The sequence below is a fragment of the Diplotaxodon limnothrissa genome, linkage group LG2, assembly GCF_057381915.1.
Source record: "Diplotaxodon limnothrissa isolate DT_005_m linkage group LG2, D_limnothrissa_male_GT1.1, whole genome shotgun sequence".
Taxonomy (NCBI): domain Eukaryota; kingdom Metazoa; phylum Chordata; class Actinopteri; order Cichliformes; family Cichlidae; genus Diplotaxodon; species Diplotaxodon limnothrissa.
The window spans coordinates 29,102,946-29,173,827 of record NC_140597.1 but is presented as its reverse complement, the minus strand read 5'-3'; the positions used below and the strand labels follow the sequence as shown (position 1 = coordinate 29,173,827).

At 41.8% G+C, this 70,882-nt stretch overlaps 5 protein-coding genes across 5 annotated transcripts; 4 read left to right on the top strand and 1 right to left on the bottom strand.

Moving 5' to 3' along the window:
* Positions 1-24,567: 24,567 nt before the first annotated feature.
* nexmifb (neurite extension and migration factor b) lies at positions 24,568-34,392 on the top strand. Its single transcript, XM_085370145.1, has 2 exons — positions 24,568-24,649; positions 30,194-34,392. Exons 1-2 carry the CDS (start codon positions 24,568-24,570, stop codon positions 34,390-34,392), a joined length of 4,281 nt encoding a protein of 1,426 aa, XP_085226271.1.
* A 6,243-nt stretch (positions 34,393-40,635) lies between these two features.
* Positions 40,636-48,633, top strand: rlim (ring finger protein, LIM domain interacting). The gene is made up of 4 exons (XM_085361906.1): positions 40,636-40,754; positions 41,801-42,025; positions 45,818-45,922; positions 46,027-48,633. The coding sequence occupies exons 2-4, from the start codon at positions 41,857-41,859 to the stop codon at positions 47,829-47,831; spliced, it is 2,079 nt and encodes a 692-aa protein (XP_085218032.1). The 5' UTR covers positions 40,636-40,754; positions 41,801-41,856; the 3' UTR covers positions 47,832-48,633.
* A 2,633-nt stretch (positions 48,634-51,266) lies between these two features.
* glod5 (glyoxalase domain containing 5) lies at positions 51,267-52,817 on the top strand. Its single transcript, XM_085370136.1, has 4 exons — positions 51,267-51,344; positions 51,736-51,891; positions 52,112-52,267; positions 52,396-52,817. Exons 1-4 carry the CDS (start codon positions 51,288-51,290, stop codon positions 52,537-52,539), a joined length of 513 nt encoding a protein of 170 aa, XP_085226262.1. The 5' UTR covers positions 51,267-51,287; the 3' UTR covers positions 52,540-52,817.
* A 6,798-nt stretch (positions 52,818-59,615) lies between these two features.
* On the bottom strand, positions 59,616-63,110 carry irg1l (immunoresponsive gene 1, like). The gene is made up of 6 exons (XM_085370126.1): positions 63,093-63,110; positions 62,548-62,602; positions 62,217-62,404; positions 61,827-61,919; positions 61,072-61,277; positions 59,616-60,543 (listed from the first exon to the last, which is right to left on the bottom strand). Exons 1-6 carry the CDS (start codon positions 63,108-63,110, stop codon positions 59,616-59,618), a joined length of 1,488 nt encoding a protein of 495 aa, XP_085226252.1.
* Positions 63,111-64,248: 1,138 nt separating this feature from the next.
* On the top strand, positions 64,249-67,826 carry LOC146638621 (uncharacterized). The gene is made up of 10 exons (XM_085370121.1): positions 64,249-64,405; positions 64,490-65,986; positions 66,069-66,161; positions 66,257-66,361; positions 66,495-66,604; positions 66,688-66,879; positions 66,973-67,135; positions 67,223-67,388; positions 67,565-67,659; positions 67,741-67,826. The coding sequence occupies exons 1-10, from the start codon at positions 64,249-64,251 to the stop codon at positions 67,824-67,826; spliced, it is 2,664 nt and encodes an 887-aa protein (XP_085226247.1).
* Positions 67,827-70,882: the final 3,056 nt, after the last annotated feature.

The window sequence follows — 70,882 nt, the reverse complement described above, 5'->3', positions numbered from 1 at the left end:
TATGAATACTAATCAGAAAAAAAAGAATTGGCATGATTGGTGCAGCTCACGTCAGGCCACAGAGAAGAGGGAGATGTGTTGTTTTTGTAGCAGCGGCACAGAGTCCTTCAGCCTCCTGCCCCCTCAACACTGAGGGGAGTGACTTAGCTTCCTTTCTGGTAGCTGTTAGAGTCACAGCATTAGTCATCTTTAATTCTCAGCCATCAGCACAGTCTGCAGGGGAACAGACCTTACAGTGACACAACTTTACCATCCCTTTGTCACCAATAATTAGACATAACTGTCTAGTGATGCGCTGTTAGCGCACTGGTAACAATAAAAACATAGTCCAGGTTTGAAATGCAGTCATATTCATTGTGTTTAGCGCTGTTAAAGACTAGATTATTAAAATGACACTTACAAACAGTTAAAACATATTAAAACTGTTATCAAGAAAGCTGCAGGGCACACTTGATGGGGTTTAAATCTCCACTGTAGACAAAAATATGAGTGCTTATAAACCAAAAAAGTCAGTAGATTAATATGTTGCTCTCAATGCAGATACCGGCTCACTACACTACAGCAGTAAAGACATTTGGCACTGATTCTTCTTCTTATTTTAAACGTCTTTGTTTTCTTTTCACACACAGCTCACTCCATATACATATCAGCTGTTCATGTGGAGACTTAATTATTTTGCAGTAGGTGAAAGAGATTTTATGGTCAGATGTAGAAGCTGAAATAAAAAGGCTAAATTGCAGTTGTTTATGTAACATATGTGCAAACAGCAGCTTTAAAAAATCGATATAGCCTCTGTTTGTGAAGACCGGTTTTGAAGCCTTGATTTTAGCATAACTGCCAGCTTGAGTTTTTGAGGCCAGAATTGAAGATATTTGTGAAAGTGTGTGGAGAGCTACATTATTCTCTAGTACTGCTAAGTTTGGATAGCAAGCCCCATCCACCGACTTTACAGGTAACTGGTATTAATGCTAAGTAGCAGAGAAATCATTTGACTGGCTGTTACAATTAACCACACAGCAAGCCATGTAATTAATTAAGTAACGGCATTAAAAATGTTCTAAAAGATGCCATTAGCACAAACACGGTCAAGAGGTCAAGCTGCATGATTTGTTTAGCGGCCTAGTCGGCACCCACTTGTCAACCAAAGCAGCCACAGTCTAAATAATGTATAACTTTGGCACGTTAAATGAGGGAGTAAAAATCCTCGTGAAGGGTCCTGAAGGGGCTAAACTGTCTTAAAGTTTTTGTACCAAGGTGTAATGACTGGTATTTTAAGATGGAGTAACTCACTTTCAGAGACAGCCTGAAGTGGCAGGTCGGCCTTGGCTTCATTTTTTTAGGTTGCTGCTTGTTGTTCAGTGAAAGTGCCGACACCCTCCAGTGGCTGCAGTGAGCGTACAAAGGACTTGGTTTTAAAAGATGGATCAGCAAAAAACTTTTCACTTTAGTACAAAAAGTAGTCATAGTACTTGGCTAAAGCTTACTAATTCTTTTCTTCTGTTCTTAATCCAAACAGTAATCAGAAACTGGCTTTAGAACCTCCTTTTCAGTGGTTTTCAAGATTCAGACTGATGTGCTCTTGTCCGACTGACAGGTGTTAGATGTATTTGCTTTGCGGGCATGAAAGAACAACAAACTTTGTCATTTGCTTCGTATTGTGCAATTCAAAATGTTCAATTTTATTCAGTTCAGTTTTATTTATATAGAAATCACAAGTCACAACAGCAGTTGCACCAAGGTGCTTTATATTGTAAGGACAAGACTACAATAATACAGGGAAAAGCCCAGCTATTAAGTGTCCCCCTTTGAGCAAGCACTTGGCGACATTGGGAAGGAAAAACTCTCTTTTAACAGGAAGAAACCTCCAGCTGAACCAGGTTAAGGGAGGGGGGCCATCTGCCACCACGAATGGTTGGGGGGGTTGAGGTGAGGAATACAGGGCGAAAAACACACTGTGGAAAAGAGCCTGAGATTAATAATAACTAATGGTTGACTGTGTAAGCACATAAAGAGTAAAAAAGGTGAATGAACAAGAAACACTCAGTGCATCATGGGAAGTCTCCCAGTAGACTACACCTACTGCAGTGGAACTAACAGAGGATTTAAGTAGAGAGAGTGTCTGTCTCCTGAATCCAAACTGGGAGCTGGTACCACAGCAGAGGGGTCTAAAAGCTGAAGGCTCTGCCTCCCATTCTACTTTTAAATACTCTAGGCACCACAGGTGACCTCACAGTCTGCGATTGATACGGTATTATATGATCTTTAAAATAAGATGCGAGAGCCATAATTTAAAAGCCAGAAGAAAAAAGTGTTTATCCTCTTAAGTCATGAAAGGTGACAGTGGCACGCCTAGTGTCGTTGTCCCATCAGGTAGTAGCTTCAGGTAGATATTTGGTTAACCCTTTAAAGCCTGAACCATGAAATAATTGCCAGAAATGTCTATTTTACTGAACCAATTTACTGAACCATGTGACAAATTTGTTTTAAAAAATTAATGACATTTTAAGTTAATATGTGACTTTTAATTTTTAGCTTTTTTGCTACATCTGGCATTTAAAAAAAATTGCTTAAAAATGTATTGTGTGATTTATTTAGAGTAAAATCACCCTGATGATGCAGAAATCTCAAAAACTCACAAAGAGCTCTATGTATCAAATATGATGCACTATAGGCTTTAAGGGGTTAAATGGTAATCATGAAAACCCAACAGAATGTTAACTTTGAAATCTAACACACAAAAAATACTACCGTACAAATGAATCATCAATAGAAAACAATGTAAAACAGCCTGTAGGTGTTTGGCTCTCACTGCTGCATCATCATCATTCATTAAGCTGTAAAAACACAGTAATGGTGTTATCACAACAGGGTCGTTGAAGCTTTTCGTCTTGTGGTTTGATGTTTTTAGAAGTTTGGGCGATCGGGCCACATCCTAAAGGATCCTCGAGGAGCATTAAGAAGGATCCTCCATCATCATTCTGTTTGTCATTTTCTCCACATTACCTTTACCATGTTCAAGCGCAGGGAGCGAGCGTGTGAAATGGGACGTTGTCCGTGCATACAGCCATTAATCACAGGCGCAGAGGTAGTAAACAGTCTTTGATGGTCATTAGAAAACAGTTCTATTACAGAGGTTACTATGTCTAGCGGTTAACCTTCTCCTCTTTGATGTATAGCAGCATGGGTGTTTTAGAGCAGGAGAGGAGGAGGAGGAGGAGGAGGGGAAGCATCCTCACCTAAGCTTGGAATGTCCCCCTTCAGCAGCTTTTGAATCGTTGTGCAATCATCGTGCAACCTTTTGTTTCCCTCCCCCCAGTGCTGCTCCTGCTACCCCCCCCCCCCCCCCCCCCAACCATCATTCCCTGCCACCCCTTGTTCTCCCCTCCCTCCCTCCTGTCATCTGAAATGTGCCCTGCATAAGTGGAGGCAGCTGCTTAAGTGCTGAGAAAGGGAGGAGAAGGGGAGAGTGGAAGTGGAAGGAGGGAGGTAAGGGCCGAAGAGAGAGAAAGAGAGAGTCTGACTCACAGTTAGCTTTGCTTTCCCTCCCTGAATGCTGCAGCATCTACTCCTCCCATTGCACTCAAGGTCTCTCTCTCTCTCTTGCTCTCTCTCGCTAACACACGCACACATCCACTGGCATTCATGTGCACAAACACGCGCACAGACACACGCACATTTGCAAGCATAACTAAGCTCTATTCAGTATTTTACTTGAGGTTCGGTGGTTGTTGAGAATAATTTTGTATTGTGCTGCCTTGGCGCATTATTGATTTGAGAGGCTTTATTGTCATCTTGTTTTTTGTTATGAAATTTTAATGCGGACCCTCGTAATTAGGGTGGCTGTATTTGATGCAGCTGCCAGCCTTATCTGTGTGCTGGTGGTGGCGGTGGTAGATGCAGGGCTACTGATGCAATACAATAAATATCACATGGTTAGTGACAATTGTCTCTGTCAATAAAATGTCAGATGAAATATCTCTGGAGCTTGAGGGCAATTTGGCAAGGGTTTGTGCCTGTGTCTTTAGTGCTCTTGTGACAGTGGGCTTCATAGCTAAAAGCACACTCCCCTGCAGTGGAATTACATAGTGGCGGTGACGCCAGCAAAAGCTCAGGGCTTTTATCAGCTGTCATTCACACAGGAGAAGCTGGATAGAGGCAAGGCCACCACGGCGTGGAATAGGACAAAAGCCCAATGCTAGGCTGTTATTGTAAAGGGAAAAAACAGCATCTAACAAGGTCAGAGAGGCACTGTGGTGAAGTTGGTGCATTGTTTCAGTGACATAACAGTACTGTGGCCTTGATTATGAACCACAAAATGCACTTTTTAAGGAAATGCTGATCTTCACGTCTCTAATCAGCTACTTAATTTGCTTTATAACATTTTGGATGTGTCACCTGTAAGGTAACATGTTGCACAGTTTTGCATATCCAGCAATTAAAACAAGGTAGGGTATTTGTTAAAGAATAAAACTGGACACTTGCCATGATTATTTTGATATTTGCATTTATATGTACTTTAAGTTAATGCAAAGATTTTACTTGAAAAAAATAACACCACGTGTTCTTTTATGTCATTTGCTAACATTTGAGTATGTTTGTTAATAACAGTAATCTGGAATATGTTTGGGACTTTTGGTTGACCATAAAAAAACGTGAATACGTACAATAGGAGAATGGTAAGCAGCAGCTCAGTTTCTATTCTATTTATATAGCACCAAATCACAACAACACTCACCTCGAGGCGCTTTATAATGTAAGATATGGACTGTTTAACAAAGCTTACAGTAGCTGCATTCTCAGGCAGTCTCCCATCCAAGAATTAACCAGGACCAAACCTGCGTAGCTTCTGAAATCGGGCGTGTTCAGGGTGGTGCAGCTGCAAGAGAAACTCATTTTGACTTTGACTGCAGTAGATTTTGTAATTGGTTTTTCACAATGTGACCCTCATTTGTTAGCTCCTGTAAAAAAAAGAAAGAGAGAGAGAAAAAAATCACACAAAAGGTGTTAATTTTTTTTATTCAATATTTTTTTAAGAAAATGAAAATTTGAAATGTACATGGAGGCAGTCAGCTTCACTGACCTTGGGCTTGATGAAGTAAACTGCCAGTGCTGTTAATGTAAGCTATGACTTCTAGTGTTTTGGGTAAAGTGAATGTATGACAGTATCCCCTCAGATATACATCGGCATTTAACTACTGCTGTCCACATTGGTCATAATTTGCATAATATTCAATGCAAAAAATACACTTGATAATCACAGTGTCCATTCAGTAATTATCAAACTGCGTGTCATTAAAACGGAATAGTTCATTAAAAGTTATTGTAGTAAGCTACATACACTACCGTGCAAAAGTCTTGAGCCATCCCTGTTTCCTTTACATGTCAACCAAATCAAGACTTTTTTGGTAGTTTTTTGAGCAGTAGTTTGGGCAGTGGCTACTTTTTCACTGTCTTTTTTCAGTTCACTCCTTATACCAGACCATTTTCAGACAAATTATTTTTGTTTGTTTGAATAAATAATTTCAGCATTTTAAAAAAAATGCATCTAACTGGTAAAAAGGAGTGTTTTATTTACACATTACAGAAAACGTAGCGAGGAACCATTTTTAATCTGTGTCTTTAGGCACTTTGTTACTAACAACTTGTTGTTAAAACACATAATATTTCCCATTTTTTCTCAAATTTATGAAAAATGTCAAAGATAACAGTATTTTTGCACCAACAATATGATCCCCAAACAGCTATTTGCAAAACAAACTGCACATCTCAGCATGGTGTGCAGTGTGTCCCTAAAGAAATTGAGGAAACTACAGTGTCAGGCCTAAAACCTTCTAAAACAGATGAATGTCAGAACTATCAAAGGTAAATGAACTGGACTGAACATCGGCGTCAACGGGTTTTATGGCGTGATGAATCCAGATTTGAAATGTTTGGTTCTATAGATATGTAGAGAGGAGGTCAGGGGAGAGTGTTGAGAACTTGGTGGATGATCTGTCATGGTTTGACGCAACATATCAGTGGTGCTGGCGATCTTGTTAAATTGATGAAATTATGAACGCAGAAATGTAAGGTCAGATTTTGTAATAACACCTAAAAAGCATCTGTTTGGCAACAGCTTCATTTTTCACCATGAAAATTTTTTTAAAAGCACACCTGGACAGAAAAACATAGAATGGACGACCATCAGTTGTGGATTGGCCTCCCCAGATCTGTAATCAAGAATAAGGTGGTGATACCAAATACTGACTTTCGAGCTTGTTAAAATTATACGAATGATTTTCCCTTATATACTACATATGTTTGCGCGGTTAAATAAATCTGATCCTAGCAAAAAATACAGAAATAATAGATGGCTCAAGAGTTTTGCACAGTACTGTATGCAGCAGTGACAGTGCTCCTGCATTTTTGCTTGTTTGCTACCTGTGATCTAAAATCTTGTGAAAAAAGAAGAGCAAACGTTCGGTTGAGGGGGCTTTACATCTAGAATTACACAGTTCTTTAATCATATGATAAGCTTGTATTATTATAATTATGTGCTTGAAGCCCGTGTTCATCCTTTCACAACACTGTTAATCCTGATTTGGGAACAATGTTGTGGATGTGGAGCCATTTGGACTTTTGGCAAAGAGGTTTTATCCCAAATCAGTGGATCCTCTTGACCAGGGGAAGAAAACACTAAAAGAAATGAGTGAATGTTGCTCAAAGTATGTAAAGCTGATTTTTTAGAAGTTACTTCAATGATAGAGTAGAATAGAAAACAACAGATAGCAACTTACCAGCATAATAAGAAGCATAGTATTAAATGCCTTTACTGCTGCTTTATGTGGTTGGAGATGAATTCAGATCCTACATTAGCATTAATTGTTTGACCCAAGATAGTTAGAGTCAAAATTTCTGACTCTTAAAAACTGAACTGAGAAAAAGTTAACGGTCTGTGTGATATTATTAGGGTTGTCTTAAATATTCATGACCGGGGGCGGACCCACAGGTCGCTGTAGGTTGCGAGGTTCCTTTGTCAGATCACTTGGACTTAGAAAGAGGATGCGGAAAATATTCCTTCCTTATTATTCATACATCCCAATGATTATGACATGTGCAGAAATGTGGCTTTCAAATACTACACCAGCTTTTCCACCCAACAACGTGTTTTCATGAAATTGCTTAGAAACAAGTGCAAGCCTCAGGTAGCCATGGGAGCAGTGGAAATAAACGATAGGTCAGCTGCGCTCCATCTTAAGAGGGTGGGGTGCAACGTCAGATCAGCTCCTGTCACGACCGTCCGTGTTGGGGTTGTTGAGTCTAAATATACACTCAACAATCATTCCTCTTTGTTTGCGAGCATGTACACTAAGCAGTTTTTCAAAGAGAGGGATTCCTGCGCAAGTTTCTGTGTGTAGTTGAAAAGAGTGTTTGGCAGTCAGTGTTCAGTTTTGTCCAATCAAAATACTGTGTGTTTAGACTCCCATTAGGTTTTGGATCACAACAACTATTCTTCCTGGGCTGCATGTAAAAATATACATTGTAACAATACAAAGCAGCAGCACTTGGGCACAATTACATAATGACAACACAGCTCTCAACATCCACATCCTGTGTGAAAGCAATCGCCTGTTTTACTATAGCAATTTACATGATTGCATTTCTGCTACCCCCTATAACAATCTCATTCTCCTGTTAGAAAAATATTATTTTGGTATCCAAAAAAAAAAGAGAGACGCATCATTGGTTTGAAGAAAAAAAAAAATGCCCTGAGATTTTTTTGCTGGGTGAATCTGAGGAATGGCTTATTGCTCTGGTCTGCAGAAATAAAATGCATAGATTTATGTTTTTGTTAATTCTGCTCCCACCTGAATACTGCAGTAACCGCAAACCTCCCCAGAGTCTGCCTTCGTCTAATTAAAATTAAGCATGCAAGAGGTTAAAGAGTAAAAGCTTAACACGTAAGTGTATATGCGAGTAGGATAGGTTAGCATGTGCACAAGTTATACCAGTGAATGCCAAATAGCTTTGATAGCCTTGTGCTAACTTTAGTAAGACAGAGCGGGCAGAAACACATGCAGATTAATGCACAGTTCTCCAGTTCATATATACATACATATATATAAGTCGATCTAGCAAAAGTCCTGAAACAATAACACATGTCCTACTCAGTATAAATGGCAGGTAACAGTTTTCTGAAGTGTTGATTTTTTTTTTATAAGTAAATAATTGCAACAGGGTAATTAGTTCCTCTTATGTGCTGTTTGGCTTTGAGCCTGCGCCTCACTAGAGTAGATGTGAATTTGTGACGTGACGGTTTTGTCATACAAAGTGAAGCGAGAATAGAAGGTACAAAAGAGGCAAATTACCAAAGACAAGTATAACATTTGTTTGTACAAGTGCAAAATTCACAGGACATATTTTGATGTCGCTGCTATGGAGAAAAACAGCGTTCACGTCTTACCTTTTATTACCACATAGTGCATTTTCCTCAAATTGACAAACACAACATTTGACAACAACGGTTCTGCCTTTGTTTTTTGGGGTTTTTTTTCTTCACTGCTTGCTATATTCAAAATGCCTACAATGAAAGACAGACTGCGTTTACACCGGTGTTGCTCAGTAAATATGACTGATGTGACTTTAATTATTTTTAATAATCAGAATTATTAGTGCAAAGGCTAGCCGAAGGAATCAGGATGAGTTGTTGTTTATTGTTTTTGGTGAATTATGTGTAGAAAGATGCTTTTTTTTCATTATCGTGTGGAGAATCAGAGCATAGACAGAAGTTAGGCTAAGCTCTATACATGTCACAGTAATTGGCAGGTAAGCCAGGGTAATCAGATTATTTCCACCTTAATTTGACTAACATGAGCCTGGATGTTTAGGTGGCAGTTGATATAATTGTAGTAACACCTTAATCGGGATGTAATGATAATGGAAGGAGGCTTACCTACTGCCCTGCATTTTAACATTGAGATCATTGCAAATTATAAAAGCAAAAAAAATTTGCATAAATAATAGAAGCTAGAGATGCTCTTTGAAGGGCTAGGTACTGGGGGGGATGTGTGCTTTCTTGAATTTCTGTGCTTTGGGTGTTTTTCAAAAGGCTCATCAACAACAGTGCCATTCTGTCGTTATTTGGGATATGAAAGTCTATCCGTGCTGCTACTCGGGGAGCGTCTCTGAATGGCTGCCCTGGGCATTGAGCAGAACAAGGCACAGAGCGAGCTGCAGCAAGCAGCTCTGGAGAAACAGCAACACTCTGTTATTCAGCCCTTGGCCTGCGCTCTAGAACATTGTGTGTACATCTGTAATCTTACCTACCCCCTGGGCTCGCGCAGACCCCCACCACCACCTCTACCGCCATTTTTTCCCCTTTATTCCTTCTCATTCACACTCATTCCTTCTGTCCATATTCTCTCTCTCTCAGTCTCCTTCTTACTCAGTCGCTCACATCATCGCGTCATTCCCTTTTCCTCTTACACAAAGATATAGTCAAGCAAACACACCCACACGCTTTCTCACACTGACACCCATACACACAAAAAACACCAAGGGCCTTGAAGATACGCCACGTGTGAGATCACAGTCTTAATGTGTCTGGGCCACTACAGCCTGCTCGATTTTTCTACTGATTTTTAAAATGACATAAAGACTTTTGGTGTGTTTTAAGGGCCGTCAGCAGCTTATATGTAATGCTGATAAATATATTATTTAAATGTAAAGTACGTGCTAGAAAAAAAAGTTTTTTTTAGCTGAAATTGAGCTGGAGCTGCGAGTGTTTAAATATACATGAAGGAGAGGGCTACATGAATACGATCCTGTCCTGGATGGTGAGCAGTTATGAGCTGTGTCATGTGTCTGCGCTTTCAATTGCTCTGTGCGGGGCTTTCATCAGCCTTTGCCTCTGTCACTGAGACATTCCTCACTCCCTCCATGCTCCCGGCTCCACTTCACAAACTGTAATAAGGCATCGGTACGCTCTCTCTCCATTGCCTCGGCTGTTTTTGGTGCACCGCTGCATCGCAATCCATGTAAACGTACACTGTAGGTGCGCGAGAACGGCTCTTTTCTCAGCACTTCAGTCCTTTTCTGTGACAATGCAATGCTGCACAAAGTGATCAGCTTGTTGAAACAAGGCTATCTTGCGCATTGACAATCCGTGTGATATATTGTCATCGTCTGCCGGTTAATATGTACCGCTGTTTCCTTGGGGATTAGATGTGACTGTCATGCTCGGGCTTGAAGACATCATATCATGGTCCTGGCGGCACTTTAATAAATCTTTATTGCTTTCATTGCATTAACAATCAGCCACCATCTGACGCAATTGCACGTCTTTACTCCAGCATACACTAAGTCTACCCTTAACTATTTTTTTTTCCTAATGGGAGGCATTATAAAACACATCTTTTAAGCTCCCACAGAGTTCAAAACAACAAGAGTGTATTTTTCCCTCATGTCTTTTTCTTTCCTCAGACAGTTGCAGCTTTCACAATTGAATTTGAATGCCATGCTTTTAGTGCCAGGGTTTTTTGATTATCCACAGACAGGGAGCTGTGCTGGATTCCATTCCTTTCATCATGCTTTAACCAGTGTGAGCTGGCTCCCCTGTCGTATTTTATGAGAGGTGATTTTAGTGCCTCTCCTTTATGCAGATGATTTTGGCTGCTGCTCCCCAGTCTAGTCTTCAAGAGGTGGATATTGGTTTTGACAAGAGAGCTAACCTTGCTACCTTCGCTCTCACCGGGCTGTCTTCCTGACTGCCTCGCCACACTGTGTATTCTGGGCCATATGCTAATGCGAATTACACTTAGTGAAAAGGAGGATGCTGGATGCATCTACAGGTGTTTGCAGAATGAGGCTCAGTGACAGGAATATTACACCGGGCTGGAACCCTCATTGACCCTTTGCACTCCCACGGGGATGACAGCGTCTTTATTTATTGCCACTGGGCCATATATTCTCTTTATGTGCAGTAATGCTCCCAGTTAATATCCACATCAGATGACAGGGATCCACATGAGCGCATTCACTCATATATGTGGGTTACGGTGGATGCGGAGCTTGTAGACGGGATCATGAGCTGTCATATGCAGGATTTGCTCTCTTATCAATCCACTGATAAGTGTGCATGCTTCTTTTTCCTAAAGCAATGAAATGTGTGCAGGTAAGCTACGCAAGGAGTACCCTTATTCAGTGAAGTTCCCTGGTAAGCTGCTCATCCTCTTCATGCCTTTAAAGAGGCACAGAAGGTTGCAAATGTAGTCAGTGGGGATAATGAGCGATCGGATAAGTCTGGTATATGCAGCCATATATACATATCTGTACAGACACGCAGATGCACTGCACTTTGACACGGTGACTGAACTTTTATTTTGTAGTCGTGCTTGCCTAATTCGGCTTTGTTGAGGGAAACGGAGCAGTCACACAGGATCATGCTTATGTGATACTGAAGCTTGAACTAAGTCAGTCATGCAGTGGGTGATAATCATGTATCTCTCTCGCTCTCCATTTTCCTGTTTCACTGACTAAGTAGAGAACTTTGCATGATTGCCTGGATGAGTGTTTCCCCTCAATGTCGCGCCGCTATTGTCCACTTGCCCCTCCTTCATCTGTGTAATTGTATGCGTGAAGTTTCAACTGTAAATCCCAGCTGTTGGCTGATTGTCTGCTCTGTAGTGCTATGTATTCTGGGAAGCCAATGGCTGAGGGGTATTGGTTTTTTCTTAAGCTGGAAAACATAATGAAAGATAACACAACGATGAGCTAGGTAGTTTGTTTTTTCCTTTTTTTGCCTGATTCTCCAGTCGAATAGATTGCAGGGGGAAAAAAGACAGCATTTGTCCCCCCACCTCCCCCACCCCTTTCTCTCTCCCTTGCTCTGCTAAAACAGATAGAGTAACTGTGTGGAATAAAGGAGATGCTTTTCTCTCTATCACACTCCATCAGCATTATTTACCAGACCTGCCAGTTGCTTTGTACAGCACCTCTCCCTGCCAAGTAGGCGACTGGCGTACGACCAGGGGCTAGTGACAACAGGCTACAGTGGAAAGCAAGGAGAGCTGTGTGGACGAGCCAAGTCTATTCATTCCCCTAGGCCGCTGAGTGAAGCGCAGAACTCTATCTGCTCTCACTGAGGAGAACATAGCACTTTATGGATTTTTTTTATTTTATTTTATCAGACGCCATGCTGGAAATTATCATAAACCCAGCCATCTCTTTGAATCAGACTAGACATACCGGTGGAGTGTGGTGGTATTAGTAGGTTTGTAACGGCTGTGAATAACCACATTTGTTAACCCTGATCTAAAAGTTAAAGGCTCAGGAAAAAAAACTGCGAGGCTTTGAAATTGTTGCGTGTGCTGTGTGTGCTGAAAGTGAATCACGCGTGTCAGAGAGGCTGTAATAAACGCATGTTTCCTTTGTCATTCCCAGCCACAGTCCCATCAGCCCTCCCTGCAGAACCTATGGAAACATCAGCAGTCGGGGCTTGGAAACAGAAAAGTGATTTTTCTTCTTCTTCCACAGTGTGTCACAGATGGTGGGAAAGCCTTTGTAATGCTAATATAATATCACACTGTGTCGGCCTAGCTCTGCAGTTCGCTCTGTGTACCAAGCAGCCTGGCTGTGGAGTGATTTACCAGTATGGAGAGAAAAAGACCTCCCTCGGTTCACACTGAAAAGGCTGTGTGGTTGGCGGGTCCTGCTGCGACTGGGTCCGCCTTGACTTTATTGATTCCTTGGTCCATCTAGCGCTGCGTACTGTTAATTAACTGTGTTTCTGAATGTTTGTAACATTGTGTGTGCTTATGAGAAAGGATTTTACAAAGAGGGTCCGGGCATTAACAACAGTTGAAAAGGCTATAGAAGGTGATTTTTTCATAATCATCAGAGACAAGCTGCTTATTAAGGCCAGTTATTTTAGACAAAAAAAATGCACATGGTAGCACAATAAAAGCTTAAATGTTTGCATCTGGCATTCTTTCAGCAAGTATTTGTAGTAAAAATCAGCCTATTATCTAATATAGTGCCTCTTACTACCAATGTTATGCCACCTCCCAACAGCTAGCCAATGGCAGGCCACTTCCTCAGATAGTAACCAATGACTCTGTGGCAGTGAGTCAGCTGCTGGAGAGGAGGAGACAGGGACATTGATGTCTCTCTCTAGCTGTGCCACGTCACACTGTTGTCGATTCGATTTCCAGCCCTCATCCCTGGTATTTGAATCACAAGGGGGAGCGTTTCATATCCTTGCTGGGAGAAGAAGGGGGATCTTGTCTATCTGAAAGAGCATGTTGGATTAAGGGGGTTATTTCCCCAGAGGGGGGGATATGAGTGTGAGTGTCACTCAAGACAGCACTCATTCTCACACAGCCTCTGCCTCTGCATGTTGCCAGGGAGCCCCAGCTTTGACTTCTTCCCCTCTCCCCCTTTCCTCATGTAATCCTTAGCGTTTTCTTTTACCCCCCCCCCCCCCCCCCCCCCAACAACTCCTCTTCCTCTGTCTTGTATGCACCCTCTTCCTCATCATTGCGACAATCCCTTCACACTCCCTTCCTTCTTCCCCTGCTGGTTCAGTGCTGCCCTACAGGGAATGGAGAATTGCGTGGTTCGGTGGATGGTTGTTATTCCAATCACACCTCTGATGTAGCAAGGGTCCAGTAAAGTAGAGAATAATTGGCAGGTTCCAGCAGCCTTTCCATTCTAGTAGCGTGCATGTGTATTTGTGTGTGTGTGTGGCAGGGATGAGAGGGGCTTGCTTTGGGTGCAGCCTTCAGAGGTCATTTCATTAATTATTAGCTCCTGTGATGGGTGCATATTCTGTTCTCAGCACGCGTTGACAAAACACCTTGCTTTTAACGATGAAGATAAAAAAGAAAAAGAGCGATGGTCAGTTATGCAAAAATAAACCCACATTTTCTTCAAAACGCCCAATAATGTGTGTTGGATAGCTGAAATTTGGCTGCAGTCTTTTGTCTCTTAGCTAGCTTGCTCAATATTCAATCCTCCCCTGCATCATAAATCATCAACAGTATTTGTGTCTGTGATTTTGTATTTTAGATAAAAGAGTGGTTTTGGAAGTGGAGCAGGTGTTGGGTAGACACGCAACTAATTAAATGAGGGTCATTCGGGGTCAGGGGGGCAGAGGGCAGAGGTCACAGGTCGCATGTGTTCACCCTCTGCCTTCTCGAGAGTCACTGACTGATAGGACTCCGGAGGTGATCACTGATACACATCAATGGAGCCAAGCAGGGCAGCTAATCAAGCATGTGGGGTATGGGGATGGGGACAAGCATCAGGGAAAATAAACCAGTGCTATCTGCTGGCAAACACATTGACCCACAGACTTAATGGAACATGTCTCCCATAGGTGCACTGCTCTATTGATTAGCCATTCTTGGCAGTTGTAGCCAACACTGATATTGAGTGTGATTTTTGCTTTTTTCCACCATCTCTGCTGTAGGCAGGTCTGTTCTTGCAGAGCCTGAATTAAAATGGTACAGTATATTTCTGTATGTGCTTTTGCCCCCCCCAAGCTGTGATTGCCTGACACGGAGGCCAGCACCATAGCGACCATCATCACTTCCTCTGATGCCCTTTCCTTGTGATCCAGCCTCACCTTTAAGGGCTTCTCATTATGAGGGACTCTAAGTTCTTACATGAGGAGACGTGCACACTTATGTGCACAGTATAAATGTTAGTACACACACACAGACATATACACACCTGTAGGCAATACATAGCCATAGACAAAGACTAGTGCGTGTTTGTTCATAGCAAGGAGCACACAGACACACACACACACAGATCTGTTAGCACGGCACACATTTGCTCGAATGCAAAGAAAGAGTAGGTAGTGACCATGAAAACTGCATAAATGTCCATTATTCCAGCGCGCATGTGTGAAAGGTTGAATAAAGTGGTGGTAATAAAAAATATCGATCACTCAGCCCACAGCGTGCCTGACAGGAAGCGTTGTGGCAGAAACAGGCATTGACAGAGGGCCTTTGCAGGAATGTAAACCTGCAGGACATTATGTCATTGCGTCAGCGCTGAAGTAACAGCCCAGAGTCTGCAGAACCTGATTTAGATTCAGCAAAGCAAATGAAGCGTAGCTCTAATAAATGCAGCTGTTGGAAATAAGATAATTGCATCTCCGTTGCTGTTGCAGCAAAGATTATTTGATGCATGCTCTCTGTGCAAGCGTGAGAGCGCTCGGGTTTGTGTGTGTCAGTCAGGAGATCGAAGTGATGGTCATGATTGTTAGTTTTGGCTCCGTGTTTCTGGGGGGTGGAAGCATCTTCTGTATTTATCAGCAGTTACTCATACATCAGCATCTTTTTAACTGTACTGAGTGGGAGCACTGCGTACATAATGAGTGTGTATGGGAATGTGTATGTGTGTGTTTGAGCTCGTGCACAGGGTTGCTTGTATGCAGAGCCTCATTAAATACGCAATTGTTTCATAAGACTGACCCTTCAAGAGCGGTGGGTGGACCAAACGCAGATTTGCTCAAATGAGCAAATGAATCTGTAATGTGGAAGCTTATAGTTTACCATGTGTGTGTGTGTGTGTGTGTGTGTGTGTGTGTGTGTGTGTGTGTGTGTGTGTGTGTGTGTGTGTGTGTTTGTGCACGCTTTGTGTGTATAAGCATGTTCAAACATACCATACATTTCTAGTTTCAGTGATCAAATAATTTAACATTACACGCCTCACACAGCCTTCCTCTGCGCTCTGTACTGGGCTTGTTATAACAGCCTCAGGCTGGTCGACATTTTTTTTTTGTTAATGTCATCACATTAACTCAGCACTGCTATGCGCTTATATACCATAAGGAGACTGCTGTACATGGAAGCAGGATATATCCATATGTTAGTGAGGATGCCATCGCTCTGTCTCATTAGCAGCAGTGCTGAGGCCCTGAGCTGCTTCTTGTGCTCCATTGGGACAGCTGATGAGGCCTGACTATATGACCTTTAACAACCTAATCAACTTTTAACACCTCGCCTACTGCCTGCCTTATTGCCATTCTTCTCTCTACCATTCACCGGGCGCTGCCGCATCCCATATTTCTTCTTTTTTGATAAGCAGTAACCTTGTTTTGACTGATCAGCGGTCCATGTATGAATGAAACAGCATTGTAAACACATGCTGCTGCAGTCTCTGGAGGCACGTAGGGATTTATTGTAATAGGCTATCTCCCTCCTCACTCTTGACCTTCCCTCTACTTATTTTTCTCCTTTCCTTATCTCTTACTGTCTTCTTCACCCCAGTGTTGGAGAGCTTGGGATGTATAGAAAATAAAAGAGAAATATCAAACCATGCAAAATTAATGTACCATGTGGTAGGTAGTTAACTGTGTCGCGTAATTAAACTACAAAGGAGAGGTAATTACAATCTGTTACAGTTACTCAGAAAAAAGAAATTACAGCTATGAGTGAAAATGATGATTACACATGCATATATAAATATTTTTCTCAGTGCATTTTTTGTTAATGCTTTTGAACAAAGCGGGTCGGCGCCATCAAGGGCAGGATAGCTTATAAGGAGATGGCTTTACGTCTAGACACGCTCCATTTATCTGGCAGCATGCTCTTAGAGTTTGAGTTTTGTTTTTGAAAGCAAGCAGCCTGCCATGCCTGTAACCAGTCGACCACACGGCAGGTGGTCATGTCATCAGACGAGAACACCTTTCAGTGCTGAAAAGTCAACAGTATTTTCTTTCAGGAATAAGGAAAATGCCAGGGGTGTCAAACATAAGCCCCGGGGACCAGAATGGGCCTCACACAGACTCCAATCCGGTCCACTGGAAGGCTTTGGAAAATGCAGACAAGGTTATAAAGGATGGACTTTAAACTGTAAGTTTTGCAGCTTTCCTCCTGATAAAACCCTCACCCATGGTATTTCATATTAAGTAATAGATAAACAATGAAATGACAGTAGAAGTCTTGTTTTATTTTTTTTTACAATGGGTGCAAAAATGTTTTTTTTTTTTTTTTTATTGGAAGTGACATCAGAAACAGCAGCATGTGACATCACGTGATGGCGGAGCTTCAGTTCATCCTTTGTCATCCTTTTTTTTTTTTTTTTTTTTTTTAATAGGACAGGGGGAAAGAATGAAAGAAAGAGGGGGAGAGGAAGAAAGAAAACCAAAGGGGAGAAGAGACGGTGAGAAGGGGGGGGAAGAGAGAAAACAAAAACAAAAAAAAAACAAACTCCTGGGTCACCTGTATGGAGAGAAAGAAAAACAAAAAAAACAGGGGAGACAGCAAACAACAAAGAGCAACATAATAATAAAATAAAAAAAGCACCATCACAATAAACTAGCTAGTCATAGATATCAATAGTTACTAAATAATAAACGATATTGTGCAGCACGCAAGATAGACAGCGCACAGTGTGCTTTGAGGCAGCAGCCAAGAAAGCTGTAGTCCGCATCTGTGAATACCCATGTGTACACCTGTGTGCATACCTGTGTGGATCAGCATGCTTGCATTCCAAAGGTTTCTCCATGTAATGATCTGCTAGAGAGTGTGGGGGGGCCACAGCCCCGTCCTCTATGGTATCAAGCAGGTATGGAGGAGATCAAAACTCCAGACATCCAGAGGCCCCCAGAACACAAGAGACCAAGGAAGACCCACAGAGGGGCAGCCGCGCCACTGTCCCAGTAAGAGCTGAGGAGAGTCCCAGATGAGAGCTCATTCAGCAGCCGCGGAGCAGAAGCCAGGGGGAGTTGCAGTGACGCGCCCGTGAGCTCCGCCGGCAGCCAGCTGTGCCTGAGTGACCGAGCCCCAGGTCGAGAGGCCGGGGGCACCCCACCTCCAAAGTGGCCCGAGCGAGCCCCAATAAGCGGCCGCCAAGGAGTGAGCCGGTGTGTACCCGGACGCCCACCCCCAGATACAAAGAACCACCAACGCACCGATACCTGAGGGAGTCCGCCACCGGCAGGGGAAGTGGTGGTGGGTGGAGATAGGCCTCCAAACCTTGGAGGGCCCGAGATGTCCCCAGAGAGGTGGCGTCTGATACCCAACCTGACATATAGACACAGACATACAGGCACACACAGACACAAACATCCATTCCCACCCTCATGCTCTCATATGTACTTCACACTCAACCGACGTGGAGACAGACATAAAGGGACGCTGTATACACGATCACACTCCCCAAGCGTACTCTACTAACCGGGTCTAGGTACCCTTGCCCCTGGAGGGGGGAACTGCACCCAGACCCAGGTGGTGTTACCCTTTTCCCTGCGGTGGGGAGAGGCAGACCGCCCCGACTCCGCAGCAGCAGGGAGGCCCCAGACCGCAGTCGGACGGCCCACTCCTCCTAGCCCCCCCGCTCCAGTAGGCCGCAGAGAATGGGGGTGAGAGAAGACTCCAAACCTCCCTCCACCCGCTCATTGTAGTGTTGATGCATGTGTGTTCTAAGGTGCAATTAAAACCCAGGAGGGCATAGAGCTACCTGCCAGAGAGCAGCAGGTAAGCGCATAGTCCCTCCTGCTAGCCCTCAATGTCTACATGTATTTAAAATTGAGAGGTGGGCAACGACGCCAGGGGTGAGGTGTACACCCTGATGGTAACTTGGACTCCGTGTATCGTGCCCACCCCCAAGATCCTATATGTATGTGTAATGAGAGTGTGAGTAATGTGAATGTCTAAGTTGTGGGATAAAATTGAGGCAGAGGCAGCCAGAAGGGGACAGAGGGGGGGGGTAGCCTCCTCTGCATCCTGGTGACATACCCCTACTCCAAGGCCCTGCATGTGTGGGTGGTTGTGGTGGAGCAGGAGGAGGGAGGCAGCAAAAATGTTTTTAAAAAAAGAGTATGTTCTGTGAATGAACAAAAAAATTCCTGCCTTATAATTACAGGACAATCTAGTCAATGTGCTACCTGAAAATCTACCGTAATATAATTTTACAGACTTTTACAGTCAAAGACTCATGCTGCCAGATTTCTTTCTTTAATGTTGCAGAATTTCTATATTATGTAGGAAAACTGAGATGTAATGTTGAAAATGGGCTTCTTTTTCTCATATTGAGATATTTTAGGGATTAAATGTTGAACGTGTAAACAGTTAAACTCCTTTACACTGACAGAAAGGATGGGTTTCACTGGTCTGCTCCACTTAAGCTGAAAGTGGGCTCCATGTGGGGCATGATGTAAACTGAGCTTGACATCCCTGCTCTGTGGGTACTGCAGAGTAAAGCGTGCTAATAGAGGTGAAATGCTTTCAGCATCAAAATGCTCAAACCTGGAAATCATCGACAGCTCGCAGAGAACTTTTTCAGCTTTGCTGCTCCGTTTAAACATTTGCAGTTTGTTAACAAGTTGTATAACTCTGTCAAGTCTTCAAGTTGTATTTTTTTTACAGCGTAGCAGTTCTATGCAATCTGTCATATTTTGCATTTGAAAAGTAGCCTCAGTCCATTCCTGTTTCTGCACTTTATAGGAAAACAAACTAAATGTGTTTTTTTTTTATTGTTAAATGCTGCGTATCTAAGTCATTTAATAGTCCACTTATCTGCAATCTCCGCCTGTTACAAAGTGCATACGTTTCCATAATCATTTTAAATAGGAAAAATCACTTTGCTGCGTCCAGGGTAGAACACCTCCTTTAATCTGCAGCAATTTCCTGTATATCGATCATTTCCGCACATATAAATGATCCCATTGTCAGAAGCTTGTATTAAAATAACCTGCAATTATTTTAAATAAATCCTCGAGAACACGCGATGATATAAAAGAAATTATGTTTCTATCTGTTTAATATTTAAAAAAACACCCTGAAACCTGACATAGGGGATTAATGTTGCAATAACAGGCACAATTCGCTCAAGTCATTTAATGGAGTAGTTACTGCGTGTGATTATTACGGCATTTGCGAAAACAGAGCAGCAAACAACTTGAAATGAAATGCAATAGTAACAACAGTAAAACAATAAGGCCTTAATGCTTCTGTATTGTGTCCACAGCGGCTAGAAGTGAATGAACGCTTACTTAAACAATTTATCGAGCTGCGACTTTAACAGAAATTAAAGCGGTATTATGCTGCATTGAATTATATTTCGGCGGCTTTTCCAACAAGAGACCAGAGATCTTACTTAGCTATTCCTGAAGACACGGAAAGCATTTTATCCAGGGTTAGCTAAAGAAAGATTAAAAGCACAGGTTTGGAAGTCTGAGCCCTTATTACCTTAATAACTAAATAAGTAAACATTAACCGTAATCAAAGATATTTAAAACGGTGACGGTGCACGCTAAGGCCATGGAGGCTTGGATTAAATCCCATCATCAGTGTCACTCATACTATATTTCAGCAGGCTTGCAGTCATTTTAATAGGAAGATAGCATTAATGGCTTGAGCGTTTTCCTGCCATACACTCCTGGGCCTGCACCTTCATTTTGGAGTATGCAGAGGCCTGAGGGGGTAACAGTAGCTACAATTGTCCAGATCTGTCTCTGCAGGTTGTGCTGCACTGATAAAGATCCAACTCTATAATCCTGATTCATAGTGAATCTTTACCTATCAGATGCTTCCTGGGCTCTCCAGCAGCCCGTGATTGACAGTGATTATCTCAAACGCAGGCTGTATCTCTGCCATCACCGTGGCCGTGTCAGGGGGGTTTTAGGTGAGGATGTTGGATCAAATACAGCAGCAAACAGCTGACAAGGAAGGTGCACAGTAGCAGAGGCGCGTGTAGGAAACACCATTGAATTAAGATTTGCAGATAAGGAATCTTTTTTTCCCTCCCTCTCCATGTGTCAGAGACAAAATCATTGAGATTTCTCCTCAGCAGCAGCAACAGCAGCACCGGCCTAACCTGCAGAGCACGCTCATGACACGAGTTAGCCGGTGTGAGCTTTGTGTTGAAGAGGCAGCTGAAACACAAACAGCGGGACAACACGGGAAGCATATGGTGCTAGCGATGCAGCAGTTGTTGCTGTCAAAAACATAAATGCTGCTGAACACTGTTACTGCAGGTGCAAATTAGCAACACTGCTAATGTGTTCACCGTATTCGATGTCAGTCTTGTATTTCCTGGTCTAATTGTATGAGGGTTTGCATAATGGCCTTTGTTACAGCACGGCATTAAAAGAAAGATTAATACTGTGCCGCCATATCGACCAGCTATAATTGCAAACACCGATGGCTCACTCGTTTAACATGTTGGCATTCAGCAGGCGGTCATCTGCAGCAGTCTTTGCAATGTGTTCATTTGGAGCATTTATCAGAAGACGTGGCAACACGAGTTGATGCAAATGGTTCGATGAAAAAGAGTTTTCTGAGGTTTGCTTGGCCCTCGAAAGAGGAGAGCTCTGACATATGAGCTGCGAGGAGGCCCGCTGACCATTTGACAGAACAAAGCTCGCGTTTGTGAGACAGAAATGGAAGGAAGGGTTGGAAGGGAGTACCTACTTCTTCGTCTTCCTGTTCACAATAGCAGGGCAGGTCCACGTGTGTTAAAAAGCTACTTAAATTCTCAGTGTCATTCACGGTGTGGCTCTAAGCACTAAGGTTTTCTTCCCAAATTTAGAAAACCTGAAAGACGAGTCCAAACTGCTTTTACTGTGTGGGTCTGTGAATACAGTATGTGATATTTTTAAAATTCATGATGTGTGTACAATTGTGTGTGTGTATTGGATTTGTGCTTCTCTGTAGTCCTACCACGTAGTGCTGCAAGCTCACGAGCTCGGGAGTATTACCATGAGTTGCGTGTGAGGCAGGTTACTCAGCCTGTCTGCAACCAGTGAACCTGCTCTGAAACCGTATACCTGCGCTGAAAACAGGAGTCGCCATTTCAGCGCTGTCTGTTTGGATCAGTGTTCCCTGTGGCACTATGCCCTCTTTGAGAGCTCCTCTGTTGGGGATCTATTCCTTAGCCCCTGACTCCATCCCTCTGTTGGCACAATGGCCCCTTTGTACCTACATATACTACTGCTGTGGGACCTTGCCTCGTAGTTTTTGGCAATTATACACAATCCCACTCCATCTATCCCCCTCGTTGCCGCTTCATTGACGAGAAATGCAATTGGATCGAGGAGAAATGCGGTGAAACGGAGACCCGGGAAGAGGCTTGCAGGAATTAGATTGTGGCGCTGATAAGTTCCATATAGAGCAAGTAAACATGTTCTTATCTTGTTATCCAGCTTACACATTAACACATGGCGCGTGTGGAGGAGGGTTTAAAAGGATAAATCAAATTCTAATCATTCTGTTTGGCTTTTTCCGCTCGCTGCTCTTTGTCTCTATTTCAGTTTCTCATCGTGCAAAGGACCCCAGCCCACATGCAAGAACAATGGAGGGGGGTCAGAAGTGCTAGCTATTTTCCTACACCTGCTGAATGCTACAGAAATGAGTGCACAGTGATTATGTGCCCTAATGTGTGGTGTTTAAAGAGTGGTTTCCCGCAGCAGAGTTAAATGGTGGTGCCCTCTGTGAAGTATTAATGATGTGGATGGATGAATCAGGTCGGCACAAACCTGTTGACGGCAGCCGTGGCGCTCTCTTAAAGCTGCACCCAGACATCAGGCTTAACCGCTTGGCAAATTGGACATGCTTGTTGGCTGTAGCTCCAATTTATGTGCACTCTCTATTGCAGTTAGTCCATCTTCATTATTGAAATGGCCTCTCGTCAGGTCTTGACAGAGTGGTGGAGATGGTAAAGGGTGGAGTGCGCGTGTGGTGGTGGGGGCACATACAGAAGAATCATGAATAATGTGGAAAATAAACACATTTGAAGCTGGCAGAAGGGGTGTTGGGAGTGTTGTTAAATGCCTGGCTTTCATTTTCTCTCTGCTCCTCTCTCCCTCTCTCCATGTGATTGTATGTGCAGCCTCTGCCAGTGGATGTTGATGCTGATCCTCAGCCTTGGGGCTTTATCTAACACACATGCAACCGAGCATAAACACAGACACACACACACAAGCAGCTCTCAGTGCTGAACTCTAGCAGCACCTGTGTGGCTTGACCAGCATCCCAGCTGTGTGTTGTGTCACAGCCATGCTGGAGACACATTGCTCGGTGGCCACAGCCTATATTTAATAGGTTGCTGTTGTGGCTTCGCTATTCACCTCGGGATCGTTGCATTGGTGATGGCCGATAAAGCTGAGCCCAGCTCAACCGCGTCATCCCGTTTGGTGGCGATATCCGCTTCCAACTCGCGCATTGTTGCAGGCAACACGTTTATTGCCGGATGTCAAATTTCAGCTCCTCGGTGAGGCGAATTGATAGGAGATGGCCTCAAAACCATTTCGTAGCTCTGTAAATGTACACTTAAGCCCAGGCTTTGGGTATAACAGTGCTTCTCTTTGAAGAGAAGAACAGGATCTAACTGAGTCTACCTACAGGGTCCCTGTACCTGCTGCACACATGAGTAGATGTGATGGCTCATGAGGTAATTACCCACTGAGCTGGTCTGTAAGCTGAAGCAGGGGTTCCCTTCAGGTAGCGCTCTCGCTCAGGTCAGTGAACAGCTAATGACATTTAGAAGAAATAGGATGAAAGAGGTGGCAGTTGGTTGTAGTCAGCCACACACTACCTTTGTCTTATTGTCTGCCGTCTGTCTTAATCTCGCAGCCACCCTTTTCACACCACAAGGAGATCGTGTTATTAGATCCCCTCCCTGGGCTCATTTGTCATCCTGCAGCACCACTCCTCTAGAGGAGGACTGCAGGAGAGGAAAAAAGAAAACAATATAAGCAGGCAGGAGGCCACAACATCAAATGTTCATCATTTACCAGCCCAGAGTCTCTCTTATCGCCATTATTCTTTCACAATCACAGCAGATTAATATGCTTTCTTTTTGTTGCCCCTCTTACTGTGTCTATTTTTAAAAGGCCGACAAACTTCAACCTCTCTTCTCTCCTCTACCCTTTAACATGTTATTTTGTATTACGCCGTACCCGGCCCTCGCACGCGTGTACTCTCAATCATCCCCCACCCCCACTTTTCACCATCACTTGCTACAATAAAAAGTATTGTCAGTGTTCACAGTTTGCTGTCACCGCCTCAGTCACATCTCTTTAATCTCTCCTCTTTGAGCTCCTTCAGATTTCGTGCTGCTGAGGCGCACGAGAGGGAGAGAGTCAACTAATTACAATAAACAAATATGCTCAGAGCCGCCTATGTAAGGTTGGCATAGGTTAACAACTCTGCTATAAATGTTAAATGAAGCTTAAAATAGGATCGTATGGCATACAGTTGCCATAGCGAGCCAAGCTGCGATTCTTTGTGTACTTTCGTGGTTGGCAAAGTTTAAATTAATCTTAGACACGAATCTGTGATACGGAGAAGAAATGAGTGATTGTTTGATGCCCCAAGGGCCTGTTTGATGCCTCTATCGCGTTTGGAGCTTTTTCTTGAACCGCCACAACTTTGTTTGTCTGTGCTTAGCGTCGGTCTTTTGTTGTAATGAAATCTAATGCACTGCCGTTGATGCCTTTCTGCCTCAGACGCATGGCGGTCGCCCTTTTTTACCGATTGCCTTCTTACTCACGTCTCTTTCTATTTCTCTTTGTCTTTCAACAGGTGGGACAGTCAAAATGATGCGTGGGTGGTGCAGCGTTGAGCCGTATTGATGGATGTGTTAACAGACAGCAGTCTCACATTGATTGTGAAGACTTCAGAACCTGAGAATCCAAATGCAGTGGAGAGCACAGGTAACTATTCAGGTATAGCTCGTTAACACAATGTTTTTTGTGTTTTTTTTAAGTAACTCACATGAATGCTAATTTTGCTCTTTATTTCTCAGCTTTAAACATTTAGAGAAACTTGGTTGCAGAAGAGAGTTTTTTTTTTTAATTTGCCCAAGAATATTTAAGCACTCATTAAAATAAACGAAAGCTTATTAACAACAGTTTCTCTCACAACACATTTAAAACTTTGAAAAGACAATTAGTATTAGCACATAGCACAGAATTAGCGTTCCTTGAATTAGCTTTTCACCCTCAGTTTTAAGCTCTTTTACAAGATATGGGGAGCGTGAAACACATCCTGTGTGTTTTTTTTTTTAATGAAAAGTGGAAAAGAATTATTAATTGAAGCTTTTTAAGCTGTTGTTAATCCTCTCTGCTTATGCTTCCACAACGCAGAAATATAAATCTATCTTTTCTCATAAAAAGCTGCAAATATAAAAGTGGGTGGAGCCATTAATTCTCTCACACACATTTATTAGCATCGTGAAAACAAAAGGTCTGCATCATTGTTTTAATAATAACTGTATTGTTATTTTATTTTCTTGTTATATTTCAGTTTTGGGCTTCTGTTTTTTTTTCTCTGCAAAATCTCAGAAACCGAAACCTTGATTAGTAATTATATATTTGCAGGAAAAAAGGTTGCAAATGCTTTGAAACTGCTACGATTTCTACACTGCGCATTGTCGTCTGAACTTCATTTACTCTACATAGTTTCACTTAACTCTTTACCCCTTGAAAGCCTACGAGGAGTAACCCTTGAAGTTCCTGTCTGACCTGAGTGGTTTCTGTCATATTTCAGGCCTGCCTATATAACGCAATGACTTGTTGGTTCCTAAGAAGTTAGTGAAGGTGGTCCCTGCCTATGCAGCTACCCTTGAAAAAACGGTCTTCAAACCACATCTTTATTGATATAAACTGAAGTGTCAAAAGTCATCATTAGACGTTGTCTAATGGGGAAAGGATTAATCAGTAACACACAAAAACATGCATTTTTGGAAGTAAGGGAATTTCAATAATACAAACTCGCCCTTATGGGGGATAGTCAGATGAGAGTCAGATGTTGTGATTAAGGAACACCTGACTCCAAAGACCGTCTGCAATTTGACGTTGGAGTGCGAGATGGACTCGAGCCTGTCTCCAAATAAAGACAAACATCTGGTTAGTGCCAAATTCTGCCCTCATGAAGAAAGAACCAACTTTCACAGGACTTTAAGAGGACTTTAGGAGGAATGTTATGAAGATGGGCATAACTGTGTCCAAGTCAAGGAATTTTAGGACTTTTGTAGCTTTCCTTGCAAATATCATACCAAGGGCACCAGAAGAGAGACAGCAAAACACCTTCGGAAAGTTATACAATTTGCTAAATTCACTTGTTCCCTGTCCACTATGAAAAACGCACACAATTATTTATGAATTAGTCCAGTTCGATTTTGTTTTTTTTACTTTTTGCAACCACATATCAATTTAGAAATCCTGGTATCTCCAAAGGGTTTACAAATGTTTTCTTCTGAAAGGTATATGAGCTACTTTTGCTGCTGCCTTATTCACAAGGGGTCTCCACAGTTGCTAGCTCCACATGTTTGATTTGGCAGAATTTTTATTTTTGTTTTGCACCAGATGCCTTTTCTGATGGAACCCAAAGGGATCTGCGTCTCTTTCCTGGATCAAACTGGAGAGCTTTCAGTGCTAGGCAAATGTGTAAGCCATTACAATATGGGGTCACTTTTCTTTTAGCTGAATAAATGGTTTTTAAAACCAAATCTAACTCAAAAGAAATCAGATAGCAGTGCAATCTCTTCCTTTTTACTGGACAATAAGCCCTACTGCTGCTGTGCATATTCAGTCATTCACCCACCACCTACTTCTCCCCATAGTTTCTACCAAGCACCACTGATCCTTCGATGAGGTTTATCTCGGTGTTTCAGCTCTGGTCAGCCTCAGTTGGAACTGAGACAGATTATCCCCAGCACTTGCCTGCTCCTTGAGAGGCAGCAAGAGGAAAAGAGAGCAAGAGAGACGAGGAGAGGTGGAATGAGAGCATTAAAAAAAATACAGGAGAGAGTAAAAGCAGCTCCATTGAGCAGGAATAGGGTAGTTCTTTGAGGAGGATGGCCATGAATCATGCCGCAGTTACTCACCACTTATTACGAACATCCTGTACTGGCCGGATTGATCTCCCCCCCCCCACCCCACCACAACCCCCACTACCATTCACAAAATGTCATATAGTGAAGATGGAGCAAGCGGCTTCTGTGGCTGGCCTACCAGCTGGATGACTGAACGCCCCGGGTGGCTGAGCTGCAGAATGGCTAGCTCTGCATTTTACGATTGTAAAAGCCTCCATGTAATGGGGATAAGAAGCAGGAAGTTGGAAGGAAAAAAGGGTGGAAGAAGGGATGAAAAGGGGGATGGAAAAAGGAATGCTTTCTAAAAGCCATGGCAAAAGGGGAAAAGGCCATGTCAGCTGTTTTCATTTGCATTGTGTGTCATATTGTGATATCTGAAAAATGTGTTCCTTTGGCCATTCCTTTGGAGAAAATGCATGAATTTAATTTAATGTCAGTGACAGGTGTTTCTGTTATTCTTAGGCTTTTCTGCTTTCTTTGCTTTATAATGTAGCTCTAATTGGAATGTAATTAAAGAGAAAAAAGGCATACACGTGTATGCGCACGTGTGGCATCTGACACACTAATAGATAGGCACACAGGCGCCAACTAGTCTCTCCCCTCATGTCCATGACCGTGTCCCTCGGCATGGGCTTGTTACCGTGCAGAGCTGCCTGGCACAAAGCAGCCTGGGCCTACCTCAGGTGGACGAAGCCCCGAATGTTATGGCTAGAAAAAGAGATGTGTCTCGGAGAGCTCCGAGTGCTAACTGGTCTGGTCTGGTCTGGTCTAGTTTGGCAGTGATCGGGCTGTCTAGCATGCCTGGGCTTGGCAGTGTTGGGAATCAGAAGATCACCACCACCTGCCAGCAGCCGGGGTCCTTCCATATGCTCAGTGGTGAATGTCCACGCCAGATTGCATGAGCCATGTCACATCCAGCCTCGGTTTCTATTCGAAGAGCTTCTCTCCCGATAACACCATTAGAAAAGTACAGCCGTGCTTGCAGGATCTCAGAGTGTATAAAGCTTGTTTTTTCTTTTTTGCTACTCTTTCTGTAAGCTAAATATTGGATTCTGGCAGCAGCGACTATTTTGGATGTGTATCTTGTTTACATTTGCCAGCTCAGATATTGTAGTAACATTATGTTGTACCATATCAGTGAATAGGAAGCTGCCGATCCCGCCTTTGACCCCAAATGTCAAACTCGATTTGTCAGCTACAGTCATCGCTGTAAGACCCAGTGTGTGTGTGTGTGTGTGTGTGTGTGTGTGTGTTTGTATACCTGTCTGACTGACTGATCTGTGGCACATTCTGAACAGCTGAAGAGCTAATGGTCCAGCTGGAGACAGATGGCCTCTCGATAACACTATACCCCCAAGCCAATACTCACACTCTATCACTCTCCCTCTCATACACACACACACACACACACACACACACACACACACACACACACACACACACACACACACACACACTTTCTGCCCCGCTCAGCACATACAACACACACACACACACATTGGACAGGATAGATTGTTAATCCATTATAAACCCCGAGGAAACACATTTCTCAATATGAGTTTAATGTTTCACGGCAATTTTGACCAATCTTTCGGCGATATTTGGTGGCAGCTTAAGTTACACGTGAGCACAGAGGGATGAAGGAAGTTAATAACCTCTTTCCCTTTTCCTGTAACTTCCTCATTTCGGTGGCTTTGCACCTTTGTAGGGCGAGCGATAACTAATCTCTGCTTTATATTTGTCTTGTCTCTGCGTGCTGGAAATCTGCTCTGTTTACATGTAATTCACGATGAAGTGTGCTCACGAATGGAAAGCGTTTCCTTTTGTAGTCCTCCTCTTTATAGTAAGCGACCGTGTAAATTTGCTAGTATTCTATCTTAAATATAGAAAAAGGGTATCTGTCATGACTCTCCGCAGAGAACATGTGTCAGTCCCATGCTTTAGCTCTGAGGTCATTTTGGCTCACAGACTGAGAGGACCTGATGGCGAACGCCTCGCTGTGATGCTTCTGCAGCCTCTGACGAGTTGCTGCTATAACAGTTCTCTGACGATGAGAGGGAAAGAGAGGATGGATATTTCTCTAGAGGCTTTCTTCATTAAGAGTGACAGTACCGTAGTCGCATGCTTTTAGTAAGCACTGTGGCTGCTCCGGTGTGTCTGCAGGCCGCAGACCCATAGAGACCAGCTCTCAGAAATTTCATTACCTCATTAAATCACTCTCAAATCATATCCATATTCAAAGATTTACTCACCGCCAATACAGCAACGCTGAATACGGTTTGCTAAGCAGTCTTCCCCTCAAGCATTTATCACTACCTCAATAATGATTAGGCGCATCCATTCTAAAATGGGGGTTGTTGCTAGTTAACCTCTGTGAACACATTAATTGCTGTGCTAGGGTTTTCAATTTTATTTATTTTTTTCTCTCCCTGGCATCGTTTTAAAGAATATCTGGAAGGCAGCAGCTTGGGATTATAGAGGGAGGCAGGTGTGGATGGTATTGGTTATACAGTCTCCAACATATGGGCCTGTCGTGTCCCATGTGTACATACCTGCCTCCGCTGCTGTCATCTAATTATGCAGAGCAAACACAGCGATCTGCCTGCTGCTGCGAGCCACTCCTGCGAGTTTTGATTGTTACTCATCAGATGGATGTCTTCAACTGATTAAGACATTGTCACAAGTGACCTGTGGAAAATCACCAAAATCTACTTTTATTTGAGTCATTGTTTCGGTCGGTCTGTGTAATTTAATGGTATCTTGTTACTTAAAAGCTAGTAGATCTGCGTCTGCACAGAAACACTGCAGGGTGGGGGACATAAAGCAAGGTGGCTGCATTAATTTGATCTCGTATATACTGCTCGGGCAGGAACGACAACAGGCTCTTTGCATTATCACCTGCAAGCATGTGATACAATTGCTCGTTTTGTTCTGTCAAATAAGCCAATTAAAATTCTTGCAGCTCTGTATATCTTTCACTTTTGCCAGCATGCTAACATTACATAAAGGTGACTCCATTTCATCTTTGATCTTCTTTTTGTTTTAAGTGCTCTCAGAGTTTGGTGGGATTTCTTTATGGCTGTGTTGCTACTCGCCGAGTCTCAGCTTTCACATGTGAACATCAAGCAAGTAATGAGTAAGGAATTGTCCAACTTGACATTGCTAATACCTTTTATTGAATCTGGAACCAAAACTGAATTATTAATGTTTAAGGCTGGCATCATGAAATGACATTTTGAGCTCTAGGGGGTTAATTGACACTAATTGCGTCTGAGCAGCTTAGAAGAACGTCGGAGTAACTAAAAGAACAAAAACAATGTAATTTAACTTCACACTTACATTTCAAAGAGCTGAAATCTTTTTTCTTTTTTTCCCCCTGCAGGGCTATGTGAGCAGAGTAGCAATCTGAGTCTGTGCGGGCTCGTCGATGCTGCTCTCCCTCCGTCCTCGCCTCCACCTGCCGCAGAGACTTCACAACAGGCCTGCCCAGCGCATCAGAGGACCACTCCTACATCGCCAGCCCTCCCCTTGCCCCTTGGGACTGAGCCCACTCTGGGCCTAACAGTAGCCCCTTCCTCCAATGACCCTCCAACTGTGGTTCCCCATCTTCACCACACGCCCGCTCCCTCATCACTCTCTAGCCCAGCTGTAAGCTCCTGGGCGCCAACAGGAGACAACCAGAAAACGTCCCTTCCATTACCCGTTGCCCTCCCTCTATCAGCGACAATGATGGAGCCTGGCACTGTGTCTGGCCTGACGGAGGAGTGTCTTCTTCAGCCTAACCGAACTTGCCTCGGCTGCTTCATTGAAACACGTGATGCCACTGACCCTAACGCCATCCAGAACACACCCCACGACCCCACCGCCAACCCTGACACGGAGACTGGTCTAAGTGTAAGGATAGGGGATGTGAGCCGAGAGGACTTCTCTGACATCAACAACATCAGCATTCAGTGCCTGAGCCACGCGGGGGAGGCAGTGAGTCACTATGGAGAACAGCTCCTCTCTGACCAGCTACTTAGCTTTCCTCTGCCAAAAGCCCCAGGTGAGGGCAAGAGAGGGGATGCAAACAAAACAACAGGGGACTGCGATGACCCCGAAGATGATGCAACAGCTAAGAATTTGTATGAAGGACTGTTACTAGACAAGGTTAGTGGAGAAGAAGTTCTCCTGGCTAACGCCAGCCAGGACTGGGGCTACTTTGAGTCTTTTATCAGTGAGAGTAAGATGGAACTGCTGGACCTTTGTTCTAAGAATGAACTGTCGGTCAACCTCTTCTCAGAGGAAGATGTCGACAATCTGTTTGACGATGAAGACGACGATTCAACATTAAGCAGTGATGTCTGTTCGCTCAAGATTCGTTATGAGTCTTTCCAGGACAACATGAGGGAAAAAACAAATGTTCTGCAGGAAGAGACGCAGTTCAACTTCTTCCCCAGTGTCCTGGCCAACTGTGCCAAGAAAGAGGAAGGAGCAGCAGTCTTGAGGAGAACCGCGGAGGATCTTCAGCCCAAAACTGATGAACTGATCCTGGAGGGAGCACAGGAAGGAAAAGCCGGGGACTGCAGTGCTAGGAGTCCACTTGATGGTTCCCACGGCTCGCCTATGTCCACTCCCAAAGTCAGCTACCTAATGGACTTCAATTCCACAGAGGAGTCAGGGGAGTTCAGTGATGACAGCTCCTGCACTGGCTCGTCCTCAGACACCCTGCAGGAGGGAAAGTTTAAAAAGAGCCACTCAAAGAGATTCCTCAGTCCCTCGAACCCTCTCAACTATGGCTTGCGTTCCAAAAGAAAGGTTCGATACAGCGATGATTACTTATATGATGTCGACTCGCTTGAGAGTGAGAAAAATGCGGAGAAAAAGGAGAAAGCCCCTGCTGGTCAGAAAGAAGAGGAGGATGTAGACTGGTGCCCCAAAAAACGCCGGAAATCCTGCCGCAAAGAGCCACCTGTGGTCATCAAGTACATCATCATCAACAGGTTTAAAGGAGAGAGACTCATGTCAGTGAAACTGGGCAAGCTGGACCCTGTGGATGCGACTGTGAGCTTAAATGCCGACACAGTAAGCAAATATGAGACACTGGCTCCTCTGAAGCATTTCTGGCAGGAGAAACAAAGAGAGAGACAGGAACAGCTTAAGCTGGCTGCCAGAGATAAACAACAACGCGGTTTTCATCTAAACGGACGCCACCATCGCCCTTTTAATTCTAGTCATCCCAAAAGGAAATACAAGATTGCAAACCGGCTTAAAGTTCAGAGGATTCACACTGTGGAGCAATCAGCAACAGCACAGTCCTTCCCTCTCTCTGATCGGGGCCAGGGAGGTGTCACTAAAGAAGAGGCCACCCCCACGGTAGGAGGAATAATAGCAGCCACAGGCCTCCCAGTCACATTAGACACAAACTCCATCACACACACAGTCACAGCCAAGAGCCGCTCCCAGGAGAGGGAGGAGAGGGAGGGGAGGAGATTGGGAGGAAATAAAACAGTCAGGATAAGGAAATTCAAAAGCGAAGCCAGGCTGAGGAGCAAGAAAATAAAAGAGGCAGAAGGAGAGGAGGGGAGGAGTGTGACGAATGAAACGGATGCCTGTGTCACTGCGGCACAGATTGAGGACCCCACTGCTGGGTTAGATGAGGCAGGCATTAGCTCAACTACAGTCAAACCACATTTCTCTGACAATACCGCCACCGCTCAAGCCGCTGAGGAGAAATTCCCCTTTGTTTCATCCACCTGCTCTCCTGACAAAGCTGCCTCCTCCTCAGAGGAGGTGGAGACGGGTGTCCCTGTCATCCCGGGGGGCTACCTGCAGACCCTGTTAGATGCCACAGACTCCTCAGGTGGAGCAGCTATCTCTTATTTCCCCCAGCAGTCCTCTAGGCAGCAGTATTCTCTTGGGCTGTCCCTGGAGGAGAAACAGTTTTCTTCTCTGCAGCTCGCTCAGAGCTGCGTCCTCTCGCCTCCCTCTGAGTCCGAGCTCCAGCAGTCTCCTCAGAACTGCCCCAGCTTCCCCCAGATGTGGCACCCACAGCTCTGTGCAAGTCACAGCCAGAGCTTTGGGTCTGAGACGCCCGAGACTCCCATCTTACCCAACAACTTCCCAGCTGCTGTTCCCCTGAATGACAGTCTGCCAGTGTCTAACTACAGCCAGCTGAGCCCTGAGGCTGACAGGCTGCTTTATGAGAAGAGCTACCTGAGTGAGTCTGGGCTGCAGCCCGGGGCAGATCTGCAAGTGTGTCAGTCTGCCTGCGTGGAGGGCCAGGTGCAATACCAGCGAGGGTCCCTGTGCACAGACAATGGCAGGCTCATCAGCTATGACTCAGTGGGCTCTCTGTCAGCCTCCTCCAGCAATTACAGCTCACTCAGCCTCAAGTCTTGTGAGCGAGAGGGTGAGGAGGAGGGCCGAGACAGCTTCTTAGCTCATTGCAGTCCTAAAGTGGTGATTCAGCAGAGTGTGGATGCCCTTACCCCACTCAGGGAGTCCTCAGACCTGCTGGATATCTCTAACTTCACCCCTGACAAGTTTAGGCACTCATCACTCTCAGAGCTTTCCCCTCCTGAGACCCCAAATCTGTCCCCTCAGGTTGTTGGGCGTGAGATGAAGATGGCAGGAAATGTTGGAGAATACCAGGATGTGAATGATATAAGCATGGACTGCAATAGGGAGGTAAAGTGGAACTGTGATGTCATACAGCAACAGGAGCGCACGGCAAGCGCATACCCGGTGGAGGACAACCAGTTTCCGCTACACAACTTCAACAATCAAGATGTCTTAGGTTTAGATAAAAAAGAGATGGCAGCTACAGAATTTGATGAACAGAATGGAGCGAAAAGCATAAAGTCAAAAAGGAAAGGCAGCTGCAAACAAACAGCAGGAGGACAGTGCCCGAAAAAGGTCCGGGCTCCGAGAGCCCCCAAGTCAGAGAAGGTCAAGACTCCCAAACAGAACTCTCGCTCCACCAAAAAGATAAAGGCCATGTTAGAGGGTAAAGCAGCAAAGAACCAGGCAGGTGGCACAGGCCTGACTGACAGTAGCAGCACTGGGGACTGGCCTGGCACCGGATGGTCGGAGAGTAACAGCCTGGTGGGGGATGACCAGAGAGAATTTGAGGAGCCCTCCAATATTCTGTCCAACATTGTCTCTGGCATGGCTGAGGTCCAAAGGTTCATGATGGCCTCCATTGAGCCACTGTGGAACCCCATGTCGGAGGCCTGCATGCCCTCTGAGGCCAACAGTCTCAACCTAAAGACCCTCAAAATCTTGGCAGGTACTGAGGCTGACCTGAAGAAAAAAGGAGCTGTGCTCACAGGGGCTGGGAGAGGCAGAAAGGCAGGGGGGAAAGGAGGCAAAAACCAGGCCAAATTCAACCCCTCTCATTCTTTATTCCCTCAACTTGCTCTAGGCTGTAACATGTTTGATAAACCCAACTTTATTAACCCCGGGCCTGCTCACAAAAAGCTGTACCGCCACAAGACGAGTGCAAAGTTCCCTCGGATTGAGACACTGAAGGGGAAGCGAGCTGAGAGAGACCCAAATAAGGACATAGCACTGATGACCTCTTTTGAGAAACTGAGGTAATATTTTGTTATCAGCTGCTGTTGTACCCCCTCCCCTCCCCCTCTCACTTTCCCCCACTACCTGCTCAGCCCTCCCTCCCAAACATACCTACACTGACGCTATGCCAGAGCTGCATGAGTTCTACGTTTCCCCCCTGACTACTCCCACTTCCTTTTAACCCCCTGAAGAGGAAATTAATATCTGCATGAGAAACTTCTTGTACTTTGCAAACTACCTATTGAGTGATTGTGTCAAGCTTGATTGAGATTTGAAACGACCATGGCTGCATTTTTCTTGCTTTTGTTGTTTCTGCTTTGTTTGTTCTTCTTATAGTTGTTTTTTTTTCTTTCCTTTTTTGTTTGATTTTTGTCTGAAAAAGAGAAATAAGCCTTGAAAAAAGTTCTGTCGCCTTTTTGAGGAACTTTGTTTTTGTATTTTCTCAGCAGAACTAGCTTCCCTGAATTACATATTTATTTCCCTTTTCCCTAAAGATGTAGCTATATACATAAATGCATTGAGTGACATCTACGCACCCCTCCTCCTCATCTGTTTTTGTATGCAGAATATGGATGTCCTGTTGTTGCTGTCCGTCATACACTGCCTGGCTCATTTCAAGAGGGAAACCTTCAATAAATGAGCCCAATTTAAGCCCGAGACATCTTAAACACGAGATGGGACCATTTTGTATTGATGACATATCAGACATTGTCTTTTCCCCCCCCTCAAAGTTGGAATGGCTACCCCTTTCCTTTTGTCAAGTTTTTGTTTTCTTCTTCTGGAGTTTAGAGGAACTGGTTATCTAAATTAACATTTTTACGCCTTGCAAATTCATAAAAGCTCCACCCTCAGAGTATTTTTGTCAATGTTGTTGTACAGGGACATGCAATATTTGCAAAAAAGAAAAAAGAAAAAAAAAGAAAAAAAGATAATTATAATCTTAAAATCATTGTGCCAAAAGTAACAATGCTGTGTAAATGACCTCTTATATATGTGTGAATATTGGCTGTTCCTCTTTTCTATCCATTGGGATATTGGCTGCTCGGGTTGGAGACTCCTTACAGAGACTTGCAACTACAGGAATTCTTTATTTGAGACTTTTCTCTCTCTTCTCTGATGAAAGGCACCAACAGCTGGCAGTGGTACACCACCACTCACTAAACCAAATCAGAAAGACTCTGAATTCTCCTCGTTTCCCCCCACTTTGTTTGCCAAATTCAATTTACCTCAACATCGCCTGGCACTGAGAAGCAACAAAAGAGAGGCAAAGGGGAGATCTGCTCTGAAGGCTACTGTAGAGGAAGGAGATGAAAAAAAAAGAGAGAGAGAGCTGTTCAAATGAGCTTTCTCTGGACCAAGAAGAGTGTAGCGCAGATGTCTGAGGGTAAGCAAGAAGATGATTTGTCATTTGGGGCTGTGCCTCACTGAAAAGCTGTTTGTACTGGAAATTTAAGGCAGTAGAGATTCTGATGCGCACATCAGTCGCGAATGGACATTATTGCAGTCAATGTGAACGTGAAAGCAGTTTTCAGTACAAATAGAAACAGTAATCTTGTAAATGAAGGAAAGCATGTCTTTGCATTCACTCCATGTGGAATTTTTACTTCTATCTTACCTGAAAAAAAAATGGTAATTTAAACAGTAACTTTTCTTAACATTCTCATGTAATTTATTTCATGGCGCTGCCGTATTTCAGTCTGATTATTTAGCTCATATTTCCCATAATGTCCATAATGTTTCTTTCTTTTCATTCTACTTCATTTTACATCATTGACTGTCCTGATTCATGGGTCAGAATTCTGGCAGAAAATATTGTGACCAGAAATTTAAGGCTAAATACAGGCACAAATTGAAAAGAAATATATATTATATACATTGCGTCTATCTGATCCAGCGTATTCACAGGCCATTGCTTTTAATTACTTTGGGCTCATTCACTACCTCACAGCTCTGAAATAAACATCTAGAAAGCCACTTAAAAATGAACCATACAATCACGCTTAATCAGTAATAAAATCGCTTTGATTTTATACACTAAACGAATTTCAGGAGAAATGCAGATCCAATCAAACACTTAGTATATTGTGTAGAAATATGTGAAATTAGTTTCACTGTCTTTTAAACAATGTTATCATTTTTAGCAGTAATTACATGAGACTGCATGGAGATGTACGGACAAACTGATTGACTGATTGATTGATTTTAAAACAGGCCTTGTCACAGTGGATATGGCTGTTCTGACACACAGGTTATATTAATTGATTGCTTGCATACGGCAAGAATCGTAATCAATCTTTCTGTGTCTCTTTTTTTTCTCTCTCTCCTCTCTGCCATGATCCTTTGTTTCTTTTCTATAGTGTATCAGGGTTAGGACCAAGACAAGCTGCTGATGGGAAGCTCCACATGGGCTGCAAGCCCATTTAGTCTGCCTTCTCTCATTTCTGCCTATTGTCAAATTGAATGTACTTCTCTGAGTTCATAAATTTTCTTTCTTTCTTTTTTTTCGGTTTGTTTTTAAAATGTGCCACTGTTGAGCTGCCTCATGTTAATGGTGCTAAGAAAGCTGACAATTGTTTTCTTTTCTTTACCGTTCAGTTTCGATTTCTTTATTTTCATTTTTCGGTATGTTTCATTTCACCAGTGTTAATGAAAAAAAAGAAAGAAATGCAAAATAGATTAGGTTCCTAACCCTCTTTATGAATGTATATTATAATGTTATGTTTGATGTATTCACTTCATGATTCTTTGACACTGATTGGAATTACTTTTGCTCTTTTCATTAAAAGATTACCGAGCTTTATATATACTGTCTAGAGTTGTTACCAGAAGGAATCTTAATGAACTCTTGACACTACAAAATCTTGTATATTTTTTGTGTGCCAATTTGTAACATATTTTGTAAGTGTATATTTTTCTTAGAAAGTGCTGTGAAGTATTCGTGTGTGTGAGTAACCTTTTATGCGCCTCTATGGGCAGTGGAAAGGATATACAATGACAAGTTTCTGGTTTTAAAAACCAAAATATGAAAGTATCAACAGAAAACTAGAAATATTTACATTTTGTTGGGAGTTTTGTAATAAGACCATGATCTTGTTGTGAGAGTGTTGTGTTACTGTGCAAAACACAAATAAGCAAAGAAAAAAAATGAAAACTTGGAAAAAAATATAATTTGTGAACAATTTGCTGTTTTATAGATTTTCATGTAAATTATTTGAGTATTATTTTGTTTTTTTTGTTTTGTTGTAACTGTTGCAAAGGTTTTAAATATTTGTGATCAAGCCTGTATGGTGATAATGTAATATTGGTAACTTGCTGAGTTTTGTAATAATGTTTATGGAGTAAATATACAAATTAAAATAAGATTTTGAATGCTGCTTTCTGAAGAGAGTTGGGTTGTGTTTTTTACCACCCACTTATTGCTTTTAAAAATGAGCTACATTATATTGGAGTAAATTTGCAATTCTCTGTTAGCTTCTCTAGCTTATCTGCTAGGTTTTACTAGCTTCGCTAGCTACTCTTCACTCCAGTAGGTTATTTAAATCTTATTTTAATTGAAATTAAGATTTTGAATGCTGCTTTCTAAAGACAGTTGGGTTGTGTGTGTGTTTTTTTACCACCCACCCATCGCTTTAACCAGGAACTACATCACATTAGAGTAATAAAGTAGTAGTTGTACAAATCTCGATTCTGCTGTTAGCTTCTAACAGCATCTTTAGATTATCTTCACTCTACTAGCTTTTAATTTAATTTAAATAAAATTTAAATGTATAACTTAAAACGGTATTTTTTTGAGAGTTGGGCTGTCTTTTGTTTTGTTTGTTTTTTTACTACTCACCCATTGCTTTCAAAAGGAACTACATCACATTGGAGTAAATTTACAAATCTCTAATAGCTTCTCTCCTGGCTTTTCTAGCTTAGCTTCACTCTAGTAGCTTATTTAAAGCTGATTTGAATATAGTACCCATCCATTGCTTTAACCAGGAACTACTATCACGCTGGAGTACATTTACAAATATTCACTCTACCAGCATATCTGCAAAGAGCTTCACTCCATTCAAAACACAATTAGTAAAGGTTATGATGTGGAGTATTGTGGAAAATAAAACTAATATTGCAGACACTACATGAAGATGTCAAGAGTAAAGGCCACGTAGCATTTCTTCAAAGTAAATATTCCACCTTTCCCTGTGATACTACTAAAATAACAGTGATGTGGATAAATCTGATCAATTCCATTCAGTTTGTCCGTGCCACAAAACGTGTAAATGTAAAAACAACCTTAATAATTCCAATTAGTCTTTCCCTGGTTGTTATATTGGACGATTCTTAGACGAAAGTCGTTTTAATTTCTGCACAAGTCTGGCTTTGGCTCATGTTATTTTAATGTCATATCTAATTAGCACTCAGGGTCAGGCATTGCTAGAGTGACTGCTCATCCATAACTCTGAGCTGGGCTGCTGTGGTCCACACTGCAACTCATTCTGGCATGCTTAATTGGAGCTGGAGATACAGTCTGAGACCATAAACAGATCCTGTGATGTATGCCTCCAAAATTGTCAGCTGGTATTAGCATTGTTTTTGTTCTTTAGTCACCCGTAGCAGATAAGGGAGCGAGCAAATTATAAGATGGAATGTCTAATGCAATGGATCAGGTACACCTGTGGTTATTAAATGAGATGCTTGTTGTTTTGTCAGTATGTGCTTATGCTGCATAGACAGCCATAAGCCAGCTTTGTCATTAGGACAACTGTTTTTATCTTTAAAAAAAGAAAATTATAGAGCTATAAAGCAACATTTTAAAGGGATTGACATGTTTTCATAGTTCAGGTTTATTGAGTGTAATCATGGGAACCAAAAAAAACAAAATAATTACGCAACACATTGTTATACATTTTGGCAGATTTGCTGTAAAACAAAGGGAGTTCTTTTAGTAGAAAGCTTTACGGGCTAATCTGATGTGCGGAGTTCATTAAAAATGACACAGTACTTCTGCTGGGTAATCCATTCTCTGTGTTAGAACAATGAAGCTGAAGCCATTTCAGAGGCTTTCAATAGCTGCCCAGTGGGTTTTCTTGATGGTATTTCCAGGTAATTTTCACAAATTTGTGTCTTGTTAGTTTGTGAGCAATTTTTCCCCACGCTGGTTTACAAATTACCTGTAAGCACTACTACCAAACAATCATCACTGGGTTTCTTCTGGTATGCTGTAGCAATAATGCTCCCTCCTGGCCTTAAAAATATATACAGGGACTGATATAAGTCTCTGGTGTTTCTTCCTCACTTCCTCACTTGGGTTGTTTCAGGACTTTAAATGCTTTGACTGTCTTTTAGACCCATTTTTTGTTTGTAGTTGGAAGCCATTTGAAGTGGTTCTACAAAAGCTTTATTTCATTTATTACAAAACACATCTTCAAAGACACAACAAATGAAGACATGGCTATTACTTAAAGCAAAGAATCAAACTATAGACACTGTAGTTTTGTGGTGTCTTAAATGGTAGGCCACATCAACGTAATGGCATAATGAAGTCACCCTACAAGATAATAACTAACTGGTTTGATAAAATGACAGTTTCCTGGCAAAAGGTAGGTAGAGCAAATCTTTCAGCTGATGAGACTATGAGATGAAAAATACTTTATTTATCCCAAAAGACTTTATGCATTTATGTCTTTGGTTACAGCAGTTGAAATTTTGAACTATAAACTTGCATCATTCAGTCCCCACATTATTATTATATTAAATGCATTCTATCTTGTTTTTATGTACAACATTCACAGGGCGTATAATTGTAAAAGATGTAAACAATACGAACTATACTGTATGAAACTAATGTTTCGTAAATTCTCAAATAAGATATTTCTTTTGTCCGCCAAACAGCTAAATCTCATTTGAGAATTTATGCAAAAACACTGAGATTTTTTTCTTCATTGTTTTAATGTATTAATTTCTAACTTTCCTAAAAAACAGTTGTATTATGCTGGCCATTTAAAAATTCAAAACTCTACCTAGTATTTTGCATTAGCCACCGCACAGCGACGCTACAGCTCGCCAGCGGAGCCCCCTTGTCAACAAACATCCTTGTTCGTCTTTTTTTTTTATCCAAAAATATTTATCGCCCTGATTTTAGTCTCTCAGGAACGCTGCGCCTGTCTCACCCGACCTCCATCGCTACGCCTAAACGCGAGACATTTGCCAGTGCCTGTAAGGAATTACTCGGGGTAAAACCCAAATGTTTCGTCCGTTTCCGGAAAATCATTTTAGGCTTCCTACAAGAAAGAAAATGGAATCTGGCAGTCGCACTTAGCTAAACAGTGTATCGTTTCTGGGCGAATATTAAAAGGGCAGCTGGGTTGTACGATAACGCTGCCGTTAACATCGCCAAGCAGGTAATTATTAGTGGTTTGGTGACAGATGGTGTATCCGTTCTAATTAACTTTACTCTCTTTAGCTAGCTAATTTTAGCTGGATCGCTTTGGTTAGGTTATGGCTATTAACGTCACTGGTTGACGTTGTTAGCTTGCGGTGATACTAATGGTAGTTCAATGCATTTTTAATGAAACCGTGATGTTTATAGTCAATGTCCAGTAACGGTAAACAAGAATAATATCAAGTTCAAAAGACGATTCCAGCTTCAGCTTTGTTTTGCCTCATATATTCACATGGGGCTGATGTAAAAGCGAGCACTAGCACAAAGTTAAAAGCTAATGTTGAGTAAGACGTTTGTAACGCTTCTAACTCGGCTAGTTGACGTGGAAGCTAACTAGTGTTAGCGCAGCATAACCGGGATTGCTTTGTCATTGAATGATCTTGTTTGGATGATGTTGCAGTCACTACACAGTGAGTTTCTTGTTGTTTGATTTACAGGTCATTAGACACACGATGGGACCTCTTTTATGGCTGAAAATGATGGAAGTAGCCGGCGTTAGCACCTATGTAGCATGCTAATTGGTCGCTAGCCAGCGTAAGCTAAGCTAGATGATGCCATTTTGTTTTTATCCCGACTTTGACTTTGAGCAACATATGGCTTCATCGTACGACTTACAGCCACATAGATCATTATATTATTTGAGTTATTTATACGACTTTAAAATACATGTGACATTTTCGAGGAAATCGTATTTTGCGTTTCGATATGGGCTCAACTTACAAGTGTGGCTCAATGTTATGCTTTGAAGACGTTACCGGTGCTAACATTTGCTAATGTGTCGTTATTCTTATTTGATGCTGCGTGGTGCCTGGTTATGCCTAATTTTGATGCCCAGTTGCCTCTCTTCTTAACTGTCATCACTACAATAACTGCTATACTTTGTGAAAATACTTGATGTATCAAATAATACATTTCATGAGTGGTTGGTAATGAATCCCAGTTGCAGGAGGGCATGCTCATGTCTTTTAGATCAGCACCTAATCCTTTGTTTACTTTTTTCTGAAGCAACTGGATCTTGCTGAATATTGGATCATCTCTAGTCCGCCCTCCCTTCTGAACCAATGGAGGGGTCTGACAGCGTGGAACAGAATGGCAGTGAACTGCCAGAGTCACAGCGCAGGAGGCAGCTGGACCGCCTGGACAGGGAGGAGGCCTTTTACCAGTTCGTCAACAATCTCAGTGATGAAGACTACCGTCTCATGAGAGACAACAACCTTTTGGGCACTCCAGGTAGTAAATCTTTAACCTGTCTATTCTTTAGTCTTGTTAAAACCTCCCAATTAAAGTATTAATGATTTACACAAGTAAAGAGTACTTTTTCTTTTCTGCGCTCCCTTTCTATGTTCTCTGCTGAACTCGCACCTCTCTTTAAAAGTTTTCAGCTGTTTAACTGGGAGGAAGGTAGGAATATGCTATTGATATGAAGAAAGTTAAATAATTTCACACACAAGGCACCTTGATTGAGCAGTAAGCATTGAAGATCACACTCACAGTGCAGTATTTTTCACATACAGGCTTTCTTTTTGTTTTTTGTTTTCAAACCCAGATTTCTTGGTGGATAAATCTCTTGGCCGTTTGTGGAAAGTAGAGTTAGTTTATCTTTGAACAATCTTTTGTAGTAATTGTAGTTGGAATGTGTTTTGTTTTGGGGTTTTTTTTTTGGTTTTTTTAATAGTAGCTTTACCTCTAATGCTATTTTTTTTTTTTTTTTTTTTAGTCGCGTTATTCAGCTTCTGCTCAAACTGCACGATTGACTCGCAGGGGTTAGAAGTTCGTAGGTCACGATGCAGGGGCTCACACTATACGGCCCGATGCTCTGATGCGACCTGAGTGCTCAAACTGTGCGTTCATAAAAACGAAGGTTATAACAGAAATTCTGTCGCTCGCGCTCCCTCTCTCTTTCACTCACACAGACACGCACACCACCACCATCAACTTTGCTAAATTGCTAATGAAAAACACTGATCAGGCAGCTGTGATTGAGCAGCAATGTAGATCCAACTATTTTCACGGTTGTGGTTGTGATAATTTTGTGAGGCCACATCGAAAAGGCTCGGATGAGCTTGCCATAGTTCTACAAGTTGTGTCTCCATCGCTTGTGTCCAGATCACACGCTGCACTGCCGTGCTGCGCAGTCTTTTTCGCTGACATTTGTGTTTGCGCGTGTGCAGTGTGAGAAGCTGCTTTGACACCCTCACGACGGTCGCGAGGATTTCAAACCTGTTTGAAATCCTCACGACCAAGCGATTAATGATCAGGAGCTGGTCGTGAGGGGTTAATTGCTTCTCGTTACCCCACGTATACTACACGATGCACGACGCACGATGAAGGCCAAAATCGGGCCGATCGCCAAAACGGTCGCACGACTCAAAAATCGGCCAAAAATCGCACAGTGTAAGCCCAGCATTAGTTAACTAAAACACGAACTGTCAACAGGCATTTCTTATAAAACGCTATTCATCAACCACACAGTTTAAAGTGTACAACTTTCTAGTTATATTTTATTGCCTTTACCAAACTATGTGAAATAGTCTGATGCCCCAAATTATGGTTTGAAAATAAAATCTGATGTAATGGAATTTCCTGCACTAAACTATATGCTGATGTCAATATGGTTTTCCGCATCATACATATCATATGTAGTTTCTATTTTCAGTTGTCCTGTCACTGAGTAATTTTCTCCTACTTTGTCATGAGAGAAAAAGATGGTCCTTTTCGAAAGCCCCTCTTTTGGTTCATCTTATTTTAGCTGTCTTCTGCCAGTTTTATTGATATAAAAATTTATGACCTGTTGGTCTAATCTCTGTCCTCCCATCTTTACATAGCTCCTGCTTGTCAGTAGAAGTTAAAGTAAATGTTAAGCTTAAGTACCTATGGCTAGTTTTGGATTTGCCGCTATCCTTGAAATTTCACCTCCTATGGACTATTGAAGACATCCAATCCATTTCTGTCCCAGGAGAGTGGGAGTGGGAAAGTAAGTTTGGAGCGTGTAGTGGAGCACCCTACAAGGAGAGGGCTATGACTGGAGAGTGTCGTGCCCTGGTAAGTCTAGAGGTTGACCCTGTGCACGAGAAAATGCTAACTTCCTGGTTTGAGACCGGATGTGGGGTTGTACATTTCCGGTTGCTTTACTTTGCGGTCAATCGCTACTGCGAAAATATTCTCCAAAATCATGTCCAAAACTCAAAAACGGAAAGATCGCGTTAAATTACAAAGAGCAGAAGGTGGGAACACTCACCACTGTTGTGTCATAAAAAATCTAATGATCAACTTTGACTTGTAAGGAGTTTCGATGATCAGTTGTTTACACCACTCAACACAAGCAGAACTGCATTACAAAATCAGAAGACACATCGTCCACATTCAGAAGCACATCTCTGTATAGTGACTGGTCTTATGATTTAAACAGGCAAATATTCAGCATTCAAACTACAGGTGAAGAATAGTCAAACCAGATGTTTCCCCGTTATGTTGATATCAGCTAGTCAAGTACACACCTAGACAGCATGTTAACAAACTGAAAAAAAAGCCACACAAAAAATGAATGATTGCTGGTAAGGGTTTCTATACATTAGTATTTACGAAGGGTATGTTGTAACTTACCTTCAAAATTACAGTGCTCCCTCGATGTAACGCGGTTCACCTTTCACCTTGCTGTTTCGTGGATTTTTTAGTGCAAGTTTGCAGTCATGGCGTGGGTTCCCTCTGGTACTCCGGCTTCCTCCCACCGTCCAAAGACATGCAGCTTGTGGGGATAGGTTAATTGGATAATCCAAATTGCCACTAGGTGTGAATGTGCGCGTGAATGAGAGTGCGAATGGTTGTCTGTCCCTGTGTGTTGGCCCTGCGACAGACTGGCGACCTGTCCAGGGTGTACCCCGCCTCTCACCCTATGACAGGTGGGATAGGCTCCAGCCCCCCGCGACCCTGAAAAGGATAAGCGGAAGCGAATGGATGGATGGAAGTTTGCATGCTTATTTTTTTACGTCGCATTGCGTCCTGCGTCCTGATCGCCGCAGACGATCTCCTCCGTGACGTCTCTCCTGTACAGTACAGAATCGCTGCATCGATCGCTAGCAGTGTGACTCTGAAGTGCAGTACTGGATGTCCACGAAACGTTTTGCACCGTCAAAAAATAAAACTTGCTGCTTGATTTCACCCATCGCTGGTTATTTTTAGAACATAACACCCGCGATAAACGAGGGACAGCTGAGAAATATAACATTTGAATCCCTTTTCTCTTTTGCTCTGAGGCGCAGGGAAAAAATATCGACAAGTCGATGAACATCATTTACAGATATATTGGGTAAATGCCCAAGACATCTATAGAAATGTGAGTCTCTTCTTTGGTCAGCCCCTGGGGCTGGTCTTCATCATCATCATTTAGTAGGAAGAAGTGAGCAAGTCGCAGGAAGGGCAGGGAGCTGGGCTCCTCCAGGCCGATAGGTGGTCTTGGTCGAGCCCTGCCACCAGTGGGAGGCGGACCAGTGGCAAGGCCTTCATCCATATCAGTTTCAACCGTCCTTCCTCTGCCTCCAGCAACAACCGGAAGGATGGTTGCTGCTGGCCGCTTGATTTGTTCATTTGCTTAACTTGTTTTGGCCGGTAAACAAGGTGCGAATAGGACACCGGAAACAAAGCTCCCCACAGGAGTTTCCGCACCGGAAGTAGCATATGCTAACGTGCACATAGTCAATTGTCCTGTTGCTGTGATCAAAGGAAAAATGAACAATCAAAATATATGTACTGATTATTATTAATAATATATTTTTAATGTATTTATTTTAGGTTGCTAGCTGAAAGATATGTAGTTCTATGTAGCTTGTTCTTCTGTCAGCTTCCCCTCTTTCCTTGCATTAAATCCAATATTTGTTTTTATTGTAGGGAGTTAAGTTGGCACTTTCTACCAGCTGCTTGAGAAGAGGAAGCGAACTTAACCCTTAAAGAGTAGATGGACTGCTGATGATTTATTTATTTTTTCTTTGTTAATAACAGAATGTTATTTTGTGATGTTTCTTCCAGGCGAGGTAACACAAGATGAGTTATTCAATAGACTACAGCAAATCAAAGATGGTCCTGAGCAACAGAATAACACCGCTGGTACTGAAAGTGTAGAAGATCCAGTTGGTACGTTTGATATTTCTCTATATATTGTTTTGTTTTTTCCTCATTCTTTGACTGCTTTTATGTCAGAATATGATTTCTCACTTGCTAATTCTGCTCATTTTCAGAACAACCGGAAAGCTCAGAGGATCCTGCCAGTGGTGATAGTCTGCTTGACTGGCTGAACACTGTGAGGCGCACAGGCAACACAACTAGAACCGGTCATCGTGGGAATCAGTCATGGCGGGCTGTGAGCCAGACCAACCCGAACAGTGGCGATTTTCGCTTCAGTCTAGAAATCAGTGTGAACCGCAATCTGGCTGAGCAACAGGCAGCTATTGAGGGAGAGCAGGAATCATCAGAGCAACCTCCAGAAGAATCATCAGAGCAACCTCCAGAAGAATCATCAGAGCAACCTCCAGAAGAATCGCAATCGCCAGAAGAATCGTCAGAGCAATCGCCAGAAGATAGGTCAGAGCAACCTCCAGAAGAATTGCCAGAACAGTCTCCAGAACAAGCTCCAGAGGGTCAAGAAATAGTGGCAAATGCTGAACCACCAGTTCCCATGGAGACAGAAGTGGTAGAAGAACCAGTTGTAGATGAGTTGGCGGTCATAGTGGAACCAGAGCCTGAACTAGAAGAGGTTGTTTCACAAGAGCTTGTAAGTGAATCTCCCACCTCACCTTCTCCCCTGCCAGTGCAGCCACCACTCTGTCCTTCTCCACGCAGAGGGCAAAGGAGACCCCGCAGCCGAAGTCCAGAACCACGCAGGACTCGGGCCCGTTTAGCCAGGAGCCGCTCCCCTCTCAACTTGGATCAACTTGATGGACTTCCTAATCCACGGCATTCTTACATCTCTCAAAGTGCCAGTTCTTCCAGCAGTGCTCCCCCTGTACCTCAAGTGGAGGGTAGCTCACGGACTCGACAGCATGTTCTTTCAAGACCAAGCCACACTGATGGAGATGCTCAGCAGTCTAGGGCAGTTGCAGAATCCATTCCAGAGGCCCACAATGTTGCCTCTCAGGAGGTAGAAGCCTCTGGGGGCGAAGGGGGCGCAGCAGGGCGTCGCCCCCCTACTATTATGCTTGACCTTCAGGTGCGCCGTGTGCGTCCAGGTGAATATCGGCAAAGAGACAGCATTGCCAGTCGTACTCGCTCGCGCTCCCAGAACTCAAACAACACATTTATGTATGAGAGTGAACGTGGTGGATTTCGTAGGACTTTCTCGCGCTCTGAGCGTGCTGGTGTGAGGACCTACGTCAGCACTATTCGCATCCCCATCCGAAGAATCTCCGATGCAGGTTTGGGAGAGGCAACTTCAATGGCTCTCCAGTCTATGATACGGCAGATCATGACTGGGTTTGGTGAGCTTGGCTACCTCATGGACTCTGACTCTGACTCTTCAGATTCAAACCGTGGAGCCAGTGCTCCTGCAGAAATAGAAGCCCTCCATAATCCAGATGCTACACCTGCCGATGCTCCTGCTGCTGATGTTGACGAGCAACCGGTTGCTGCTGGAGGCAGAGGAAGGACGGTTGAAACTGATATGGATGAAGGCCTTGCCACTGGTCCGCCTCCCACTGGTGGCAGGGCTCGACCAAGACCACCTATCGGCCTGGAGGAGCCCAGCTCCCTGCCCTTCCTGCGACTTGCTCACTTCTTCCTACTAAATGATGATGATGAAGACCAGCCCCAGGGGCTGACCAAAGAACAGATTGACAACCTCTCCATGCGCAACTTTGGAGAGAGTGATGCCTTGAAGACTTGCAGTGTGTGCATAACAGAGTATGCAGAAGGGAACAAGCTACGTAAGCTTCCCTGCTCTCACGAGTACCATGTGCACTGCATAGACCGCTGGCTCTCCGAAAACTCCACATGCCCCATTTGCCGCAGGGCTGTCCTAGTGTCAGCCAACAGAGAGAGTGTGGTGTAACGCTTTGACAGACTGAAGGCCTTTTGTCTCAGCCGAAGTAATCCAATATCTCCCAAGTCTGTAAGAGGCTGTGAGAAAACGTGTTTCTGCTGTTGAAATGTATTTCCTTCATACTATTTGTGAGTTTGATCGTATTGCAAACAACAGGTTTTATTTGGGGTGCTCCTTACAGTGACGATGGAGAATATTTAGTTTTTAGTTAGACATTTATTATTATTGCAGTCCAAAGTGGGGCACAAGCGATGCATGCTGTCTATCAACCCGTAGTGGCTGTGCAGTGTTGCGTTGCATCAAGCCATGCGCACAAGTAGACTGATATCTCATAAAAATAAATCCTCTGATTATAAATGCTGCACACTTGCAGGTAGTTCAGGCACTTCAAATCTGTTCTCTCAACTCCCGAATGGCCCCTTGTATAACATTAGCTGGGTATAGGTACAGTTGCTAGTTACACCAGTTCAAAGTATTAGCTGTAAATAAGCTTGTAAAATAATTTTGAATCATACATTGTATCACTGAATTGGTTTCGGATTGTAAATGAACTCATTTGAAGATCTGGGTCATGATGGTCTGCAATTACTCTCTGAATTTGATTTTAAATGTTTAGGTGCTAACAATGTATACAGCAGAATTATTTACAGATTGTGATGTCCAAAGGATGGAGGACAAAGTGTTTTGCAATTTACAGTGTGACTTGTGCTCTCCATTCTTGTTCACCCTAAATAAAACACTTTTTTTTTTCTTCTTTGTTTGGTTTTGAGCGGGATATAAACTCGCAGAGGGAAAAAAAACCCAGAATGTTGAACTTTTTAGGTTTTTGTTTTTTTGTTTGTTTGTTTTTTTGTTTGTTTGTTTTTTTTTTTCTCCAAAAGTTAAAGTCTGTTTTGGATTAATATTGTATTGTTACTTTCTTGATTATTGTAATGCCAGATGTAATCGTATGAGAAAATGAAAGCTTTTTCATTATGGGTAATGGAGGCTTTGTCAGTATCAAGTTGTGAGTTCCCCACCTCTAAAATATTAGCAGGCATGACACAGATGCAAAAGGACATTTACTTTTAATACTAAATGATGTCACAGTTGTGATCCTTTTGTGTGTTATTGTTCTTCTCGATTCTTTTTTTTTTTCTACTAACAATTGGATTAATTAAATATGAAATAAATTGTGGTCTTGGCAGAGTGAAATAATCACAGATTGAATAAAATGGCAATCCAGACTTGCTTCCTCAGCTCAAGCCACAACAGATCTCTTTACCTGTCAGTCCACCTTCATGTTTAAGTTGCAGCTTAAGTTATTACCCCAAAGGTTTGATATATACCAAGTCTGGGGTGGGAAAGTCTCCATTATTGTTCATTGGGTTTTGCTTCATAGGAAAGTCAAGTTTCTTGACCACTGTGCCCTCCTGCCTCACGAGCAAATGCTCCATATCTGTGTGCAATACATGCAATTGTAAAAGTAAGGAAATGAAGACTTATTACCCATTATGTGTTGAATTTATTTTATTTAGAAGTTCTGTAGGTTTTAATAGCACTGTTGATGAACAGGGACACTGGCTAAAGGAGAAAAAAAAAAGCAACACTTAAAGCCATCCTGTCACATTTCTTATTTTATTGTTTGATGTCTTAGCCACAACTATTACTTCCCTGTGTGGAGCATAAAGGTTTGAATGCAAGATGATGTTGAATACCATTAACATGTAAACAATGTATGTTCCCTCATAGGCCATGCTTTAGTTTTGGCCTTGTTCTGTGATCCATCCAGTGCAGTATGTTAACTGGGTGTTAAATGAAAACTAACCGCTGAATTAAACAAGTTGTTATGCTATGAAATGCTTTGCCAGTATGCATTCTCTACACTTACTGGGCTGTCTGATCAAATGAACACGTCCACAGCTGTAGTCACTGGCCACTTCACTAGTTACACCTTGATGGACCCCCACCCCAATTTGACTCCAGAACTGCCTTACATCTTCATGGCACAGATTCAATAAGGTGCTAGAAACATCTCTCAAGAGATTTTGGCATCGTCATTGACATGACAGTGAGACTCAGCTGCTGCACATCCATGATGCAAATCTCCCATTCCTCCACATCCAAAAAAATGCTCGGTTGGATTATGATCTAGTGACTGTGGATGCCATCTGAGTAAAGCGAACAGTTTATGATGATCTGAGCTTTGTGACACGGTACTTACCCTGTTGGAAGCAGTCCTCTGAAGATTGGTACATCATGGTCATAAAGGGACGGACACGGTCAAGTGAAACAACGTTCAGTTGGCACTTAGGGGTTCTAAGTGTGTTAAGAAAATATTTCCCACACTATTACAGCACCAGCAGCAGCCTGAACTGTTGATGTGAGGCAGTTAAACTGTCGATTCATGCTTTGATGGCATTTATGCCATATTCTCATCCTACTATTTGACTATCGTAGGAGAAATCGAGACTTATCAGACCAGGCAACATTTTTGAAATCTATTGTCCAATTTTGGTGAGGTTGTGTGACTTATAGCCTCAGTTTCCTCATCCTCTTCCTATTGGCTTTATCAGTCTAAAGCAGCCTAGCCATTCTCCTCTGACCTCTGACATTAACTATGTATTTTTCACCCAGAAAACTGTGACTCACTGGACATTTTCTCTTTTTCAGACCATTATCAGAAACACTCAGATCAGCCCATCTGGTACAAAGAGCAATGCAACTTTCCAAGTCACTTATACACCTTTCTTCCTGATTATGATGCTTGGCTTGAACTTCAGCATGTGATCTTGACCATATCCATACGCCTAACTGCACTGCAAAGCTGCCATGTGATTGCCTGATTAGATATTTGCATTAACAAGCACTTGAACAGGTGTACATAATGAAATGGCCAGAAAGTGCACTTTATTTGTACTTTGCCAGTCATTTATTAACGGGCCTCTGAGCAGATCCTTAAACTACCCTGTGATCAGAACAAGTAGATGGATCATGAGCCTGCCTGTCAGCAGGCTCTATATCACAAACCAAAAAACTGACCCCTTTGTTTGAAATTCAATACTGCATATGTTACAAAGGTGGAATAGTGTGAGCATTGTAATGTGTGCATTAAATGATGGGCTTAGTGTACTTAGTAGTTTACCCTGAGCACTGTCCTTATTTAAATAGAGGAAAGCAGTACATCAATATGACCTCAATAACAAAACTCAGACTATTATTTACATTAAACGCATGATTACACTTTACGGCAGGGCAGCCGTACCTGCACAGGTGTACCTGTCAAACGATTAGTGTTGTTATTACCCCTCAGAATCCCAGCCGACAGACAAAAAACAATGGTCCTTGTTTATGCCCATGCACTCTGTATAAACTGCATGTTTCGACAAGCATATAAACGTACGGCCATTGTGCTGTGGTAAATGTTTCACAGGACACGAGTGGAAAAAACGAGGAAGTAGCCTACCGCTGTCACATTACGGCAGGATGGCGCTCCGGGCAGCTGGAGGTCGTTTATGGCAGTTTCAGAAGAGCTGTCTGAAGGTAAAATGCGTTATTATCTGGCTAAAGGGCTAACAGTGCACACCTATCACCACTATTGTCCCGTAAACTTTGGCAGGCTGCAGATGTTTAGACGTAAAAACAGTTTAGACTTCCGTTTTTAGGGAAGCGACGGAACCGAATTGTGAAGTTGGTTAATGGTGTAAGTGGCTCGAGTTTATATTGACGAGCTAAGGATATGGGCTAACAAGCTACGAGAGCTAAATCGATATTTTTAAAACCAGTGCTTCCTTTCACCTCTCACACGTCTACGGGCTGAAGCACATACTCACCACGGAGCGTCGCTGTTCGCACTCAGCTCAACTACAGCCACTTCTATTCATGGCGACAAAGTCAACTCCTAAATCAAAGTTTGTTCTCTTTTCTCTTGTAGGTTACCAGCTTTCAAACACTAGGAACTGTCAAATACAAAAGAAGCTGTCCCGTTGAAGTGAGCCATCTGGATCATTTGGTGCTTACAGTGAAAAGTGTGCCAGATACCATCAGTTTTTACAGCTCAGTTCTTGGCATGGAGGTGGTCACTTTTAAGGTATGCACAGTAAAAACCCATTGCTTTTATTATTAATGCTGTTGGGCATGTTTCTATTAAATACGCTTGTTTATTATAATGACAAATAATTGCATTGCAGTAGAAAAAGTGAACTGCCATGGTTTTTAAAAAAAATGTCCACTAGGTGGCATGCTTTGATTGTGAGTCTTGAGCCTGGAGTCTTCTGTACACCCACTCACATCTTATCTGCATTTTCAAGGGAAACCGCAAGGCTCTGAGCTTTGGGCAGCAGAAGTTTAACCTTCACCAGCGGGGGCAGGAGTTTGAACCAAAAGCTAAGCATCCAACCTCCGGCTCTGCAGACTTGTGCCTCATAACCAAAACCCCTCTAGCTGAAGTAGCTGCTCATCTTAAGGTAGTTCACACAATTCCTTAAGTGGTTTTGATTTTACAGGTCACATTATGTAACCATTTTGAGGAAAGGAAGTTAGGAAAAAAATCAGGGCTTGTTAAAATGGTCTGTGTCCTTTTCTCCTCTTGCAGGCTTGTGGAGTCAAGATTGAAGAGGGTCCCGTGGAGAGGACGGGGGCTGTGGGGACCATCATCTCACTGTACTTTAGAGATCCTGACCAAAATCTTATTGAAGTGTCAAACTATAACCAGTCAACAGCAAAGGACTCTTCTTGATACTTCTTTGGCCTTGGTTACTGACATGTCAAACAACTCACCAGCCCACCAAACTCATTCTAGTCTGGTATACAACGCAAAATTATTGCTTTTACTATAATTGTATTTAGTTTAAGCTGTTATTTTAGAGTCTGTTATGAGTCATTAGGACAGGGTGTGGGTGTTCAGCTCTGCTTAAGTTTCTGTTTTAGTTGTGTTTGGACAAGGCAGTGCAGGCACAGTTTAGTAGAAAAAGTGAAGAATACTACCAGAGGATGTTTATCCACAAGTTTTAAATGGGCGCTTGTGACGGTTTTTATATAACTCTGTCTGTGACATTGCTTTGCAGAGGAAAATAAAAGGTTATAAAGTGCACCAAAGGCTCTGTTGGATTTCTGCTTTTTTTTTTTTTTTTTTTTTTTTTTTTTTTTTTTTTTTTTAATAAAATGTTTGGAAACAAGAAAAATATCTGCTCCTTCTGTTACCATTTCTTGTGTTGTTTTTGTCACTATGAGTTCTTAAGCCATTTATTAATGCAGCACTACAGTTGCATTACTCAGCAATGCAGTGTTTAGCTGCACATTAGTTTAAGAGTGAAAAATAAAATCCTGGGATTTAAGTTATTTACATGCAAGAGTAGTACTAAAACCATTTTATAAGTGTGCTGTGGTAGAGGCTGTGAGATCGCAGTAAATCGATAGTTACGGCACACTAACATAAGGCATCTAATCAGATTATTTTGTTGGAGAAAAATTACAAAAAGGCCTGATGTCGACATTATGTAGTCAGTGTTGATTTATCGAAGAACCAAAACACTGAAATGGCCAAAACATTTGAAAAACCCTACCTAAAAAAGCGCTGTATGAACTAAAGTACTGTGGCACTTTCACGTTGCATCTGCAGCTGCTTGGCCACGGAAATCCACGCCATGAAGCTCCCGGAGTGCCGTGTTTGTGCTGATGTTTTGGAGCTCTTCTGGCAGCTTATATTGAATTGCTAAAATTACTGCTGTATATGTGAACTGTATATAACATAATATTGAAGCCCTTTCATGAACAGGTAAGCCCTTTCTCTAGCTTTTCAACCCCACAGTGAGACCATTTTTTGGCTCACATATGTTATATAACAATAAAGAATATGTTATATTCTTTATTGTTGCTTCAGACATACACAATGTCCCATTTAAACATGGCATATGAGCTACAGTTATGGCCAAGAGTTTTGGCAGTGGCACAAAGTACATCATGCACTTTGCCTCTTTAGCTTTTGTTTAGATTATTATTATTATTATTATTATTTTACACGTTTCTATGATTTAGTGAAGAACAATCACAAGGACGTTATAAGTTAAAAAAAAAAACTTTATTAACAAATAAATACAAATTCAGTTCTGGTAGTGATGCCACAGCTATTATCATCTTTTATATTCTCATTTTTTCCCCCATTCAAAGCATTTAAACGTGTGATTTCTTTTCATGTTTGTAACAAGACACTACAGATGACACTACAGTTGCTGCAACCCAAAACTGCACACCAGTAATTCACGCTTAGAGTTCATGGAGTAGTAAATATACAAGGGCTGTGTTACATTTCAGTTTTACAGGGAAGTTTGCCTTTAGTTATAGTAATTCACCTTGTTCCTGAAAATCTTCTTGACTAGTGACGTTTGCTTTTATTGTCTTCCACTGATTTTTAAACCTTTAGCATGAATGCTCATTGTTCTAGTTTTTTTGTTTTGTTGTCAAGGAAAAGGCCCACTGATGACACAGATAACCCACTTGTAAACACCCCCTCTGCTACCTGACAACAGAAGCAGTATCGATGAGCGTGGGGAGGGTTGATGTTGCATCACCGTTATATTGTCTGTTTTGATGTGGGTGTAAAAAGTATAATAGCTAAACCTGTGGTATTCGTGCTTATTGTGTTTGAGTTCTCGGACTTGTTGATCAGTGTGTCCCAATACAAAAGAATTCATGTTGCATCATATTAAGGGTTTTCCTCATCGTAGATGATATTTTTAGCTGTAATCCTTTTCATGATGAAACAGTGTAGTGTATATGGAATTATAATGAATGATGTGTGATACAATGGAGCCTATCCCAGCTGTCATAGTGCGAGAGGTGGGGTACACCCTGGACAGGTTGCCAGTCTGTCGCAGGGCTCCTTCCTTCTATCATTTCCTTATTATTGTTATTGCTCATGTCAGTAATATTGTCTTTATAAGCGCAAGGACCAGGTATGAGGAAAAAAAACTATATTTCCCAGCACTATTTCGTGTTTTATAACATCTTTTTATGATATTTATTCCATATGATAACCCCCTCAAACACACAAATTCTCTATTAATATTTGTGTGTAGTTTTTTAACTTTGTCTGTCTTTTATCCACTTCACCAGCTAGACTGGATTGTAGTTATATAAGAATGATGCATCAACAAACTTTTTTTTTTCAGTTGCGAAAGGCCAGCACAGCAGTTAAGAATGTAACAAAGTCTATATCTGTTAATCCAAAAGTCTTTCCTATCTCACTAATAGTTCTTTTTTTTTTTTTTGGCAATTATTTGTTTGCATCAGCACATTTTATGACCTGTACTTCAACCGATAGTGTTAGTTAAAGTACACAAGCATATTTGTTTTTATAATCAAATCAGATACTAAAACATGCATTTGGCTTTTAAATTATCTAATGGGTGCGATTAATTTATTGACAAACCAGTTAGGCTCTACTTTATTGCATTACTAGCTGGCGGACCTCTGGGATATGTAACACAGAACATGTCAGACAATGCTTTTTTGCGTTTTTTGTAATTTTATTTAGACGAAAACACACAAACAGAAATACTGAAATTGTCTTCTTTGAATAACAATAGAAACAGATATATAGATTAAAACCAACAAACTTTTACACTGTTTAGCAATCCATTGATCGGAAATGCACAAAGCATTGTTAACTCTTAATACATTGTATATACAGCAGCAATACAGGAAAGCATTCGTTAGATAGAACCCACTTATGTTCCCTTTGTAATGAAACTTATTATCTCAAAATATTGATTTCTTCATGAATCAAGATAATATTAACATACATCTATATTACAAATATTAAAAATAGTGACATGGCTCAAAATGTATTTTGCTATATTTGAGCTCTGCAATATGCAAAATGTAGATTTTTCTTTCATATTTTGATTTAATATATTTATGTGCAAGAATATTTGTGTTGTTGCTATGCTTCTGTGTTACTATAAAACAAACATATTCAGCAGTTCACAATATCAGCTCCAACGAGTGTTAGCAAACTCTCAACTTTTTTTTTTTTCAGTTGTGAAAGGCCAACACAGCAGTTAGGAATGTAAGTCTTTATCTGCCAATCTCAAAGTCTTTCCCACCTCACTAATAGTTCTTTTTGTTGGCAATTATTTGCTTGCACCAGCACATTTTTGGACACATGTTTAATCCTCACATTAATAGCTACTAAAGGGAAAAAATAGCTACTAAAGGGAACAAAATAGAAGAGCATTATCCAGCCTTCATCTTATAAAGCAAAAATGTTAAAAATTCTGTTGCGTACCCACAGTTAAAGAAAAATTTACATAAATAAAACACAGTTGTCTGTTATGAAACTGTTTATCAGCGATATAAGACCCTATTGAACCGAAAAACAGAACAGACATTGTGTTTTAATGTTATTATTATAACTGAAATCAAAATGCTCTTCTTTCTGCTATACAGCAGACCACATCTGCCCATAACACTATTTATTACTTCAGTTCCTTAAATTATTACTTTTGAGCCCTTGATGATAGAGGGACATTTTTTGGAATTATTATAATTTTTAAATGGTTCATCAAATATGTTTCTTAAATATTGTGTATTAAGGTTCAAAGTTTACATTTATGTCATACCTGGATTGGTTCCTTTCAAATCCATTGCACTGGGGTACAGAGGGAAAACTGTGTCCTTGCCTTTTATGATCAGATAATACACCATCGTTTTTCAGTTTTACACAGTTATATAATTAAATGTTTCCATGTGATATAAGACCCTATTGAACCGACAACCTGTTCAGGTGTAAGTACCCCTTCTTGCTCTATGCAAGGATGCAATCCCCTCACCCCTGTAACCCTGCAATCCCAAACTGAATAGGTGAAAGAACATGGATGAATATGAATATTAATGCATAAGAGGTTGAATACCAGACAAAGGTTTATGAAACAGGGGAAACCACTGAAATTGCACCAAAGGTAATAAGTTGGTACTGTTAGCTAAGTTTAAAGATTAACTTAAAAGTGCCTTTTCTTTTCTTCTTCATTAATCTCAATTTGATTTGTTTTAATTTGTGAATTATTCATTTACGACCCAAACTCAAGTTTATTCCAGTTCATTGTGTGAGACTGAAGTGGACGCGTCATTAAACACATATAAGCTCAAGGAGCAGGAACGAGGAAACCAGCACAGCATTTCCCAGCACCATTTTGCATTTTATCACATCTTTATGTTTGCACTCCAAATAAACACACTTGAAAGACAAAACCAGCTATCAACTTTTTCTTTCACTCTGTAGATGTTCTGATGGTTTCAGTTGAAGTATATGTGCATATTTCTTCTTATAATCAAATAATCAGATACTACAACATGTATTTGAACTATCTAATGGGTGTGATTCATTTATTGACAAACCAGCAAGGCTCTACTTTATTGCATCATTAGCTAGCTGACTCTTTAAGCACCTCTGGGATATGTAACACAGAACATGTCAGACAATGCCTTTTTGCATTTTTTGTAATTTTATTTAGATGAAAACACACAAACAGAAATACTGAATTTGAAGGACAATAGAAACAGATTTAAAAATTTAAAGATTAAAAGCAACAACCTTTTAGGCTGTTTAGGAATCCATTGATCGGAAATGCACAAAGCATTGTTAACTCTTAATACATTGTATATACAGCAGCAATACAGGAAAGCATTCGTTAGATAGAACCCACTTATGTTCCCTTTGTAATGAAACTTATTATCTCAAAATATTGATTTCTTCATGAATCAAGATAATATTAACATACATCTATATTACAAATATTAAAAATAGTGACATGGGTCAAAATGTATTTTGCTATATTTGAGCTCTGCAATATGCAAAATGTAGATTTTTCTTTCATATTTTGATTTAAATATATTTATGTGCAAGAATATTTGTGTTGTTGCTATGCTTCTGTGTTACTATAAAACAAACGTATCCAGCAGTTCACAATATCAGCTCCAACGAGTGTTAGCAAACTCTCAACTTTTTTTTTTTTCAGTTGTGAAAGGCCAACACAGCAGTTAGGAATGTAAGTCTTTATCTGCCAATCTCAAAGTCTTTCCCACCTCACTAATAGTTCTTTTTGTTGGCAATTATTTGCTTGCATCAGCACATTTTTGGACACATGTTTAGACCTCACATTAATAGCTACTAAAGGGAAAAAATAGCTACTAAAGGGAACAAAATAGAAGAGCATTATCCAGCCTTCATCTTATAAAGCAAAAATGTTAAAAATTCTGTTGCGTACCCACAGTTAAAGAAAAATTTACATAAATAAAACACAGTTGTCTGTTATGAAACTGTTTATCAGCGATATAAGACCCTATTGAACCGAAAAACAGAACAGACATTGTGTTTTAATGTTATTATTATAACTGAAATCAAAATGCTCTTCTTTCTGCTATACAGCAGACCACATCTGCCCATAACACTATTTATTACTTCAGTTCCTTAAATTATTGCTTTTGAGCCCTTGATGATAGAGGGACATTTTTTTGGAATTATTGTAATTTTTAAATGGTTCATCAAATATGTTTCTTAAATATTGTGTATTAAGGTTAAAAGTTACATTTATGTCATACCTGGATTGGTTCCTTTCAAATCCATTGCACTGGGGTACAGAGGGAAAATGACAAAAACTGTGTCTTTATCAAATACTTATTAAAGACATACCTTTTATGATCAGATAATACACCATAGTTTTCCAGTTTTACACAGTTATATAGTTAAATGTTTCCATGTGAAATAAGACACTTAATGAACTGACAACCTGTACAGGTATCCCTTCTTGCCCTATGATAGATAGGTGGGACCCCCCCCCCCCCCTCCCCCCCAACACAACCCTGAACTGGATAAGTGAAAGAGAATGGATGAATAAATGAATAAGAGGTTGAATAAGAGACAAAGGTTTATGAGATCGGGGAAACCACTGAAATTGCACCAAATGTTATTCATTAACAAGCCAAACACAGACACATTTGTCTATTCCAGTTCACTGTGTAAGACTGAAGTGGACACATCACACACATAAGCTCAAGGAGCAGGAACGAGGAAACCAGCCTACATTTCCCAGCACCATTTTGCATTTTATCATATCTTTATGTTTGCACTCCAAATAAACACACTTGAAAGACAAAACCAGCTATCAACTTTTTCTTTCACTCTGTAGATGTTCTGATGGTTTCATTTGAAGTATATGTGCATATTTCTTCTTATAATCAAATAATCAGATACTACAACATGTATTTGAACTATCTAATGGGTGTGATTCATTTATTGACAAACCAGCAAGGCTCTACTTTATTGCATCATTAGCTAGCTGACTCTTTAAGCACCTCTGGAATATGTAACACAGAACATGTCAGACAATGCCTTTTTGCGTTTTTTGTAATTTTATTTATTTAGATGAAAACACACAAATAGAAATACTGAAATTGTCTTCTTTGAATGACAATAGAAGCAGACATATAGATTAAAAGCAACAATCTTTTACCCCGTTTAGGAATCCATTGTTTGGAAAAGCACAACTCTTAATGCATTGTATATACAGCAGCAATACTGGAAAGCATTCAATATATAGAATCCACCTAATGTTCCCTTTGTAATGCAACTTCTTATCTCAAAATACTGATTTTTTTCATGAACCGAGATAATAACAATATATGTCTATATTACAATATTAAAATTGTCAGATGGCTCAACATGTAGATTTTTTCATATTTTGATTTGAATATTTTTATGTGCAAGAATATTTGTGTTGCTGTTAGGCTACTGTGTAACTCCAACAAAACCAAAGTCTATTGCAGTTGTGAGAGAAGGTTCCTGCAGTCCCTGAGCTGGTCCAGGTCCTCCACCACTTCAATCAGCCGCTCGACCTTCTCTGAGGGAAGCACCACCTCTGCGTTGCTCCTGAACTTCTTCCTCAGGCTGTCGTTGGACAGTGGATTGCGCCAGTGACCGTAGAAGGTGTTGCAGCGTCCCTTCACAGTGTCGCCCCCAACCAGGGTTAGCTGGACTTCACCGTACATGCGGTTGAAATTAGCGGGGTTGTCATTGGGATGCTCCAGGCGAACACGGCTCAGCAGAGCGTGCAGGTCAGGGCGGTTCATGGCAACGGGGGTGAAGGACTGCACAGTCACTTCTCCATCCAGGAGAGCAGTGCAAGCATTGAACTGGAAGGAGTGGCGTGCCTCGTGCTCAGACTCTGGAAAAGGTCTGTTTATGTACTTCGATTTGGGGACTCTGAGCAGGATGTCCTCCACCTGAGCTGGGGAGACAGTGCCAGGGCCAACTCCAACGAGAATCTTATGGACTGAGGCTGCAGCATCTGCCACCCAGTGCATCCCCAGATGAGCAGGGAAGCGTTTGAAGCCTATGTCCTGTTCCTCCAGCAGGAACATATGGCTGTCATTACCGGGCGATTGTAAAGGCTGTGGTACATAATCTTCATAAAAAGCACTGAAGCCGGCTACCCCTGCAACAGCATCTAGGACCAAAGGACTTGCCTCTAAGCCTCTGGAGGCCAGCAGAGCTGCTTCTAGGCCCAAACGGGAGGCATTGCCAATGTGGAGGGGTTTGGACTGAGTGGCAGCATTAGCCATTGGGGCTCCTGCTAGAGAAGCAGCTATAGCCAATGCATGACTGCTCTGGATGGGGTCCAGAGATAAGAGGCGTGCACACGCAGCAGCACTTCCCATGGTGCCTACCACACTAGGAGGGTGGAACCTGTTGGGAAATTCATCAGAAAGAAACAGAAACGTTGGTTAGATGTTTTTAAATTTTAAATGGGTGCTACATATCGTAATGGTCATAATAGAGCTCCTGTGTGAAAGCTTGTTTTTCCAAACAGCCTCTCACTTGTGTAACTCAGCTCATTTCATGAGTGGTAAGAGGTTTTTAGTGATTTTAGTCATCAACAAGCACATAATGTGGTGACACATTTGAGGGTGTAAGCACATGGCAAAAAGAGTCCTCTGTCATATTCTGCTCCACATGGCTAAGCAGTGCTAAAACTACACACAGAGTCTCAGCTGTCCCCGCATGAGCATGAAAAGACGCCTTTTAGAGCTTGTTGACACAATTCATAGAGCGTGCATTACACCTCCGCAGCCTGCTTGGAAATTGCAGGGTAGAGATCAGCAGAGCCAGAGTCATTTATGCAGAATCGTCAATGAGAAACTAACCTAATATCAATGATGCAATCAGTTAAGGGTAGCATACTGTAATGTAGCTATAGAGCTCTAAAGCACTCACCTCTTGGGGATATTGTGGGCCTCATTAGAGAACCTCAGTAGTCGGCCTTGAATCTCAATGCCAACATTGAAAGCCAGTAAGAAGTCCAGGCCACTGGGCTTATTGTTAGCTGGCATCATGTCACTGAGAGCTAACACAGCAGGAAGGACAGCTCCGGAGGGGTGAGTGGCAGGGTGCCACGTATCATCAAAGTCCATGGAGTGAGTCTGAACCAAAAAGATTTTAATGATCAAATGATAGCACATCAAAGCCCAGCACAGCATTAGTTTAATGTTAAAATTAATTAGATGGCTACTGATACATTTCCTGAGCTGATGGCAAAAACAGGTGCTTGCTGTTAGAGATATGACCCAGTACCAAGCATCGTGTTTGTGCTTAAATGATGTAATTTAGCTCTCTACACCCAAATTATTATTTTTAGTGCGCATACTCTTCCTGGCTAAACTCAGTCACAGGCGGTTTTTCATTAGAAAATCCTCTCACTTTACAATCTTTTACTGTCTGAGACTAACACAGGCTATAGAAATGAGCTTGGCACCCTGATGGCATCTTTAAAAAGCAATGTTTGCAGATGTCCTGATGTAATGATGGAAATTTTTGGGATTTTCCACCAAGTCCTGCTTTTGTTTACCGTCCAGGATTGGACCAAAAACTGAGCTCACACACAGGCAACTTTTTAGGAGTGGTACGGGTTTCTGTGCACGTGAAATTGTCTGGTGCATGCTGACACATCTGTTCCACTTATTCATACTCACCGCCACTCCGTTGACAAAAGCTGCCAGTATCGGGGAGAGTCTGATGCCCCTGTGTCCATACACAGAGCTGGTGTCACCAGGAGCGTACATGTTCTGAGGGGAAGCGACGGAGACAGGTAAGCACAATGCAACATTTGACACTCTCAGTGTACACAGTCACACACACAAACACACACAAACTAAACGTTTAAAAGCTTTAAATAACGATGGGACCTCAACAGGTTTCTTTGTAAGTTATATGACAAACACCTAAACTAAAAAAATCATCAGAAAGAAAATAAAAAATAATAAAATAAAAGGTGAGGCTTCTGCTTTCACCTGTCTCACTGCCTTATATGGGAGGAAACATTAATAAGAAACCTTTATTTTTAATCCCTTTCCCCAACTCACCTGGCAGTGCTGGAGGGCCAGTTCAAACACATCTGTTGTGCTTCCGATCAGCCCAACTCCAATGCTGTCCAGCACCATTCTTTTACTGCGGTGCAGCACTACAGGGGATAGATGCTGGGGCTTAATTTCACTGATAAACTTCCCAAAACTGGCTGTGACTGTGTCCTCGGGCGCTGGCTGCTTCAAGACTGCAGAGAGGAATGAATGAATGAAAGAAGAATGCAATGGGGGAAAAAAAAAAACACGGTCTGGACTAAGCAAAAGGAAAATGTGAAACAGAGAAATATGTTTCCTGGTGAACTGACAGAATGAAACACAACAAAGGTTTTACCTTCCACTGCAGATTTATGAATTGCTCTGGCAGCCCACACAGGTCTAATGGCTTTCTACAGGACAAAGAGCGCAGAATATTATTAGCAAAACCCATGCTGAAATTAACACGCATTGTACTTTCTTTTTAAAACATCTCAGATCTATTACACGCTCTAGAGACAGTTATTTTCTACTCTGGCTTTGTTAAAGTCTCAGTGGACATCGGCATTACTGCAATGAGTAGAACTCAGCCCGTGTGACTTTTTTTTTTGAGCTGTTGTGCTGACACGATGCTGCTGTAACAGGTGTAAGACAGCATGACTAACCTGCTGAAAATTTACCAAGAGCTCATTTAAGTATCACTCTGCTGTCTACTCAGAGAAACAACTACTCACTGCAAAAATATGACATTAGGATTTATGTTTTTCTTATTTACTAGACTGAATTAAGTCTGCCAGACAATTTTAAATTAAGACTTAACTTAATTAAATTAAGTTGATTGGACTTATGACTATAATGTTTTCTACTAAAAATAGTAATACAAAAATAACTTTTAACTTTTACCTTTACAGTTGAAATCATGGTTCCAGTCTGGTGTTTCTGTCAAGTTGACTGTCCTTCTTTCTCTTTCTTCTCAATGCAGCAGTTTTACCAGCAGCACTTTGTCAGGGATGCTGATGCTTCTAAGTGTGAGACGATACCTGCCTTATATAGTCTAATCTTATACCTGACTCAAAGGAACAGGGAAGGGCATATCCATAACAAAGACTTATCATTAAAAAAAGGAATTTCCACTGTGGGCAACGTCTTCAACGTCACCATCGTCACAGCAGGAGGAGGAGGAAAGGTTTACTTTACTGTCACAGTGCAAAGATGATGTCACATCTAAGGGCTTTGGGACAGGGGAAATTACAGCAACTCCTCCTACATGTAGCAAAGCCTTATTTATGTCAAACTGTCATTCCTGCTTCAGAAGAGTTTGCCTGTTCATCTTTCTAAGATTCTCTGCCAGGTATGACTTTATTTTCACTTTCTTTATTACTTTATTATTTAGAGGAGCATGTAACCCAGCTACAACTTAAAAAGCTGTACTGATTAAGATGATGTTTTTACATGAGCTAAATAGCTTTACTTGGTAACCATTTAAAGTTAAATATGAGCAAAATCACACTATCTAATTGATCTAACAGATCCATGTTTTCTGTTAAATATTCAGTAAATGTTTTTCATTAGATATGAATAAAATTCCCCGTTAGTGCTCAGTGACAATTTTCCAGTTACTGGAGCAGGAAAGTTAAATACGAGTTCTCTGTGTGTCTCTGCTGCCTTTAGGAGAGCTTGTAATGACAGTCCCTCAGCCTTAAATGTTTAGTGAGTTACATATTGTTTTAGCCTAACTATAGTTAATTAACAAGATGTAAGTGAAGTTGTGTGATTCAGTATGCTTTGTAGTGTATTTTTGGAATATTTCTAATCATTATAATTTACTTTTCTTTCTATTTTTATAAATTATAAATGTGAAAATGACTCACTATTAATAATTATTTAGAATTTTTATTCATTTATGTGTTTTTCCACAATGTTTAAGTTGTTTTAACACTACATTACATTAGCCAGATAAAAAGAAGATTAAGACAGATTCTGAAATGTATTTTGAATGATTTGCATTGTTTGCCTCATTTGCTTCGTTGCACATCTGTAGATTGACAGCAAAAATATCATGGCAACACTAGAAGGGTTTCCTGCCAGTTTCTATGGGGAACCAGGAGTACTGGGCATGCTAGCCAATGGGATCAGTGCATTCCTTGTACTTCTGCAGAATTTCAATACAGCCCACACTGGCAAAGAAGCATATGGGGTGGAGAACATACTTGCAGGTACATATTTTTGACAATCAGCTATAATAATGTAAAAAAGAAAAAAGGAAGAGTTAGCTAAGTCATTTTTATTTTATTTAACAGGTGTTCATCTCATCCTGATTGGAGGTATATGCCAACTTATTGCCGGGCTACTTTCCTTTAGAAAATACGATCACCTGAGTGGCACTGCCTTTATTGGCTATGCTGCTCTTTGGGCTAGTTATGGGGCGACCCGAATCTACTCTGGTGTCTCTGACAATCAAACAACAAATCAGACAAGCAATTTATCTCTGTCCACTGACCTCATGACCAACATATCTCTGAATGGCTCCGCAGAGATACCAGGTGGCTATTTCTTCCTGTCCATAAAAGAGTCAGCCATTGCGGGTCTGATCCCCTACATTTTACTGTCCTTTCTCCTGGCATTTTGCTCTGCCACAGTCAACTACATCATGCCTTTTGTTTTTGGGGCCATCACTGCCACTTTAATCTTTGAAGCAGTGGGTATAGTAGCAAGCTCCTGGGCTCTCATAGTATCCGGGGTCCTGGAGTTGCTCATTTTGATCTTTGCCATCTACGGTTCAGCTGTACTGCTCCTCAAAGGTTTGACCCAACGTCTAGCCCTCAAAGGCTTTGGGACCCCCCTCTTTAATGTTCTTCTCTTAGGAATCGGAAACTCAGCAAGTGCCCAGAGCATTGGCCAAGAGAAGAAGAAAAACACCAAATATGCTGAACCCATGGCGTTGGGTTTCTTCTGTGACTCTGTAGCTCCTTTCATCTTTGCTTTCTACAGCTTCGGGTACATGAAGTCATTTGGTTTAGGAGCTGCCTGGGTCTCAATCATCTCATTCGCCCAATTGTTCTCTAGCTACTATGCCCATCTGCGCCAAGACTGCTACCACACTACAAAGTTTGGATTTCATGCCACATATTGGCTGATTAAGGCTTGGAGTGAGTTTGTGGCGTCTACTCTGATCGGAAATAAGAGCGAAGTAGGCTCTGCTAGAGAAGCAATGGTGGGAAACTGGTTCTTTGTGGTGGCAGGCTTGATTCTGTGTGTGGGAAGTCTGAATATGGACATCCTAGAACTGATCCACAACATGCTTTTTGTCCTAGTCACAGTTTCAACAGTACCCCAGATTCCACTTGAGGGTTACTACATCTTCTTTGGTGTAGCTTGTGCTCTGTTTACCGCAGTCTCCATCTATGGCACCTTTGCACGTCTCATCAACAGTATAGCAGAAAAGTTACTAATCCCTGTAGGGAAGCAGCCTGTCTCCACTGCAAATATGAAGAAGGCTTTGAAGTGGGGCAAGTCCCAACAAGTAGGCAGCGAGATGGTGCCCCACACTGACCAGACCTCCGATGTTCTGTTTTACTTTTTAAATGGGGTCGCAGCTCTGTCAGCTATTCATTCTAAGTTGTCCAGTATGAATCCCACGTTCCTTCATCTGACCATCCCTTGGGTCCTGATCTCTGGAGCGATCATCCAGGCTTACGTCAGCAGGTTGCAAGTCACAGGTGGTGGTCGGTTTGGGTCAGTCATCTCGTCCATCTATGTGGGAGTATGGGCGTCATGGACCTGGTTTCGATTCGCAGGTATGCCAGTACAAACACTAGTGTGGACATTTCTCTTTCTGATTTAGAAAAGATTCTTAACCCAAGTTTTTTTTTTTTCTAGGTACCCTGCTTCAGCTCTCCACAGGGGCAGCTTATGCTTTCACAGCAGGAGCCATTGCCCTCCTGGTCATTAATGGTTTCCTCATGTTGATTGGTAAGATTAAAATTCCCTGTTAGTCTCAATAGAAGATTTGTTGATTGGATTATTTGTTTCAAGAAGGATTTTTTTTACGTGTCTGTGTGTGTTAGCTGCCTATAAGAACCTGGTTTTGCTGCTTCTGACGACTGTGATGGAAGTTGCTCTTGTCTGTTTCCTGCTCTCCACCCTCCAGCGACTGCCATATAGGCTGGAAAGTAAGTATTGATAAAGCCTCATTTTTAAACATAGGATTCACTTTTGATTAAAAATGATATAAAATGTTATAGAGACTCTCAAGCTGATTATTTCTAAAACTGGCTTTTCTTTTTTCTTTTTTCTTTTTTACAGTTGCTATGCTTGCACTGGTGGCAATAATTTGTGTATATGGCATTCTGGCAACACTGGTGAGCGGCATCTTCTCAGAGAGACTCATACCTATGGGTCCTCCCTTACTAAAGGTAAGCAGAGATGAAACTGACTTTGTGCTCCTTCTCAAAGTCAGTTTTTTTAAACATGCCCTTTCCACTGTGTCGTGTCTTAGGAGGTAAAGAAGCAGGAAACATCGCCAGAGCTGCCATGTCCGATAGCCAGCTCACGACTAACCAGCGGTCTCTTGAAGATCGCTGGAATTCTGGAGGAAGGAGGAGTATGCGGCATTCCGACAGACACCGTGTACGCCTTAGCTGCATCCTGCAAAAATCCTCAGGCCATTGAAAAAATATACAATATTAAAGTAAGAGTCATTAAAAGATTGGCAAATTAATTCAATATTCACGTGTCTGTGATGTATAAAGCTTATTAATCTGCAATCTATAACCTGTTCCAGGACAGACCAGCCGAGAAGCCCATATGTGTTTGCATTTCTAGCGTGGAACAGCTGGTGGCAGCCAAGCCTCCTTTCAGTCCTCTGCTCTGGGAGTTTATGAGGAATGTGTATCCCGGAGGCATCAGCTGCATTGTCAAGAAAGGAGACTGGCTGTTCCAACTCGGTAAACTTTGTAGTGCAGCGTAAATATGGTGTTACTGGAATCTGTGTCATTTATCAGCACTCACCTCAGCTCAATCTGTGTGTGTAGGAGTGGGACCAGCTTATGACCGTGTTGGGACTCGGGACAGCATCATGATTCGTGTCCCTGACCACACAGTTACCGGCCACTTGTGTAATATTACTGGACCACTTGCTATCACCTCAGCCAATCCAAGTGGAGAGGCAGACAGCACCCACCACAGCATGGTCATTGAGTAAGAGCTTGCAAACAGCTTACAAAGTAGTAGACTGATCTAACCTGTGACAGTATGTGTAACCCCCTTACAGCAAATGTTTCTGTAGAAAAGTGACAAATTATTTATTTTACGATGTGGAGTATTAGTAATAGATGATTGCTAACCGCTCATTTACCCTCCCTTTTCTGGCACAGTCGACTCGGACACAAGATCCAAGGAGTTCTCTGTGATGGAGACTCTAATGAAGTTGTTGCTTCCACTGTGGTTAACTGCTTGAAGATTGATGAAGGTGAACACAAAAGAAGTCACATAAAATTCAAATTTGGGTGTTTTATGAAGCACCATCTAACTTATCTCACTCTTTCTGCAGGCACCATCACCATTGTGAGAGAAGGCTGTGTCCCTGCAGTTAAAGTTTTCCAGATCTTTGAGCGAATAAAAAGCACTATGTTGTGATTGTTACGATTCTTTTCTTTAAGGGAGCACATGCTTGAATGGTTGCCTTCAGGATCAGCAGCTTTATCTGTCATTCTGTCTCTTTCTTTTCAATACTCTCAATGCTCTTATTCAAGCTTTTTTTATTGTAATTGTGGATGTATGGGTATATGTTACAATAAAAACTCCATCTGTACCATCTATTAGCTGTAGTAGGAACTTTATCTTGAAATTGTATGCGGATGAAGAATCTGCTGTGATACTACAGCTTCATGAAGATAACATGTCTCGGATGTGCCTCTATAAAAATTATTTATATGCTAACTACAGTTATAGTAACACACATATATGTAAAATTGTTGTTTGCCTAATAATTTTAAACCTGTATATATGTATTTAAACTATATTCTTTTCTTGGGTATGTATATGTATTTAAGTTCTTTATGTTTAATTAATTATGCTGAAATAAATAAATACATAAACTGATGTTGTCTTCATGCTGTTGTTAATATTCCATAGTCATTTATTATTATATATATATTTAAAGCATTTTGACCTGTTTTTATTATTCAGCATTAAGAGAAAACAAACAGATTTTTAGAAAGATCCTTTACTGAAGCAGAGACTGAACCGATATGCACCAAGTTTTACTTCTCGATACAGAAATAGTCATGAATATAAATGAACACTTTGCAAAAGTCTTGAGCCACCCTCATTTCCTTATATTTTGCTTCCAATGAGCAAGGCTTTCCGGCCACTGTCTTTAAAGCGGTCCTAAGTGACCAGTTTTTAGTTCTCCAGGCTGTCTGAAGGTCTTCCAATGTTTTTCTTTGGACATTAGCTGCCTTTTCACTCATTTTCAGTTCAGCTCTTGTACCTGACTATGTTCAAAGGAATTACTTTTTGTCTGTGAATGAATCACTCCAGCATTTAAAAAGTCATCTAACTGGATGAACCAGTGTTGCCTCTACACATAACAGACAACTTTCCAAAGAATCCATTCTACTTTGGGCAGTTTGTTGCTAGAGTAGCAGTTGGAAATTAGTTGGAAAAACATATCATTTGCCCTCTTTTTTTTTCAGTTAAATGCTATGAAAAATGCTAATGATAACATAGCCTAGAAGGCAGGAAATTGTATCTTATGTGTCAATAAAGTGATTTCTAAAGAGCTATTAGTAGAAAACTACAACAGATGAGCAACATCTGAAAGTTACATCCTTAAAAAATAAGAAAGAAAATCCAGCAATGACCTGACACAGGACCTGAGATATAGATCTGGCCCTGCAGTGGATCTATCTAACGTTGACTGAAGCCTCATCAGTAATGGTACAATGGTGTCATTTGAAAGGAGGCTGAAAAGAAACCGTTCAAGCGTTCAACAAGCTGACAGTTTTCCAAAAACATGTCAAGACAGCTTGTGTAAAACATTTGGGCACTTGTCTATAGAATATACATTATTATGTTCATTGCTTCAAGCAAGCTGTCACTTTTTGCTTTCTCTTGATCAAAAACATGAATTGTGCAGCTATGGTAGTGTGTGCAAAAGCCTCATTTTCTTATCTCTTTATATTTTGCTTCCAAAGAGAGAAAATTTATTGTCATTTTTTAAATTGCTCTTGAGCAATATTTTTCTTTTGAAGGTCTTTCAAAGTTTGTCTTTGTACATTGTCTGGTTTTTCCGAGGTTAGAGGTTAGGAGGCTTTTGTACTTGACCATATACAGAGGAATATTTTCTTTTATTCGTTAAGCCACTTAACACTGACCTGTGAATCATACGTCATCATGCAGTCTTATTGGAAGATTGTCTTTCAGGAAATCATTTTTTAAAAAGGGAAGGAGGAGAATATGGAAAGAGGAGAGAGCTACAACATTGAATGTCTACAGTCACCTGTTAAACACAATGGAGGCCGTATCATGATGGTTGTCAGTTGGAGATCTTTGTCAGTGATCCACAACACACTGCAGTAAAAACATACCTGAATAGAACACAGACCACATAACTATTAGTCATAGACTGGCCTCCCCAGTGCCCAGACCTCAACATTATTGAAGAAGTGTGGGATCATCTTGACAGAGAAGGGACAAAAAGACTGCCAACATCCAGAGAAGAGCTTTGAATGTCCTTCAAGAAGCCCAGAGAACTATTCCTGAAGACAACATGAAGATAGCAAGAAACAAGAGAGCCTGCCTGAGTGAGTTCAGGCTTTGCTGAACAATAAAGATGTTCAAAGCAAATATTGACTTTCAAGCTTGTTAGAATTTTACAAATTCTATTTTTGGCTTACATACTACATTTCCATTTATTTTTCAATAAATTGCTGCACCTGCTGCTTATTTTTCAGAAAAAATAAAAATAAATGAAGGCTAGTTCATGACACAGTAGTACAAACATAAACATGTTTAAAATTGAAACCGTCCGACTGGGGTCTGGAATGTGGGGCCTCCCTGCTGCTGTGGCGTCGGGGCGGTCTGCTTTTTTCCACCCCAGGGAAGAGGGTAACACTACCTGGGTCTGGGTGCAGTTTCCCCCTCCAGGGGCAAGGGTACCTAGACCTGGGGTATAGAGTACGCTTGGGGAGTGTGATTCTGTGTACAGTGTCTGTTTATCTCTGTCTCCACGTTGGGTGAGTGTTGAGTAATTGCATATGAGAGCATGAGGGTGGGAATGGATGTTTGTATCTGTATGTGCCTGTTTTTCTGTGTCTATATGTCATGTCAGGTATCAGACGCCACCTCTCTAGGGACATCTCAGGCCCTCCTGGCTTCTGCTCCGCGGCTGCTGAGTGACCCCTCATTCTGGGACTCTCCTCAGCTCTTTCCGGGACAGTGGCACGGCTGCCCCTCCGTTGGTCTTCCTTGGTCTCTTGTGCTCTGAGGGTCTCTGGATGTCTGGAGCCTGGATCTCCTCCATACCTGCTTCATGCCCTGGAGGATGGGGCTATGGCCCCCCACACCCTCTAGCAGATCATTACATGAAGGAACCTTTTAAATACAAGCGCGTTCATGCTCACAGGTGTACACACGAGTGCTCACAGACACAAACTACACTCTTTTTGGCTCCTACCTCAAAGCACGCT

Bases quoted from the DNA above. Each gene is read 5' to 3' on its own strand.
- nexmifb (XM_085370145.1), top strand. From the start codon at position 24,568: ATGGATGTGTTAACAGACAGCAGTCTCACATTGATTGTGAAGACTTCA. The intron at 24,650-30,193 runs GTAACTATTCAG...TTCCCCCTGCAG, and splicing joins AAATGCAGTGGAGAGCACAG to GGCTATGTGAGCAGAGTAGC.
- rlim (XM_085361906.1), top strand. From the start codon at position 41,857: ATGGAGGGGTCTGACAGCGTGGAACAGAATGGCAGTGAACTGCCAGAG. The intron at 42,026-45,817 runs GTAGTAAATCTT...TGTTTCTTCCAG, and splicing joins CAACCTTTTGGGCACTCCAG to GCGAGGTAACACAAGATGAG. The intron at 45,923-46,026 runs GTACGTTTGATA...GCTCATTTTCAG, and splicing joins AAGTGTAGAAGATCCAGTTG to AACAACCGGAAAGCTCAGAG.
- glod5 (XM_085370136.1), top strand. From the start codon at position 51,288: ATGGCGCTCCGGGCAGCTGGAGGTCGTTTATGGCAGTTTCAGAAGAGC. The intron at 51,345-51,735 runs GTAAAATGCGTT...TTTCTCTTGTAG, and splicing joins TTCAGAAGAGCTGTCTGAAG to GTTACCAGCTTTCAAACACT. The intron at 52,268-52,395 runs GTAGTTCACACA...CTCCTCTTGCAG, and splicing joins AAGTAGCTGCTCATCTTAAG to GCTTGTGGAGTCAAGATTGA.
- irg1l (XM_085370126.1), bottom strand. The intron at 61,920-62,216 runs GTGAGTTGGGGA...GCTTCCCCTCAG, and splicing joins TGGCCCTCCAGCACTGCCAG to AACATGTACGCTCCTGGTGA. The intron at 60,544-61,071 runs GTGAGTGCTTTA...ATTTCCCAACAG, and splicing joins GCCCACAATATCCCCAAGAG to GTTCCACCCTCCTAGTGTGG.
- LOC146638621 (XM_085370121.1), top strand. From the start codon at position 64,249: ATGGCAACACTAGAAGGGTTTCCTGCCAGTTTCTATGGGGAACCAGGA. The intron at 65,987-66,068 runs GTATGCCAGTAC...TTTTTTTTCTAG, and splicing joins GACCTGGTTTCGATTCGCAG to GTACCCTGCTTCAGCTCTCC. The intron at 66,162-66,256 runs GTAAGATTAAAA...TGTGTGTGTTAG, and splicing joins TGGTTTCCTCATGTTGATTG to CTGCCTATAAGAACCTGGTT.